Below are 72,089 nucleotides of genomic sequence, written 5' to 3'. Positions count from 1 at the left end.
ATTTTACAACTTTACTATAAAATGGTTACTTTAATGTATTAAGACTCTTAAGACTCAGTTTTTCTTAAAAGGCCGTTTTAGCTCATTGGTTGGATTCCTGACGGGAAGATCATGAGTTCAAATCCCAGCACTGCACAGCTGCCATTATTGGGCCCTTGAGCAAGGTCTTTACCCCTCATAGTGCTCAATTCTATAAATGAGATAAATGTAAGTTGCTTTAGGCATCTGTCAGAATACTGTAATGTAAATGTAAAATTCTCATGAGCCACAAAGTGCCAATCAAGCAGTTCATACATTTACAGACTAAACTACAAATACAAACTCAGGTCAAATTTCAAGCAACCTGAACTGTCCCGCAATTTTGTAAAAGCCATGCAATCATGTAATCCAGGTTATTCGCTACCCTCCGTGAGGGGGTGGGTGCTAATAATCATGCAGTGGTGAGATGTTTCTCCCATGGAACAGATGCTTACTCTGATTTTTTACCCTGAAGACCGAACGTGTAACCTTTTGTGTTTGTGTTCCTATGTTTACTGTGTTGTGTCCAGGTCCTGTCGCATTCATTTTCAGGGTCAGTTCGTATCATCTCTTGCCATCAACGGTATATATACAGCAGCGCCGGGGGAATGTCGGCACCCTAGCGCTCATTCACCCTTTTGTTGTTGTCTTTGATTTGCTCTCTGTGATTCAATTTGATTGTAGAGATTGACTGTAGAGAATATACTCATAAAAAAAAGAAAACAAAAAGAAAAGGTATAACCACTATTGCACAATATAGCATTTGTATGCAGGTAACATTGTTCACAAAATGTCACTGTGCAGCCCTGGACTGAACAAAAATCTTAAAATATGATATTTATTCTTCAAGAAGAAGTGGGGAAAAATCAATGTTCCTTCTCAGTTGGAGATGTTATGTGTGAAAATGACCAATGAAAGTATAAGGTGAGGTAGCTACTCTTTCTTTACAGTAGTTTGGGTGTTTGTTTGTTGTTTTGGGTGTTTGTTTGTTGTTTATAATGTATATCATAAATAAGAAAGTATCGCCATAATCCTTTATTCATTCCACATTTTCCTCTAACACTTTTTTCTAGACTGAGCCATAACAAAAGATCTGTGTGTTTTTCTTCCAGACAAGAATCCTGAGCTCAGCTGTGTTGTAGATATGTTTGGTAAGATAAATAAGCTATGCAGGGGTCAAAGCTATGCAGGGGTCAAAGATGACCAGCGTTATCCAGCATGAATGAGCTGAGGGTTTCAAAAGAAAAATATAATTTCTGGAAAAAACAAAACCATTGGTACCTGGGACATGTTTGAGCAAACACGTATTCATGGCAGAAGGATCGCTTGATTTCAGCACAATTAAAGATCAGAATTGTGACACTCTCAGAAATGTTTGATAAATTTGATAAATGTTTCCCTCTATTTACAGAGGATCAAGCTGTTTTATTTTGAAGGATAAATCCTGTTGGACTGTGAGACTGCTGAGATTATCACAATGTCGCCATGAAAATGGTGATACCTTTCAGCACAGCTCGTGTGGAATGGGTTTTCAGCCATTACAGCACTCAATAGTAAACCCTGTGCCAGACTGACCATCGAGGGTGATTTGTGTTATCTTGTTAGAACCTCTTCACATATTGACCAAATTTTTATGAAGCATTTACATTTGGCTGTTATCCAGAGTGACTTACTGAAGTGCTATAAAGCCTGTATGAATAAATACATTGATACCGGTTCACTACTGTAGGTCATGGACTAAGAACACTATCAGTCTAAAAAACTCTGTCAGAAGGTAATGGTGAAAGGAAAGCACACTATATATTTCTTTTTTTATTTAGATTCAAGTGCTAGTTTAAGTATTTCAGGAAGAGGTAGGAGTTCGAGAGGTCATTTAAAGACAGACAGTGACCCAGTTGCATCTAGGGGAAGTTCATTCCACAACCGAGGTGGCAGAAAAGAGAAGAGTCTTGATGTCTTTCTTGTACCCAGAGAGATGGTGGGATCAATCCAGCAGTACTAGAGGATTGGAGGGATCATAGTGCAGTGTGTGGAGTGATAGGAGCTTTGAGTTAAGTGAGTGCTGGTCTGTTTTTGGCTTTGTAGGCGAGCATCAGTATATTAAATCTGATGCAGGAAGCTATAGGAAAGCAGTGAAGGCAGTGCAGCAATAGGTTGATGTGGGAGAACTTCGGAAGGTTAAAAACAAACCGCACAGCTGCATTCTGGGTCATTTGCAGAGGTGGAATAGTGCTCAGAGGCAGATCTGCCAGGAGAGACTTGCAGAAGTCCAGTCTTGAAATAACAAGAGACTGAGTGAGCACCTGAGTGGCCTGTGTGAATAAAAATGGACAAATCCTTCTGCATCACCAACAACAGATTCTCTAATAATTCAGTTCTAAAGTAACAAATGATGTAGTGCAAAATTATTATGTATTATTATGTATTATATGTGTTATGTATTATTATGTATTATGTATTATTATGTAGTATAAATTATTATAGAATAGTGCAGAATGCAGTAGATATTTAATGCAGAATATCTCATAGTATGTTATAATTAAAATTACATTATGAGGTTAGTAGTTATGGATAATGAAATGTGGCATTTGCAGCGCTACAGTACTGTACGTAGCTACTACTAATAAAGGTTAAACACACCTGCAGACAAACCTCCACTAAAATCCAAGTAACTACAACTGAAATGAAGGCTTGTCTTCAGGTGTAACCTTCATTAGAAATAGCTATGTACTGTAGGACCAGAAATACATTCAGTGTCACTGTCTGCAGATTTTAGCTTGCTCGAGCATTCGATTTTTTTCCATGCTCTTCCTTTCCTGTTTTTATCACCTACTTCTAATAAAACATAGCTACTGCTAATAAAGGCTCAACACACCCACAGACAAACCTCCATTAAAATCAAAGTAACCACTACTGAATTGGAGGCTTGTCTTCAGGTGTGAACTTCATTAGAAATAGCCTATAGCTCTGCAAATGTCACATTTCATTATTAAAAAATACCAACCTTCATAATGTGTTTTGAGTTATGACAAAAACATGAGATATTCTACATCACTTACACATAAAGTCTGGACATCAGATTGATGACTCGCCATCTTGTTTTTAAAGTACACTGTGCAGCAGACACGTAAAATTATGCTTTTTGAGTCAAAAAGCATTGAACAGAGCTAATTGTTAATTGATTAGTCGGATTAAAAACTCTCATCTGATTGGCTGAAGAGAACATCCTTCTTGTGATTATGCAAACACAGATTCAACAATTATTTCCATAATGTCAAAACATTCAGAAATTTACAAGCACACATGGATTTCTAAATTGGGTTGTGCATTTGTGAATTGAAATTTATTTATGAATGTGTAATGTAAGGAGCATATTTTGTGAATATGAATTAGGTTATGAATGTGTACATTGCTGTTTGTGAATATATTCACATTATTTGTGCATTAGCTTATGCATTTGTAAATCAGATTTGAGAAATATATTCATTTGGAGACTATTCTACTCGTTAAAGTTTGGAACTTGGGTGGCTTTGGTGAAAAGAGTAAAGATTTTAATGGTAAAAAGTGTACACTCCACTGAAGGAAACGATTCGGTCTTAACGTGACATGGTTTTTATCTGTTCTAAATCTTCTTGTGTATTCGATGGCAGCCTCCAGAATTTAGGATTTTTCTGCTCTGTTACAGGTGACACTTTGGACTTTTGCCTTCACTAAGAACACTGAAACTTGAATATATAAGCTGTTATACTAAATGTAACTATATTATGACATTTTTAAAAAAATTAATTATTATTGGTTTGCAAATTTCTGAGGTATTACAGTAAATAGATCTCACTTGTTATAGGAAAATATTCAACTTCCGAGTGGTAACATTAGCGCTGCTTCATCACTCCACTTGTCACTCAGTACTTTTCTCTCACAACACCAAACACAGTATATTTTATTACATATTTATTACCCGAGCCGTTGTGAAAGCACCATGCTAAACACGACAGGCAACATCTGGGAATGTGATGATGTCTTGTCCCGTATCATTTCTTTTACGTCCAGCCAAACCCTTTATCGCTCCCACATTAATATATTCAGACCTCAGATGTGATACGGACATACAGACATACCGGGCTACAGACATGAGGAAGAGTTTGTCTAAAACAGAGGCATGTTTTAGTTACTTTTACTTAAACTCATGTTTCTTGCCTTTTGGACCAGTAATACATTCAGTGTCACTGTCTGCAGAGCAAGACAGCAAGGCTCTTCCTATCCTCTGCTGTTTTTATTAGAACAGAAATCACAGAAGGACTTTTCCCACTACACTTAAGCCCAGGTTATGGTTACTGTAAACCACTCTTTAAACCCCACAGAGGTTTAAAATGTAGAGAAAGCAGGATTAGCACTGCTTTTTACCCGGGGTTAGGAGCAGGATTAACAGCACTTTTGCATCGTTAACCCAGCACTGTGGTGCAAATCATATGCAGTGTGAAACGTTACAGTTTTAGAATGTTAAGGCTTGATGAGAGCAACAAAAGCCCAATCAGTAACTAAACAGTGCATGACTCCTTTCACAAGGACATAAAAGAACTTTCACCAGGACATAAAAGCACTTTCACCAGGACATAAAAGCACAAAAATCACACAGTAACATCAAGTGGCAAAATAATGAACATTATTAATGAACATTATTAATTAAGAAGTTAATGTAGTTAAGATGTCTATGAGCACCTTGTTAAATACACAACAAAGTTAAAAAGACCAAAAATGATTAGTAAAAATAACAATAACTGCTTGGGTGCAGAACAGAAGACCTGAACTTTTTTCCTCACTGATGTGAAAGTGCAAAACAAGCTGTTATTTAAAGTGACTGTGCTCCAGGTGAAGTATGAGCCGTGTGAAACGTTAAAGATAACCCAGGATTCTATCTAAAATCACCCGGGAAACTATTTCAAGTGTGAAAATCCCTAAGAGGATATGCAGAGCTGGAGAGAGGGAAGCTAGAATCCTGTGGGCTATCACGCTAGTCCTAATCATGTCAGTGACAGGTGAAGGTGAGAGTGTGGCCCAGGCACCGAGGGGAACCAACTTGATCTCATGTTTATCAGGTTTAAGCATGAGGGACTGCACCATTATCATAATCCTCCTCATCATAATCATCTTCTTCATCATCATAATCATAATGTAGGATCGTTCAGACACAGGAGATGGAGGGGGATGCAGTGGCAGCAGTGTAGGGACAGAAATAAACAGCATGCAATTATCAGTGGAGTCAGACAAGGTGAAAAATGGCAGATGGTCCCTTAACCGAGACCAAGCACTGTTGCGTGAGTGGATTTTCAACGCAGGTCGGTGAGAGAAAATGAGCGTGCTGCTTTTGTTTCATCGATTTCCCACTGTGCTCAGCCGGGTTGCCATCATTTTCTTTTAGACTCCCTGAATGCCTTTTTTTTTTCTTTTTTCTCTTGTTTGCATCTAAGGAAGCTTTAACATTTCAGCCCTGGTTTAAGGTGCTGCACTGGAGCCAAATGTCTTACAGAGTACAATTTAATCCAACTGAAGCCTTCAAGGACAGGCTTTCCGGGCACTGATTAAACCCAATCTTGGGCAAAATTACATTGTCAATGGAGATTCCACACAGAGAACTTCAGGACATGGTTAAACAGTGTCTGGAAGTCATAAATAAAATACAATATGGGTTTATTATAAGAAATTGATAAAACTAAAATCGGAGAAGTCTATTATAGAAATATATGTTACAAATGTTCTTTACGCATACTGATACACTAATCATTCAGGGTGGTTTTGTATTCATTAGCTGTAAGATGATTCACATTGTCTGTCTCTAGCATTCAGCAACTTGTTTCATTTGATTTGCAAATGATTTTAACATTCCTAATGTTTGAATGCTAACAATATCCGAGAAACTTACTGTAGAAAGCTCCATTATAAATGCATTATACAGTAGATTCAAGACTCCTGACCATCACACACATAAGTGACTCTTTCCAAACTGTTGGACAACTGTTTGATGTCCTCAAATAAATAGGACGCCTTTGTTTCCTGTATTATTATAACTTAGATTAGATCCTAGTTCTCAGAACCTAGTCCATAGATTAGATTCTACTTCTTCACTGGAACTAGGAGGCTCAAACCTGTTCCAGGGAGACAATTCCCTTGTGCACAAAGTGAGCGCCATGATGAAATGGTTTGCTGAGGTTGGAATGAAAGATCTGTAGTGTCCTTCCCAGAGCACTGACCTCTACTCCAATGAACACCTTCAGGATGAACTGGAACGCTGATCGAACCCCAGGTCTCATTATACAACACCAGTGCATGATCTCACTAACGCTCATGTGGCTGAATGAACTCAAATCCCCACAGACACGCTCCAAACACTAACAGAAAGGGTTTCAGGGTGTCTAGTGGGGTGTAGTGGACAGATCTTAAATTGGATGTTTAAAAAAGAGCATATACTGTAGGTGTAATGGTCTGGTGTCCACAAACTTTGTGTATAGGTTATCATCCTGTTGGTGAAGAGTTGAATGGCACTAGAGGTTTTTTCATTTTAATATATTCTAAATGGAGCTTTTCTAGTAATATCAAGAATCTCCCTGTCACACAGAGTGCTGTGAACTCTGTGCTGTGCAGCGTGTACTGTATATCAGCCCTCAGCACTGTAGCCCTCATGTTCGCTTTGCTCCGTGTTTGTTCTGTTTACATTTATTCTGTATTGTCACTGGTTGTTGCCTTAATGTCAAGATTAACTATCAGCAGTTTTGAGTTTTTTCTCTGATTAGTTTGTCTGTTTAAACCCACATGTCTTGTAAACGGAGCAAAGTTTTGTGTTTAGTGTTTCACCTGAACCTTTGCTTGATTTTGGATTACACATTTGCCTCACACCTTTGGACTGTTTACTATTGTTATTAGTGTTATTAAAGATATTCCACCTGTATTTGCATCTGCCTCCATGAATGCTTTGTGACAACAAGGTAGGTTTGTCAGCAAGCAGTGGGGTATGATTTGTTCTCATTTGTATGTTCACTGATTGTGAGAGTTGGCATTAGGGTTGACAATTAATCTGATAAAACAACAAATGATTAAAAATAGTTGTTTTACTGGAGCATAACAGCTGCAATGAGTTTTAGTCTTATAGCTAACATCAGCTAAGGATTTACAATCCTTCACGCTCTCTGAGATCAAAGAGCTCAGGACTCCTGGTAGCTCCCAGAATATCTAAATCGACTAAAGGCGGTAGAGCGTTTTCGTATTTAGCTCCTAAACTAAACTTTGGAATAGTCTTCCTGATAGTGTTCGGGGCTCAGATACACTTTCCCAGTTTAAATGTAGATTAAAAACTCATCTCTTTATTCAGGCGTACACCTAATACATACCATAATATTGTGCCCTATTACATCAGACTTGCAAATATTATGAACAGCAGCTACGTTAATCCCTCTCTACTGCTTCTCTCTTTCTACCCATCCCGAGGCATCCAGAAATTGTACCAGCTCGGATTGTCTTCCGTGTGATGAAGATTTTGGACCTCCACTGAGATGAGGCCGACTCTGTGAATCCTGAGGCATCTAGAGATCTACTAGCTCCAGTTAGACTCTGCGATACTAAAGAGGAGATGTGAACTCCATGTGGTCTTTTGCATCAATACAACATTTGTCAGACTGTATATTTATAATCACACACTCCAGTGTCACCCATATGAGGATGAGGTTCCCCATTGAGTTTAGTTCCTCTTAAGGTTTCTTCCTTTACCATCTAAGGGAGTTTTTCCTGGCCACAGTTGCCTGAGTCATCTCAGACTTGCTCATTGGGAATAAATACAAACACATTTAAATATATCTAATATTAATCTTGAATTTTGTATTCTATTAATATTTATATTATTCTTTATATTAACCTTTGTTCTATGTTTATGTTCTGTAAAGCTGCTTTGAGACAATGTCAATTGTAAAATTGTAGCATCTACTTCTTGGTAACTTTTAATTCTGAGCTAACAATTTTATTAAAAGAGTCAGTTGGCTATTGCTTAGCTATTTTAATTCATGATTTGCTTGACAAGTAATAACTGTATGATTGTAGTTACACTGCGCCTGCTGAGTGTTTCTTTTATTCTCCTGTTCTCCTTACATGAACCTGAATCCCTGTTTTATAAAACCTGAAACCTTTACGGGGGTGGACTGAAGGAAGGACAGTTTGATATCTTCTTATCAGAAGGTGTAGAAGCAGATATCTGACAGCTCGTAAGTCTCTATCAAACAGAACAGGAGACAGCAGGGGACTCACACTTCGTTTGTCCCCTGCTGAGACTTTGGAAACAAAAAGCCCCTTCGCTCTTTCAAATCTGTGTGATGGCAGTGCAGTGGGCCAGAGAACAATCCCATACAGAGAATGTTAATGTGTGGTGAAACAGACATCCCGCTGGACCGTGGAGCACCGAGCTGCTCCAGAAGGTCAACTCCACAGAGGACAGACGCTAAACACTCCGAGACACTCCATCACAGGCTGTCCTGTTGTTGTGTTTCTTATGCTTTTCATGCTATCTTTCTTTTTCCATAAAATAAGACATGACATTTGTTTGCATTCAACCAAACACAAAGGACTAAAATGAGTTTATATGACTAATTATCAGATTTTTATTGTCATTTTCAAACAAAGAAAATGGAGCTACAACTTGTGTACATTTTTACTTAGATGTTAGACCTTGGCACACTGTGGAGTGCAGAAGGCCAGCATCATGAGTTGATTCATGGATATTAAGTGTGAATACATCAAAAGCCATAGATGGGAATGTGGGTGTGTCTTTGAATCCATATATAGAAGTCTCTAAGGATAAAGAAAGCTTATATTCATGTTTCACATATTCTGACCTTTTGCTTTTGTCGTTTTTGCTAAACGTGGCCGAGAACCACCAACTTTAACATTGAATGATCACCCACTAAAAAATGGAAAATCTTTTCAATCCTGCTCAAAAAAGATCAGTCTTTAGTGTTTTTGACAGTTTGTCTTGGATGAATTGCCTCCTTTTGACATCACTGTCTATTTTCATTATATTGGTCTTATGTGTGTAACATCCTCTCTATTTAGCATACGTTTAACCTGATTACTAATTTATTTTCTGCAACACCTGACTTGGTGCTGCCTGGAGTTCAAATGACTTCCTGAGCTTTCATCATCCCGTCACAGTCTAAATGCCCATGTCTAAGTTATTTATCTCTATTTGGATTGAATTAGTTTATCAGGGGGATAACAGCAATTCATTATTTAACATTAGCGTCACACATTTTTCACATTCCCATCAGAACAACATTAAAAATAACACACAGGAGGAGTTTCTTTCTTTTTCATATTTGCTATAAACCTGGATGTGACACTAATATAAATGTGTTTTAATCTCAATTTGGTGTCCAAGCAGTTGAAGGAGCACTGGAGTAGAGAAGAGACACTTATATCACTTTAGGCATTTCAAGTTCCAGCAATCTGAAAATACAGTAAAACTATAATTACAAAGTATACAGTACAAGAAGCATTTGATGCCTCAGAAAGTGGTTTATATCTGGTGGTAGGGCTTGATACACGAGACTAAATATTCCTACATGGAAATTCCTCTCACTTCAACAATTGAGAATTAACCAAACTACGGTAAATATCTGAGGTTTAAATAAAGCAAGTTCACTTTAAAATGCTCTGTAACAATGTTCTAATAATTTGCACCTGATGAAATACGCCTGTAGGTCGTTTTATTTATTTTAAGTACAAATAAATGTGGGGGTGCCCTTACTTTTTCCTTACAAGAAATATTTTTTTTAAAATAACATTTTACAGATAATTTAAAAAAGACCTTTGGTTTTATGTGTTTATTTATATTATTTAAACATTCCAATATTTTTAAAATGAAGATAAAATGGCCATATATTTAACTATTAAAAAGAACACAGGCTTAAATGGGGTGTCCTAATTTTTTCACAGGCCTGTAGGTGCCCAAAATGAAGAATGGAAAAAACTTAAAAGCTCTGGCATTATGCAGTCAATTCAGGTAAAAATCAATTTGCAGCATTGTCATTCTTTAGTGCACAGAGATTGTTCAAGTGTTACTAAATTCTCCTGTGGATTTCAGTGTGTACTCAAATTAGTTGCAGTAGTTACTTTATAAGCACTCTTCAGAGATTTGACAAGTTGTAAATTTATCTACGTGTCGTTGCATGTTTATGCTTGTTTGTTTTCATGATACCTGTCAGCCACTCACCGTTTGATGGGAAAATTATTGCCATTGGCATGAATTTTGATAAGATAAGCAGCTTCTGGTGTGTGTGTGTGTGTGTGTGTGTGTGTGTGTGTGTGTGTGTGTGTGTGTGTGTGTGTGTGTGTGTTTGTGGAGATTTTATCGATAAGAGGGAATAGAAAAGAGGCAGGTTCAGGCTTTAGCTTCTGGGGATAATCATGACTAAGCCACTGCTGGAGGCTGGAGCAATGCCACATGGGGGCTGGATCATAACCTGCCAGTTCCTGTGCCCATTTTGGCATCAGAAAGTTTAATGATGTTTATTGCTGGTTCTTGCATCACAAAATGGCATCTTATACCCAAGAACAATGAAAGTATGCATAACTTGTATAGATTTTGCTAAGCTTTAACATCCTGCAGTGCTACACTTTAGCATTATATTATATTATATTATATTATATTATATTATATTATATTATATTATATTATATTATATTATATTATATTATAGATTCTATTATATAAATTATAAATAAATAAATAAATAAATAAATAAATAAATAAATAAATAAATAATATTATATATAATTATATTATAAATATAGTTCTGTTTTCAAGCTGACTTTACAAACCTTATATGGATTTGGAGTGATTTGGAGTTTTTTCCATTTTTTCCATCTTTGGTCATTCACAAGTGTGAATGACCAAAGCCCTTCCCCAGTCCCTCCCCTATTGGAAGATACAAGTCATGACATGCTTTTTATGAGTTCATTGTTTACAGGAATATCAAGATTTGTTTCTGACATATACCATAATCCCTAAGAGGCTCCTTTAAAGGGAAAAGAAACTCGTTGGTGACCGATTGCCACTAATTGCATCACCTGTTTTATTGCCACCTGTACTAATTAATCATAATTCAGCATCACTACAAACAATATCATAATACAACATTGAAATCTCCCCCAACCAATCATCTACCCTATTATCACCAACTTTATGAAGCAATCATTATCTACTAGAATATCTCCAGCAGCCAATCATAATCACCATATCATCACCATCTCCAGTGACTAATCTTTATCCACAATTTCCAGTTAACAATAATATTTCACTATCTATTCACCATGGAACAGTTGACTCTAATTAGCTAAGAGGAACCAACAACTGGAACTGGCACACAGGAAGAAAACATGAGGGCCAGAACTGTAGCTGTCTGAAACGAGGTGAGTACTTTCAAAATAAACAAGTAATAAATGAAGAATAAAACTAAACATGTCCTTAAGCAGCTGCTGTGACAGTATTATCAATATCACCACCAACCAATCATAATCCACCATCTTTACTGTCTAACAATTATCCACCATCTCCACTGACCAATCATAATCCACCATATCTACTGACCAACCATTATCCACCATCTCCACTGAACATCATAATCCACCATATCCACTGACCAACCATCTCCGCTGAGCAATTATAATCCACCATCTCTGCTGACCAATTATAATCCAGTCTCCACTCATATACTGTAGTACACTGACCAATCACAATCTACAAATGTATCTTCACCAACCAATAATTCACCAAATTATCATCCTCTCCAGCAATTATGGTCCACCATATAAGAACAGTCTCCACCAACTAATCATAAACCATTATGTTATCAGTGACTCTACCAGCCAATGATAATTCACAATTTTATTACCATTTTCACCAAATAATTATAACCCACCATGTCCAAGATCCAACAGATGTAAATCCAATTTAATGTAATTTATTAACATAATTTCAATTAACTAATCATAATCCACCATCTCTACCTGTTTGTCTCCACCAATTATAACTGTTTTTTTTTTTTTTTACAAATCATTTTCTTCATTTCCTCTACTGATCCCCTACTGATCCATGTCTGAGTGCCTCTCTGCATGGTGCAGTCTGCTACACTGTCTCCTTAGAAGGAGTAATTGTCTGACTGACTGTTCGATTGCCACCATGCTGTTTTTGCCCGTTGAGTCCATTGTGCCTTTATGCTAACTGAGCAGTGCGGAGCAGACGGAGGGAAGATAAGATGCACGGCTGAGCAAAGCTACTTCATTACAAATCTCTGTGAAAACATGAGATAGAAGATTAGACATAAAAGCAAAGCTCTATATACGATGGGAAGATATTCTGGAGCATGTAAAAAAAAATTCTTTATGTACAAAAAAAAATAAAATAAAAAAAATAGATTGGTTTTTTATCCATATGTGCTGCATGAGGAAAGTATTTCAGAACTTTATAACACTTACCATATGAATCACGAAGAAGTGCACTGTTGTTTTCTGATCAACTTCTCACTTGAAACAGTGCAGGTATTTGCTCTACTAATATTTATTCTATTCACATAGACAAAGAATAACCATTGAAATTAAAAGTAAAAATTTATAGGATTCACATTCAAATATAATTTAGGCAACATGCTGTAAGATTTATACACTCAATCCATATTCATATGGGTGGACAGATGCATGTTACGTGTTTAGGGTATTTGTTTTTTTTTGTAGTTATCTAACAGACAAATAGGTTTCAATAAACATAAAAATGCATGATGCATATCAAGGCTGTAACTATAGAGCAAAAAGACTTTAAATACGTTTTCACACATACACTTAAGGTTCACTTTAAACGGTGTGGAGGATTGCAGAAATTGCTGTAAAGACATTTAAAAACTTCAGATTGGCTGGTTGTCATAATTAGGTGTTAACAGGAACTCACATGTGGCTGTATTTAAAGACCTAACTTAAAAACACTCTGCCTTTGATTCCATGAAAAGTCCAAGCAACACTTTTCCAAGCAAAAACAAACTGTGGACTTCCACAAGCCTAGTTCCTTCTCAGGAGCAATTTCCAAACAGCCATGACCTTCTGTACAAACAACTGTTTGTGAATATATAAATCTTTGTCAACACAAACACTGGAAGTTGAAGGTAAAGCTTCACTACATTATTCAGGAGAAAATATCTTCCAGATCCAAGTTTAACTGTTTGTTTATAATGAGCTATTAATCTGAAGTACACTATCCCAAATATGAAACATGGGGTGGCAGCATCATGGTGTAAGTGTTGATGGAATCAATAGGATTGTCTACAAATACTGAAGCAAAATCTTAAGGTATCAGCCAGAAAGTTAAAACTTTGTCACAATTGTGACTGTTTTTTTTTAAATTTTTTTATTTTTTTTTTTTTTTAATGAAAAGCACTATAATAACATGTACTGTTTGGACAGTGATTGGAGGAACTAAGAAGTAACCTAAATCTCATAGAAGAAATGTGCACTGAAAAAGAGCTGTACTGTCTGAGCAAAACAATTAATTCATAAATGCAAAAACATTCAGAAATTTTGAAACACATTTGTGTATTTATGAATTGTGTTTTGCATTTGTGAATTGTATTTAATGAATATGAAATAAGTCATGAATGTGTGTGTTGTTTGAGAATATATTCCTGTTTTTTTTTAATTGAAAAATAGCTTATACATTTGTGATTCTATTTTATGAATGTATTCATTCTTAGACAATTTTGAGACTATATTTTCATACACTCTTTCATTATAATGAAAAGCACCACAATAACGTTAAACATTTCTAAATATTTGCACACAAAATCTGGTGTTTCAAGTCCATCCATTAATCAATCCATCAATCAATCCATCAATCCATCCATCCATCAATCCGTCCATCCATCCATCCATCCATCCTCTATACTGCTTATCCTTCTGGGTTGTAGAAAACCTGGAGCCTGTCCCAGGAGACTCAGGGAACAAGGCAGGCTATAACCTAGACATGATGACAGTCTATCACACAGAACAATCACACAAACATTCACACACCCATTCATACATTACAGACAATTTAGAAATGCCAATTATTCGACAACAAATGACTTTGGACTTGAAGCACCTGAGGCACACTGAGAACATGCTCCATACACCTGGCGGAGGTAGGAATCAAACCCCTAGTCCTGGAGGTGTGAGGCAAAGGTATTAATTAGTGAAGCAATATTAACTAGAACGTACATTTCCTGAAGAAAATGTGAATGGTGCTTGCAAGTAGCAAGTTCCCCTCATCGTGCTGAGTGTTTTGATATGTCACATGTCCATGTTGTGCTAAATTTTGATTTTCACGTGAAATCACGTGACGTCACGTGACTTCATCAAATTACACGTGAGAAAGTTCCCGTCATTTTTCTGAGTGTTTTGATATGTCACATGTCCATGTTGTAAAAAGTTTTTTGATTTTGCATATATTGGGGGCGGGGCTGCGGCACAACCGGAAGGCCAGTCAGTACACCAATTTAAAAGTTTGTTCAGAGTATCACCCTAAAGGAGCTGGCCGAGTTTGGTGTAGAAAGTTCAAAAGCTTGCTGAGTTATAAACCTCCAAAGTTTATAATGGGAGTCTATCGAAAAAAGGCCATTTGAGACCCGGTACCGGAAGTACCGGTACTTGGATCGCTTAGAAAAGTCATAGCACATCTCTCCTCAATGAGCCGGTCAATTTGACACCTCATTCATGGGTCTAGGACAAAAGCTGCGGGACAAGTTACGCGCCAAATTTTGTCCGGAAGAGTATGCACAATAGCAAGAATGTTGCTTTGCAAGCACCATTAATAAATAAAATAAATTAATAAAACAAAATAGGAGATTGTAAGTTTCTCCCACCTTCAACTCAACTCTGAATCTGGCTCAAAGTTTTCACAGCACCATCCTCCCTCTTTCACAGTAACTATCAACTATTACCCAAGAATCTCTCCTGGGATTTGCCTGTGTCACACAAAGCAGAAGTCCCACTGATCTTCATCAGGCCATCTGTTGAGAATAAACCACCACCCAAATCTTATCTACACTGTAGTACTCCTGTTGTGGTTTACTTCCATTGATGGACAGGACAGAGGTGTGTAAATAAACAGTGCTGAGCAACAAACAAGACACTTGAACAACTTTCGTCAAGCCAAGCCTTCTAGCGCACAATTGTCATTGGCACAGTAGGAGTGGAGCCACATACACACACTCTCTGGTGAAGCACTGTGTGGCAGTTATACAGCTGTCATGCCTTTACCTGCCTCCATCTGTAGGCTCTGCCCCCCTGTACCCTCTCCCTCAGCCTTGCTTTTGATCAACAAACGCATCCTGTCACAATTCTTGTCATGCACTGGCGTGATGTGAGCCATGGATGTGTCTTTCCAGGCCTAGTACTTTAAATTCACCACCTGAGCTCATCATCATGCTTCCCGCCGAACACCATGTTACCGCTGTTGCTGTCTTCATGCTACCTGCACACTCGTGGACATATAATTGAAAACACACAGACTATCTTCGAAGCGTGCTTAACATGGTGCTTGATTGGACACACCATTTCAAATAGGCTGCTCTGCCTATACTGGACGATCGTCTTGTGAGCTGAAATAGCATGATTCCGGCTCTGCTGAAGTGATCAAGCATGTACGTCTAACATCATTCTGGGGTGCCTCATGGCACTCTTCGGCACTTTTTTTGCTCAATCTGCAGAGGAAAATGTCAATAACCATTTCCACGAGAAAGAATAAGAGAGTGATGAAAAAGAAAGTTCATGGGAAGAAGTTAATGCCGCCAAGAAATCTAACCCCTGCGGTTATACTCATGTGTCGCTGGGATTTTGTCGGCATCGATCTGCGCTGAGGGTCTCCCCAGTTTAAGGCACCACAGCGGAACAAATAGGCTCTTGGCCACTTAGGAAATAACGCTGCTGATGGCTGAGAGATGACCAGTGATAGACTACAACCCTCAAGGGCCAAAACAGACTGGTCTGAGAGGTCAGCACACCGAGGAAGAGCTGTCTATCAATTCCAGACCTGCCAACCCTGAAGAAAAGTAATGCACAGTCTTACTGGAAGTGGTGGGGTAGTAAAAACGCATTAAACACTAAACCTAACCCTAAAAACACAGTAGAAAAAACATTTTCAATATCATCTCAATATACACTGCAAAAACTAACATCTTAGAAAGGTAAAAATTTTTACTTTTTCTTTTTATAAGATTACTGTAAACCAAAATTAAGAACATTAAGCCTACTTCTTGACATATTTTATTATTTTTATGTTGTATTGGCAGATTTCATTTTAAACATTCATTTCTAGAAAGAATATAAATTACCTGCTAATAGAATAACATTTAATGCTCAAATAGAAGAATTTAATAATAAAATATGCTTATATATAGATTTTATAGTCATGCATTTGATTTGCTGTAATTTTATAATAAGAAATAGTTGATCATTTTGACCAGGTTCAAGATATTATCACTTAATAAGATGCCATTTCTATATTGTTCCTCATGGATCCACATCATGTTTCAAACATGTATCATGTTTTCATTTACTATGCTTTCGTTCTTTATTTGGTGCTCAGATTGTTTATAGACTTTACATTTTGTTGTAAACCTATTTTAATACTTCATGGCCATTTTGATGATTCTAGACAAAGATATTTAATGGATGAAATGTCTGTGCATTCTGTAGCAATACCACAGGTATTTATGCTGGGCATGACAGAGTACTGTATGGCAAATGCTCCATATATATATATATATATATATATATAACAGAATAACTCCATATATAAACAGAATACAAAAAAGTGTTGAGATGGTGATGTTCTTGATAAGAAGATGTTTATTTAACTCTTGTATAAGGAGTCACCATTGCCAGCACAGTAACAGTTTGACAGTCATATTAAAATTAAAATAGGACAAACTCTGATACAAAGTGCGTAGCACTACTAATACTCAGCCCTCAGAGTCACCAGTGATGAGAAGCCAAAGGTATTCAGTGAGAGAAATTCTGTGGAATCATATTTCTTTGGTTGAGGAAACAGCCGTAATAGGACTATCAGCGAACGGATGTGTCTTAGAGACGAGCGATAAATCACCAGCCCCTTTTAACAGATAATAGCCTCCAGAGGGAAAAGAAGATGGACGAATGGAGTTTTTCAAAGTCGCAGGACATCATTTCAAGACATCAATAAATGCATCGATAACTTTTCAGTAACTGGAGCAATCTGATTCACTTATCTATAGTTTAATCTATGTTGTGAGATAAATTGGCTGTCAGTGCATTTTTACTCCTGTTTCCCATTCACAAAGACCTGAATTCTTCATGAGCGCTTGTGTCAACATGGTGAATACTGTCATTTCAGCAGCCCCACCCCTGCAGACTTCCCACCATCACAAACATCCTCGAGCAGCACCAGATCCCATTTTATGTGACAGCTCTTTAATACAGCGCTTGATCTGCACAGTCACATCATCCCTTCTCCCTTCTGAATGCTCCCGAGAGAAGACTCATACAGGGAGAAGAATAACTCTCACTCACGCTCTTCAATTAAAAGTGTAAGAAAGAAGTAGCCTTTACTCCGATTATGGCAGATTTGCTGTAAGAGGATTAATGTCAAAAGGTTTGTGAAAAGGACAAACGTCTCACTAGAGGATTCGCTCATACTTATCTTCTCAAGTCTTTCTCTGGTTTATTTTTTCTTCTCTTTCTTCTTACTCCCTCTAAATCATAACTCATATTTAGTCCCTAGAATGGGTTCTTCCTGCCTTTATTTATTTACTTTTTCCTCAGATTTTAACTTTCTTCCTTTTTTCCATCTTTCTCATTCATTCTCTTGGATTCTCAGTTTCATTTCTTGTTTTTTTTTCTCAAGTTGTCTTCCTTTATTCAGAATAATGTCAAATTCTCTCTTCCTTCCTTCCTTCCTTCCTTCCTTCCTTCCTTCCTTCCTTCCTTCCTTCCTTCCTTCCTTCCTTCCTTCCTTCCTTAATTGGATAGCACCTTTCTTTATTCTTTTCTGCCTCTTTTTTCTTCCTTCTGTCACAACCGGGATGGAAGGAGACAGACCCGTACGCAGGATAGCTTCAAATGATGGGGGTTTAATAAATAAAGAGACATAGACAAAATGACGATAACAAAAACAATACAAATGACAACATTTAACAGAGACTAGACATGACAAGGGGTACATGCAACTAATGATCCGCCCTGCATTCAGCAACGCGGCTAACTTAAATACAATTAAGACAATGACAACATTAGGAACAGGTGAAGAAACAGGGAGGAGCAGACGAAGGCGGGGCAGACACGTGACAACAACAACAGCACATGGCCAAAAGTCCGGGCTGAATCATGACACCTTCCTTCTTTCAACAAATTTTCTCTTTTCCTTATTAACTTTCATAATCCTTAATGTCTTCTTTACTCCTATTCTTCCTTCTTAATTCTTTAATTCTCGAATTGGCACTTCATTTTATATTTCTCATTTTCCCTTTATTTCCCTGGGTTTCTTCTCTTTTTTACTTGCCTTTATCTATCAATACTTACTTTTTCCTCCTTTTTCCTTACATTATTTAACCTGTTCAACCCTTGGCCTATTTTTGATCCTCTTGCTTGAAAACGACATGCTCAAATTAAAATGACTATAAAAATAAAAATAAATAAATAAATAAATAAATAAATAAATAAATAAATAAATACTTGGTGGTTTTTATGGTCACAGAGTGTTTGTACTGTGTAGTGGCCAGTTGCTTGTGACAGATTTGTTATAAAGAAATGGTCTTTGTAGTCTTGTAGCGTCTTTGGAGCTTCTTCCTGTGCATATGCTATGCTGCATGTGTAGATACATTCAGACTTCGTATGCTTAAGAAAAGATTTATTATCTCTGTCCTTGTTCCTCCCTCTCTTCCTTCCTTCCTTCCATCCTTCCTTCCATCCTTCCTTCCTTCCTTCCTTCCTTCCTTCCTAACTTTAAGATTTCTGTACTGCCTTTTACTGTAGGGTTCCATGTGGAAAAAAAGACATGCCAGATGAAGGAAGTGCTCTCCTCTCTGAGCAGTGCGCTCCCTTTATAAATGGATTTTTTCCCCTTCCTTCTTGACTTTCTCTCCACGCCCCTGGTGCCACGTTGCCTACAGTTTTGGGCTCTAAGGTTACATTAAAATGTGACATAGAAACATCAAATTGACAGGTGATACATATTTTGCCGTTTTTCTATGTGTGTGTTGATTATACGTTGTGTGTTTTAAAGAACTGTTCCTGAATGACTCAGACAGATGTATGTTTGTAGTAGCATGTTGAGGGCATCAGTCAGCATGACAGCAGCAATAGAGAGCGAAGAGAAATAACAGGCTGTCATAGTGCAAAGGAACAAAGAACACAATCTGCACTTGCCACTCGTGAAATGGGAGATGGGCTCCAAATAAATTGTATAGACCGAAGAAGACGATTTTTCCAAATATTGCTTTTTTCTTGCTTTTTTTTTTTTTTAACAGAGAAGAGAGACGCAATTTCCAGCGCTCCATTCAAGTCCTTTACTCATCGGTTTGTTCGTTTTGTTCTGCTTTTTCTGACAGACAGCTAAAATCTCCTGTGCTAATCCCTTAACCCTCCTTTTTTCATCTGATGTGATCAAAACAGCAGGAGATTCTGCTCTAATTCCGTTTCAGACATTTTAATCACATTAAATACATTCTATGTGGCTGAAAATGTGAGAAAAATCAAATGTGTAAAAATTCTTTTTTCTATTTTAGCCTGTTTACTTTCATACCACTTCCTGATTTAACTTGTTTACTATAATGCTGGTTTATGAGTTATTCTAATGCTATTTTTAATTTTGCTTTGTTTACTATACCACTGGGTCATACTGTATGTTAGCCTGTATACTGTAACAGTAGTAATTTAGTTAGCTTGTTTAATTTTATTCAGTTTTATTTTAGATGTATAACTCTTTTACCACTAGAAATTGTCCAAAAGGCTGTTTTAATGGAATATAAAAATGTATAATATAAACTATAAAATTGTAAAATAAAAGTTATCCTAAATAAGCAAGCCGGAGGTGATGATGGCAAGGAAAAACATCCTCATCTGTTTGACACAGAAGAGTGTAATTATACAATAATAATGTAAAAAGCTGTACATTATATAGTCAAGTGCAACTGTGGAGCCACGAATCAGCTTTTGAGCAATTTTGAATATAAGCATCACCATAATTACTGATTAGATTTAACATGAAGTCTATCATGCTGAAGTTATCGAATGTTAACTTTTGATTTACTAAAAAGCTGCTAGAAGTTTACACATGTGAATTTTGTAACTGTGGATTAAATCTAAACAAAATCCAATACAGTCTAGAAGCTTCTGGAATATTGATTTTCAATATTCAGTGTTCCTGGTGTGCCTTTAGTGGATTAGTATTTTCCTCACCGTGTCTCTTTAACTCTGAATATTTCTGATGAGTGCATTTAGAAAGGATTCATTCAATTAATCAGCTAAAGTAGTCTTACAAAGAACATCCTCAAAAGAACAATCCAGCATTAAAGCCGATCAGCCGGTTGTTAAAGCACGCATATGAAACCGTTCCTGAAACCTGAAAGTAATCAACAGTTGGAGCAGTACATCTAAAATCTTTAGTAAATCATGTACCAACATAAAACATAGCTCATAGTGAGAGAGCTACTTTCAGAATAGCAGTTAGTTTGAGTGAGTTAAATAGTAACATAGAAAAATATAAAAAATATATAAAAATCTCAGTCATTAGATATATTATATGTAGTAGGCATTAGTTCTAGGATTGTTTTGATTGGACAGCAGGTCTGTGTGCTAGAAGCACGTGATTGAACAGTACAGCTTCAGAGTCAAGATTTTTGGACTAATTTCAAGATTTCTGGATTTTCTTGAAAAAAATCTAACTTGACCTAAACTTTTCCACTAACATAACAATCCTCAAAAAAAAAACAATAAAGTGTTTACGAAATGTTTCCTGCTCTGCTTTTCCTCTGCAGGTCCTGGGATTGATCTTCAAGAGGTTGTTCTAGATAAAGACAGAGTAGGTTCAGGTTTGACCTCTGACCTTTCTTCTTCTCACAGGATGTGTTTGCTTGATCATTACTCTCCCAGTCTTAACTCAATACTGTCTCACTGCTTCCTCTTAAAAAAAAAAATCAATGGCTTTTGTCTTCCTGCATGTTCACCACTCACCTCTAACCCCAGACTAATGTGTGAGTAAATGGAGCAGTCACAGGGAACTGTAAAGCAGACAGAAAATGTAAACAAATCTTTTAAAACGTGTAATTGTTAAAAAATAAATATACCGGACTAAGACCTGACTAGCCAAAAAAGTTCCTGCTAATCTGTATCATGTTCTGGGACGTTCCGACCATCATGCCTTTTGGTCAATCAGTATTTAAATTTCTTTTTTGTCATTCAGTCTTTTTTTGGTTTACGTTTTAAGGCTGTCTCACTCTCTGCCTCACAGTTCGGTGTTAAAGCTTTCAGCATGCACTTAGCCAGATGTCTTATTGTTCTTATGGGAACACATGCTGCCCCTCAGTCTTATGATTTCTGGCTAGCTGAAGTGGCCCATTTCCTTTATTTGCAGTATTGTATTGTATCTCGATTTGAATACTCGCTCATGTCTGCTACACAATAAGATCTGAGAGAATTTGTTAAATTTTTCCCAGAATCACTCTGCCTATTTTATTTATTTATTTATTTGTTTGTTTGTTTGTTTATTTATTTACTATTTGTCTCAACCCCTTTTTCCTCTTTCTTGTGATTGAAGTGGTGATTAAAGTGGTTCAGTTGATGCTTTGAAGGTAGGAGAGGTCTTTGGTCTGGTATTAAATGTATACATTTTTAATTAAATTGCAATCTTGCAGTTAGTTTTCCTTTTTCCAGTGAATACCTGAATAATCAGGGCAGGACTTTTTTGCTGTATAGCAACATCTAGAGCAAAAATCTAGAAAAAAAAGAGAAAAGGTTGTGCAGTTGATGAGGTGAGAAGAAAATGATTTGATATGCTGAGGAGAAAGACATCTACACTGTACCCAAGCGATGATGGACACCAGTCACCTCACACACTAAATGTGTTTTAAAAATGTCTCTCTTCAGTGTCTCATACACTTTCCTGATGCTGTCCTAAAGAAGCATGAGAGCCTGTGCCAAAAAAAAAACCCTCATGTATTTGAAAAGAAGCCTGATGGCACACAGCAAACTAGAGAGTATACAGCAGTATACCGTTTCTAATAAACTGAGACTACTGAGTACTACTGAGAATACTAGCTGTAATATTTTACTGTCTTATCTGTCTTGGAAAAGTGCTACTACCATATTGACAAAACTTCAACACCTAGAGAACCACAGGGTTTACAGTACATTTATTTAATAATTCACACTGAGATTATTCTAAAATAAGATTATATAAGATATTTCTGTTGTTTTTGTATTCATCCTGATAAAAAATATATGAATAACATGCTTACAAATAACTAATAAGTGCTTACAATGAGGATAAATATTAATTTAATATTTGTGTTAATGTCATAATCAGAAAAATTACATAAATTCACCTATTTAATATATTTTCCTTTGTTCGTGAATATTTACACTCAACATTCTTTCATTTTTTAATATATACTCAGATTCAGAACATTAGTACTATTACAACTAAAAATAAACTATCGTTTCTCTTTAAATTAAACCTTTATATATATTTATCTATTTATTATATACTTTTTACTCCAAATGTATTCTTAAGCTTGGTACAGCAAGTGATGTCATTTTTCTGGACTGATGAGATCTTTATGGTGACATTGCCGAATTTGTGAAGTTTCTTCTGCGTGTCTGGGTTTAAAGTTTTCTCCTGAAGGTTTCTGAGCTCTTCTCTTTTCTCTTGATCAAAGCTTCCTGGGTGAGGGATGTAGCGTTACACTGCGCAGGGAGTCCGCATCGAGTCATGTGTACATCCACTGATGTTTGTGCTTTCTCTCTGTTGGGACTCTGTGTGGTCCTTCATCTCACCTCAGCGCTCCAGACTGTGATATTTGCCTCCTGGCTTCTCTTTGTTCTACCCTGCTTTTTGTTGTAGACATAGAAAAACGCCCGCGGTGTGACTGCTGTTAGCACAACCTCTGATGCAGCAATGCTTCACTTAAAACTTTGGACAAATAAAAAAATGTATTTTTAACCTTGAATATAAATATAAACAGAAACACCAGACACTTCGCTCCTTTAAGAAATCTAAAATGAAATGAAGGCATTTTTATCGTAGTTGTAGTGTGGGGCACGGTGGCTTAGTGATTAGCACGTTTGCCTCACACCTCCAGGGTTGGGGGTTCGCTTCCCGCCTCCGCCTTGTGTGTGTGGAGTTTGCATGTTCTCCCCGTGCCTCTGGGGTTTCCTCCGGGTACTCCGGTTTCCTCCCCCCGGTCCAAAGACATGCATGGTCGGTTGATTGGCATCTCTGGAAAATTGTCTGTAGTGCGTGATTGCGTGAGTGAATAAGAGTGTGTGTGTGCCCTGCGATGGGTTGGCACTCCGTCCAGGGTGTATCCTGCCTTGATGCCGTGACACCAGAGATAGTTGACCCGAGGTAGTTCGGATAAGCGGTAGAAAATGAGTGAGTGAGTGAGTTGTAGTGTGTGTAGTGTGTAGTGTTGAGAGTTTCAAGTAGCACTACAAATGCATAGTAAACAGGCTAACTAATGAATTATCATTAGCAGGCTGGTCAGTATTTGGCTCATGGTAGTTTGACACAGATATGTCTCTTATGTTTCTTTGAAGTATGCTAGTAGAAAGAAATCCAAAAACTGACAATGCGTGAACATGCAGAGGAATGACACAGGACTGTTATATGGCTGAACTAAAAAGAGAATACCATTACAAATGGAACTGAACTAAAAGCCTGCATTTGTCTTCCACAAATATAAAACTGTTCTCAAAATATCCTTTCCCTTCTAAATCTTCACATCATCTTCCTGATGCCAGCTGATCCTTTGCACAACCACCATTTAAACACATTTTTTGTTTTATTTAAATGACAAACCATAATTAATCTTAATTAAGGGATTTATGCTGGCTTGGTTTGTATAATTATTTATTTATTTTATTGCATATGGTACTGTATATTAATAAGAAATAACTGAGTTATTCTAATTTTACATTATTAAATGTGTGCAAATGAAATAAATTAGCTCTATCTGTATATAAGCTTGCAGTAATCAGTTAATCAAATGAGTTGATGCCAATCAGTTTTCACTTTAGTGAGTCTTCTTGTACAAAGACACAGGATATCTGGTATTCAGGATGCTTTTATCTGGTTGTCCAGCACATCCTCAAAATAGATTCGAACAGATTGAGACCTGAGGAGTTTTGAGGCCAAGTCAAAGTCACCTTTTTGACATCAAAGCATTCCTGAACAGTTTTTGCAGTGCGTCAGGGAGCATTATCCTGCTGAAGTGGTGTACTTGGTCTGCAAAAATGGTGTTTAAATATGGCGCCAGGACCCAAGGTTTCTCAGAATATTGCACAGACCATCACACTGTCTCTGCTGGCTTGCATTCTCCCTATAGTGCATCCTGGTGCCATCTCTTTCTCAGAAAAGTGAAGCACATGCACCAGGCTGTCCACATGGTGTAAAAGAAAACGTAATTCATCAGACCAGGACAACTTCTTCCATTGCGCCATGCTCCAGTTCTGATGTCGCTTGTAGGCACTTTCAGCAGTGGACAGAAGACAGCATGACCAGTCCGCAGCTACACAGCCAAATACACAGCAAACTCTTTACAATCACCAGATCCCCAGTTGTTCATTCCTGGAGCACTTTTATTATATACTAACCTCCACAAACTGGGAACAAACCACAGGACCTGCTGTTTTGTATATTTGTATAAATCTTCAACATATTAACAATTACACATTTTAAAGTCATATATGGTAAGTCCTTGGAAAAATCTGTTAGAAACAACAGTGTATCACAACAGGTGCATAAATATAAACTTGTGATATGCAGCTTTGTCAGTGTCAGAGCTGCTGTTATAAAATCAAAAAATCAAAAGTGACTTTAGAGTCGAGTTTGAAATCCACTTCAGATATTGCTGTGGGTTTGTCACAAACAGGAAAAACTTTTTGGTTAGCCTGAGTACTTTGAGGAACTCAGGAGATCTCTCCAGAGAAGATGCCGTTTCTTCTTGTGCTAAATCCGCAGATCTAGCACAGCAGATTACCTACACTTGACTGAAACTGCTGCTGTTTTTACCCATACTGCTGGAATGCAATTTAATGATGTGGTGATGCTGCATCTCCAAATGGAGGAGAGTTATCTTTACTCCTCTCCTGTGGACGACAGAAGCTGCCTTTTCCCATCTTAGGATTTTCAAGCTATCAGGATAATGGAGAAGTGTGTGCAGCAGAGATTACTCTCCTTTCACTCACAGACATCACAGAAGAAGCAAAGAACAGAGCAAGGCAAGATAAAGTCTTCAACACTGGGATCTAATCAACAGACAGGAGGTGAAGAGCAGAAAGCTCCTGTTTTTAAAGTCAAGAAGATTTGAACATTTATTTTGAAGAGGTTTCTCTCCAAAAATCTTAAATGAATCAAAATTTATTTAAAGAAAAATAATAACATGGCTTTAAGTGCATAAACATAGTTTATTTAATGTTTTGACCAGAATAAAAGAAAAAAATACTACAAGAAAAAGATTTACACACCCCTCTTAAATGACAGTTTTTGATGATGTATAAAATCAAACCAAGATAATTCATTTCAAAATGTAATGACAAATGAAAAACAATTAGAAGCTTTTTAAAGAAAAAAGGAAAATCAAAAACTAATATACCATTGAAGCACCTTAAGATCTAAGACATTTAAGATCTATCAATTTATAAGAATGTCTCCTGTACACAGACCATTCACAGATTTTTAGTTGGCTTCAGGTCTGGACTTTGGCTAGTTCATTAAAAAACATTGATCCTCTTTTGGTTAAGCCATTGCCTTGTTGATCTGGATGTATGCGTTGGGTCTTTGTCAAGGTGAAAGATGAAATTCCTTTTCCTCTTTAGCTTACTATGAGGATTACTATACCTAAAGGTTTTGCAGTAAATTTGACTTGAAAATTTGTAGCTGTTCATGATTCCATTCACCTTGATAAAAGCCACAGTTCCAGCTGAAGAAAGCCAACCCTAAAGCTTGATGCTGCCACCACCATGTTGCACTGTGGGTTAGTGTACTACTGGTGATGTGCTTTTTTGCATCATACATACCTTAGAATTATTATACCGTTTGGAATTACACTAATCAGACCAATACACATTTTGCCATATGGTTTGGGGTAATTGAGCATTAGGGGTAATTGAACAATTGAGCAATTTGGGGTAAGTTGAGCTTGGATGATTTTTGTGAAAAAGGTCTTCTGTCTAGCTGCCAGGGATCAGCCTGAACTTTTTGGCCATGTGCTATTGTTGTTGTTGTTGTCACGTGTCTGCCCCGCCTTCGTTCACTCCTCCCTGTCTCCACACCTGTTCCTAATTGTGTATCATTGTCTTATGTATTTAAGTGAGCCGCGTTGCCGATGGCAGGGGGAATCATTAGTTAAATATAGTCAATGTTAAGTGTCGTCATTTGTATTGTTTTAGTTATCGTATTTTACTGCGTTGTCTTTATTGTTTATTAAACCCCTTTCATTTGAAGCTATCCTGCGTACAGGTCTGTCTCCCTCCGTCCCAGGTTGTGACACTAGCAGTCTTACCCCATAGCCTGGACATGAAGAATATGAGAGTATGAATATGTATATGACAAGAGATTCTTGTCATATACATAGATTAATCAGTACTTGTCAGATATTCCTGCAGCTTCTTTAATGCTGCTGTTGAAGGTCTTGGCATTATAAATTTGTGACTGTGAATTGCATGAATTTTGGATGGACGTCCTGTACTTGGTGATGTTGGTCATGTTACAGAGTGATGTAGTGATGTGGTGTTCTGTTTTCTCTGTTTCTTGATTGTCTTTTACTGTGTTTTAGGGTATTTCTTATGTTTTGGGGCAAAACAATTATACCCCTCTCGATGGGTTTCATGCATGCTTTGCAAGATCATGGCTTCAGCAGGTGGATGAAAAAATCCAACAGAAACAGCTGATCTTTATTTAGGGTTAATTAGGAATAGTTTAATTGATTACCACTGTATGGTAGTTCATTTTTGTTATTTGGTGATTCTGAACACAGCCACACCCCACATATACGAGTGCACACTTAGGAAATCAGGTATTTGTAAGGTATTTATTTATTTATTTATTTATTTATTTATTTATTTGAATGATTGTTAGTGCCAGTCGGTCTGATCCGAGCATTTCATTTCAATCACTACAGACAGATCAGTACAAAGACAAAACATCCAACCAAATCTAGCCAGACTTTTTAATATGGTGTGGAAAATGTTTTCTTTGCACAATTTGTACCCATTAATACCAATCAATAAACATTTGAATCTCACAGCCTATTGTTGCTGACCGTGTACATCATTTCATGGCCAAAATTCCACAGACTACTTATAGCTAAAGTTAGCATGAGAATAGAGTTAACCAGTCATGCCTAGTTTGTAGTACATGACAGTGTAATATCATGATAATATAACAGAAATATAATGGTGTAAAATCATAACCGTTTGAATGAAGTAATCAGTGTAAAGTTTTAATTGCACAAATGTAATGTAAAGTGCAACAATCATCATAACATCATAACAACATAATAGATAAAGGGGTTTTGGCTACATTGGTATCGTAGCTCCAGTGCAAAGCTAATGAAGCAACCTTTGTAGATAACATATGACTTTTGGTTGAATTACAGCAGAATCTTTAAAATAAGTTTTTGATTGTGGACAAATATATTCAAAAGATATTGTACAGTATGTATGTTCATTTTCCCTGTACCACTGCTTTTACCACTGGCCAAGGAATTTCAGAAAGACCTTCAGGCTCAGGGCGCTCTACGCTTTGACTGGCTGTTCTGTTGACATTGGCCTGTTCTCCCTGATTAGCTGCTGGATTTGCTCCTTGGTTGGTCCAGCTAACTTCCAACCAATTTCTCTTGAGTGCTGCCAAGTGCTTGATGTCAAGAGTGGTGAAGGTTGTAAACTGAACCTGGTTCCTCTTGCTAGTTGGGGAGTGCAGTGGTTCATCCCTTGTTGGCTTTGCAAGTGGACCAGCTGATTTGAGTGTCACAGGATTGGTTCTCACAGGCAGAGTGTTGCACTTTCTACCCAAGGTTGCAATCCTTTCTGTGGAGTTCTGCATAGCAGGTTTTGGACTTTCTTCCGTTGTACATGGCACCTTTTCATGGTGGTTGACTGTGGTTTCAGTTGGTATGGCATCAGATTGTTCTGCAGCCATGCCCAGGCGCACCCAGTGATGTGTGTGCTCATTTGGACATTGGCACTGCACAGGTGATTTCCTACCATGCAACCTCACATTCGGAGTGTAACAGTTAATCAGGAAGATAATAATTGCCAAGCAGGAGAGTCCTAGGAACAGGTAAATGCAGATCTCAACATGTGTAAAGATGCCAAATGTCCACACTAAATCTTGCTCATGTTTAGGCACTTCCTGTTTGGGTTCAAGTGGTAAGTCTGAAATCGTAGTCAACATTTTAACTGGATTGACTGTAGTAAGACCATTTTCAGTGTCAGGCTTTGTAGCAGTCATACCGTTGATGTTGCTGATCACCCTGATGGTGGAGAGATCCCCTCCTATCGCCTCTTGCAGCCTGGACTTGGCTGATGTTGCAGAGATATCTCTTATGGTGCCCTCTTGTATTGCAGTGTTTATGTCCCTCCTGATGAGACCTTGAAAGGGGGTCAGGATCAATTTGGCTTCGGTTTGAGTCCTTCTATTCTCAGAGGAAAAGAATTTGACTGTCACGTTGCCAGCACCAACAATAAGCTTGCTCTTGCGTCTGGACTTCTGACAGGCTTCACAGATGGCAAGCTCAGCTCTGATCAGCATGCCCCATCCCTCTGACTCGGCCACCATGACATGACCTGGGACTTTTCTTACAGACACCACACTGTTATCCAGTGAGGAGACTGTGAGCTTATAGCTGCTGGGATCAAACAAGTTGAGATGAGCCCAGGAGCCATCACTGAAGTGCAGCCAACATGCAACAACTGCCTCCTGCAATACAACACATAAACTAATACAAGGTACAAGGTTACAAGGTTACAAGGTTCTGGACAATGTCAAGTTTTGTTTAATTTTATGTCTGAAGAGAGTTACTCTTTAAACATGTTTACTAATAAGCTGAGCCTGGATGAAAGCACTGAGCTCCACTTAACCCTCAGGGTCAAAATTTATGTACAATAAACACCATCTTAGCTCCAAAGGACAGCACGAAGAGTAATCAGAGTAACAAGCTATCAAGCAAACATCTATATCTGCTGGTTGAATAATCACCACCACAGGCCATCACCCACTGCCCAATATTATGCATAGCCTGTGGAGGTACACCACCAGCTTAGTGAATGCAGCCCCTTGCTGAGAGCTAATAGCCCAATATTGATTGGGTTGTGCAAATGAAAATACACAGATGCTAAACTGGCTGTCATCTGAAGGAACAAACCTAATCAAATGCAATAAACCTTTTGTATAATAGCTTGAATTAGACCATGAATATTATTGCATTCCCAAAGTGTTCTGTTTAATATGCAGAAAGTAAAACAACAGCCTATTTCTCTGGCACTTGATGATGACCTGTTTGGGGTTGTGCATGGTGTCCTGAGTGGTGACCATGGCTGCGATGGCCCTGTTGCTGCCCGGACTGGGCTGAAATGACAGAGAGAGGTTTGACACCAGCTGCACACTGAGATCTGTGATGCTCACTTTATCATCCAGCACTTGCACCTTCCTCTTCCCCAGGACAGAGTCCGACAAGGGGGACATCACCTGTGTAAAAGGAAATACAAACATAATATCTGAAGGGTGTGTTTAAATCCCAGCACCACATGTAAGCAAGTGTAAGCAAGCCCGTTAACATTTAGATCAGTTGTATGGCACATCAGTTGTTGCTTTTATTTAAAATTACTGACGTTAGAGACTCCCTGAGAATGGCTTAATATAGAAATGATTTTATATGAAACATTCAGTATTTAAATCTCAACAGTGCTGTTGTATGGAGCCGGCGAAGCTGGAGGCCAGGGCAGAGCCGGCGAAGCTGGAGGCCAGGGCGGAGCCGGCGAAGCTGGAGGCCAGGGCGGAGCCGGCAGAGCAGGAGGCCAGGGCGGAGCCGGCAGAGCAGGAGGCCAGGGCGGAGCCGGCAGAGCAGGAGGCCAGGGCGGAGCCGGCAGAGCAGGAGGCCAGGGCGGAGCCGGCAGAGCAGGAGGCCAGGGCGGAGCCGGAAACCAGGGTGGCGCCGCAGGCAGGGTCAGCGACCAGAGCAGGACCGGAGACCAGGGTGGCGCCGCAGGCAGAGTCAGCGACCAGAGCAGGACCGGAGACCAGGGTGGCGCCGCAGGCAGAGCCAGCGACCATAACGGCGTTGGCGGCCAGGGTGGTGCTGGAGGCGCTTTGAACCTGTAAAGATGGACAGGAAAGGGAGAGACTGACAGAGACAGGGAGACAAAGCTGGGGACCACTGGTTCCGTCGACCCGGTCGGTTCGGCTGGTTCTGTCGACCTGGTAGACCCGGCTGGTTCTGTTGACCCGGTCGGTTCCATTGACCCGGTCGGTCCGGCTGGCTCGGTTGACCCGGTCGGTCCCATCGACCCGGTCGGTTCGGCTGGTTCTGTCGACCTGGTTGGTTCCGTCGACCCGGTCGGCCCGGTCGGATCCCGTATTTCAGCGGGTTCAGCAGGTTCGGGCGTTTCAGCAGGTTCGGGTGCTTCGGCGGGTTCGGGCGCTTCGGCGGGTTCGGGCGCTTCGGCGGGTTCGGGCGCTTCGGCGGGTTCATGTGCTTCAGCAGGTTCGGGTGTTTCAGCAGGTTCAGGCGTTTCAGCAGGTTCAGGCGTTTCAGCAGGTTCGGGAACCTCAACAGGTTCATGTGCTTCAGCAAGCTCGGGCGTTTCAGCAGGTTCGGACGTTTCGGCGGGTTCGGGCGCTTTGGCGGGTTCATGTGCTTCAGCGGGTTCAAGTGCTTCAGCAGGTTCGGGCGTTTCAGCAGGTTCAGGCGTTTCAGCAGGTTCGGGAACCTCAACAGGTTCATGTGCTTCAGCAAGCTCGGGCGTTTCAGCAGGTTCGGGCGTTTCGGCGGGTTCGGGCGCTTCGGCGGGTTCGGGCGCTTCGGCGGGTTCGGGCGCTTCGGCGGGTTCGGGTGCTTCAGCAGGTTCGGGCGCTTCAGGTGCCTTCGGTGCTCCAGCCGGTGCCGTATGGATGCCGGCCGCCCGGACCGACGCCATCGGGGTGTCCGCCAGCTTGGCGATCAGCCGGTTCCCCCGGGCCTCGCCCGAGCTTTCCGGTCTGGCACCCATGTGGACGGGTTCGGTCACTGGTGTGCACAGGTCTGGGTCGGACCGAGGTACTGTAGGGGCCTCGGGCGTCCGTGGCTGGCCTGGCTCCGCAGCCCACGGACCCCGACGCCTACTGCCCCCCCCCAAAAAATATTTAGGGCCGGTGTCCGACTCTGTCCTGTGCACGGTTAGGGAGGACCCGCCCAGGAGCAACGCTACGTTGGCCAGGTCCGTGAAAGGCCCCACCTCTCGGCCCAATGGCACTAGGTAGCGCAGCCCGTCCTCTAAACCATGCCGGAACAGGTCCTTGAGGACCCTCTCCCCAAAATCCACCTGATTGGACAAGTCCAAGAACACCTCTACATATTCCTCTAGTGGGGAATCCCCCTGACATAAACGAAACAAAATCTCTGCTGGATCCATTTGGTTGGTCGTTCTGTCACGATGCAGGACAAAGGCGAGTGAGGATCCAAATGCAGATTTGAAGTTTAATAGTCCAAAACACAAGAAACAGATGAACAGACAGGCAGACAGAACAAGGCAGCAAACAGGGCTAACAGGACACAGGAACAGGCACACCAACTTCCAACATGAGGCAACGACCAACACCAGGGAAGTGAACAAACAGAGTATAAATAAGAGACAAGAACCAATCACACAGCAGAACTAATTAGAGACAAGACAACACACCTGAGGGGATGAAGGAGTACAATTAATGTCCATGGGAACAAAAGAGTGGGCGGAGCAAACAATTAACAACCGGGAAAGACAGCAGACAGAAACAGGACAGAAACACAGACAGACTCATTACATTATGTAAGTATATTTGATTATTATACTTAATAAAGCTCAATTAAGAGCTTTATTTCAGTGATGTGCCACAAGTAAATGAATAAAAGAAGCAAATTAGTGAGTGTTGGACCTGGACAGTGGTGACTCCAGGTGCTCTGCCACTGAGGACAGTTTTTCTGTGCAGCTGAGCAATGCTTGTGTTCCCAACCTTCAGAGAGTACCGGACCAGCCAAGTCACATCCACCAGCCACTCAGGACCCAGGAAGTGCTCAGGAGAGGAAGCGCTTGAGTTGGACACCTCTGCAGTGAAGGCTGTGAGTACTTGTATTTGGCTGTGCTGATACTGCACTATGCATCCTCTTACCTTCTTCTCATCATCTTCTTCACTATCCCAACTCGGTCTTAAAGATACAGGAAGAGAATTAATGAATTATAATTAACTTTTCCTGCAGACCTTTTGTACCTACACACTTTTCTTTCTTTTTTGAAGTTTGTGTTTATTCAGTAAGTAAATCAAGCAACAATGATGGACTCTCGTTTAAAATTAAATTCTTCAAGTGCTTAAATTTTGTAAAGGATACTAATTTATAGAACACTGACTTTATGTCAGAAAGCCATTTGACATTATACCATGATAATAAAAAGCCAAAAATACAAGAGATAAAAAGCGTTCAATAAGAATATATCTAAACTTTTTTTTTACTGGCACATGCTTGTCATTTTGAAAAGTGAAAATCTGTATGTGTCTCTGAATAGTTTATCATGACAGCAAATTAATTACATTTGCAATAATGAAATTAAGAACTTAAATAAATCCTGCCAATCAAATGTTTTTGAGCCCCTGCAGTTTTGTCTTTTATTATAGGTTTCTTTTTTATATTAATCAATATTATAGCCACAAACCAAACAAAATGGTATTGAATTAAATTTAGATTAAATTAAAGGAACAAAATGAAAGCCATATTATTATTGCTTATTATTGCATATTAACTCACTCTCAAATCCTAATGAGTACTTTATTACAGAAAACTGCAAAAAAAATGCACACAACATGAAATGATTGCAGTTATCTAATGTGTCTGAGACTGTAGCTTAGTATTAGGAAACATTTGGTCTGAGTGTTGAGGGGCACGGTGGCTTAGTGGTTAGCACGTTTGCCTCACACCTCCAGGGTTGGGGGTTCGATTCCAGCCTCCGCCTTGTGTGTGTGGAGTTTGCATGTTCTCGGGGGTTTCCTCCGGGTACTCCGGTTTCCTCCCCCGGTCCAAAGACATGCATGGTCGGTTGATTGGCATCTCTGAAAAATTGTCTGTAGTGTGTGATTGTGTGAGTGAATGAGAGTGTGTGTGCCCTCTGATGGGTTGGCACTCCGTCCAGGGTGTATCCTGCCTTGATGCCTGATGATGCCTGAGATAGGCACAGGCTCCCCGTGACCCGAGAATAGTTCGGATAAAACAAATTGAATGAATGGTCTGAGTGTTGTCTTACCTCTGGCTGGCTGTGGAAACTTGGACCCTCCATCCTTTGATCTGGCTGAGCTCAGAATCAGCCATGTCGATCTGCAGTGGAAGGCGAGGCATCCATACACTCACCTCCAGCTGGGTGCTCAGGTAGCTGTAAGTGAAGTTTAGCATCATCCTCACCCTTCCTCTTGTCTCCTTTCCGTTCAAAAAGACATAGTCACACCCCTCAGACACCTGTGTGTGCATGTAAATTACAGAATGAAAAAATTATATATATATTTGTTTGTTTGTTTGTTTTTTATTTTTTTATATAATATATATAAATGCAGCCAAAATACCGCTCCTCGCCCCCGAAAGGACCCAGAAGGAATAGGCGGCGGTTCAGAACCATGGACAGCGCCGCTGACAAAGCGCTATAAAGGATTCAGCACCAAAGTCAGCGCTGCTGGATCAGCGTGCAAGGCGGGGCGGCAGATTTCCCGCCGAAAAGCGGAGGGGCAATCAGGAGTGCCGCTGTGGCACTCACCCTTTGGCTGTGCAACACAAGGGAGAGCCAGGCTCAGCAGCTAGAGAGAGGTAAGGGGGTGTGCCTAATGGTACTAACGGACGGTATCTCTCTGATATTCTTTTACAGAAACTTCCAGCTGGCCCAAAACCCCAGATTGCCGGCTGAGCCTATGCTAAACTCCTGGAAAGGACCGCTTCACCGTGCTATTACTGTCCACTCTTATGCTACATACAGTAGGTTGGGACCCTGGATCCCTGCACAAGAGACCCTATCAACCTGAAAAAGGAGGGAAAAGTTTGTTTCCACTTTGCCACTGATGTTTCGGCTGCACTGAAATTGCACCGTTACCTTAAAGTAAATATAAAGCCACCTCACGCATATTCTTCCATGCCCCATTGTACCGAGTGCGCTACTGTATATATATATATATATATATATATATATATATATATATATATATATATATATATATATATATATATATATATACATAATGCATGTGTTTTCTGGTCAGACAAATCCAAAATGCAACATGACAGCACTATGTACACAGGAAAAGGACTGAAGCTTTTCATCAGAGGGACACCACCTCATCTGTATAGCATGGGGGTGGCAGCATAATGTTGTTTGTGTGTTTTGCTGGAAAGGGGATTGATGCATTCACGAGATGCCATCATGATGAAGAAGGTTTATCTACAGATTTTGAAAAGGAAGATGAAAGTTGGATGATGACCCTAAGCATACGTTATAACAAAATGGCATCGAATAACAACAATGTGAAATCTTTGGACTGGACATCGCAAATCCCTGACCTGAATCCTGCAGAAAATCTGTGGACTGAACTGAAAAAGTCTGTCTGAGTACAAAAGCTGACAGCTTTGTTAAAAGGAATGAACAAAAATTCCAGTTAAGTGTTGTTAGAAGTTTGTCGAAGGCAAAAATGCCCAAAATGCTTGAGTCTGAGTTTAAGTTCAAGCAATTAACAATTGAAAATATGATATAGTAAATAAAAGTAGAACTTGAAAATGAATTTAATAGACTTCAATTAAATTGACTTCATAAAGGAAATGGCAACAAAATTTGATGAGAGAAATTGAGTTTGAATGTGTTTTGCATAGGTGTGTGTAAATCTTTGGCCTTATTCATTCATTCATTCATTCATTTTCTACCGCTTATCCGAACTACCTCGGGTCACGGGGAGCCTGTGCCTATCTCAGGCGTCATCGGGCATCAAGGCAGGATACACCCTGGACGGAGTGCCAACCCATCACAGGGCACACACACTCTCTCATTCACTCACACAATCACACACTACGGACAATTTTCCAGAGATGCCAATCAACCTACCATGCATGTCTTTGGACCGGGGGAGGAAACCGGAGTACCCGGAGGAAACCCCCGAGGCACGGGGAGAACATGCAAACTCCACACACACAAGGTGGAGGCGGGAATCGAACCCCCAACCCTGGAGGTGTGAGGCGAACGTGCTAACCACTAAGCCACCGTGCCCCCCATCTTTGGCCTTAACTGTGGATTATTTATTATTAATTATTATTATGTTAGCCTTTGCATGAGATATTATATCATTATAGCAGCTTCAGTGAAAAACAAAATGTCATATATCCAAAGTGTCTCAGCTACAAAAAAGTGTCTTTTTTTTCTTGAATATCTCTTGAGGCAGAAATAAAACAAATTTAAAAATTGATACTGAAATGCCAAAATTTTCTTCATTAAACTGACTATTATGCTTTGAAGATAGGTGTAAATTGTGTTAATATTCTGAAATCACACCAATAAAGGCGTAGCCAAAAATGTAGCCTGAAACTCATCACAGCCAACAAAGAGTGCGACAGTTTTATGCTAATGTATCAGTGAAAGGTACTGTAATAATGTGAGAATAGCTCTGTATGGCTGCAGTGTCTCATTTTGGAAATGTATGACTGCAGTTAGCTCACATTCTCAGCTCCATGCTTCAGGGAATGTCAAATTCTCAAACAAGTCAGCATACTATGTCTCTATCCAGTCAAAATACTTGTTAAAAAATCATCACTCTCTTCCTACTGGACAGCATGTGTGTGTTTTAATAGTACAGTCGAGTTATCATCCCTGGTCGATTGACCTCTATCACTGACTCTGTGTTTTTTTGTTTCGTCATTGAAGCTGAATTGATCTGTGAGGGTGAAGAATAGATCCATCTTTAGCCCTGACCCTGTAAATCACTTTAAACCCTCAGCTAAAGAGCAGCTCAGAAGAATGATCCAATAATAACTGGATAAAGGTCTCAGCTCTTGGTAATAAATGCACAAAAGACAGTGAGCATGTATTCAGGGGTGATAAAACTCAGCTACACACTGTGTCAGTCTCTAGGTCTCTCTCTCTCTCTCTCTCTCTCTCTCTCTCTCTCTCTCTCTCTCTCTCTCTCTCTCTTAAAGGACTGGCATGAGATTTTCAGCTCTCTAATCTGTAAAAAGCAGCCGGGCAGCAGCAGGTCTTGTCACTTATCCTACTCTCTGTGTTCTCTGGGCTGCCAGGTGTAATGGAGATGTCACTGAGTGTGAGTGTTCGGCCGGTAACAAGTGGCGCGTGGTGGAGAGTGTAATTGCCAGAGCAGTGGGCAGCAGTGATGTAGGACCTTAAGAGTGTCTTCGTCTGTGGATGAGCAGCGAGTCGAGTTAGTAATGTCACTGACGGAGCCGTCTGTCTCCACTCCCAACACCTTCACCGGCACAGACACCATCTTACCGTTCAGCACCGCTGTGTTGAGGATGTCTGAGTTCTGGGAAATAAACACATAAATTAATTTGTATTAACAAAAGATTAATAATAGTGTGAAGCCCCAGGTTGGGTGGAAGAATATATATTATCTAAGTATGTTATGACAAGAAAAAGCCACTGACTGGACAGAAATGTCCATGCTTAGCCATAGGAAACATGTGGTTTATCAAAGGAAGCCCCTCCTCAATCACAGGAAGGTCATTTATTGGTTCAGTATAAGCTAGTCTTTGCTATCCTGGTGGTTCAGCGACAGGATCCTGTGCTCTTATTGGCATGACCCTGGTTTGATTCCTGGGTAGGGAGCTAATCCATTCACTGAAGAGCTATCTGTCAGTGCCAGTTCCAAGCCCAGATAAAATGGGAGGGTTTGGCATAAAAAACCTGTGCCAAATCAAAATATGCAGACCAGATGATCTACTGAAACAGCAACTTCTCCAGTCTGGTTAAACATAACATTTTTAACATGGCATATACAGCATCGTCTTACTTGATTCTTCCTTCTAGATTAGATGTATATATTGTGCATGTGCACACATTTCTACACATACAAATTGCTTTAGTGGCAGTATGGACTGACAGGGTCAAGATTTTTTCATGCTTTATTCTACATAACTACATAAAATACACCAGTAATACACTGAGTTTTAAGCTTTTTTTCCTTTGTCTTAAAGAAGACGAATGCTTATAAATGGCTAAATGGGACTAAAGAGGTTGTCAGGGACATTAATTCTCATCACTCCAAACAGGAAAATTCTACTACAGCCTCACAGTGTTTATATTCATGCTCTTGCAAACTCAAACTCAGATTTAGATTCAGATTCAGCCACAAAAACGAACACAGAGGATCGTTATCAGTTTTTTTCAGGGAACATGTGCAAATACAAAAATATTTATCATCCTTGCAGCATTCTCTTTATTGTTTTTGTTATCCAGATTCCTATAAAAATTCTTTTTAACCATGTCTGTTGCTGGAAATGCTTTATGAATAAATAGAATTAGGAGCCTGAAGCCATGAGCATGTTTAAAGGGATGTCACAGCGCTGTCCTGCCACTAGTACCAATAGCCACCTCTCTGATCCCACCCTCTCAGCTGGACTTCTTTTCTTATGTGAAAAAATGTATCACTGACTCTTTCTACACTGTATCACCATCATATATTTTCTCTGTCACTTTTTCTTCATCACTTTACTTCCTATTCACTATTTTTGTCAATTATTCCACACAGTTGTTCCATGTGCCTCACTATCCATATTTGGTCAACGTCTCCTCTTTCCATCAATTCGCTTCTCTTTATTCATTCTTCTTTTTGTCAGGTGTATTAACAAAAAGGTCTGTATGACAATGTTCACTATTAAGTTGTAATTAAAAGCCTATATGATATTTTTATATTCATACATTATTCACATAATCTTATGAAGTGAAATGATGTCACTGCATGACCAGATTATTTTACTTCATTACATGAGCAAAGATATCTACTAACCATAAAAAAGTGACTCTAACACCTGCATGAGGGTCATTCCAAAACTCTTACCGCAAACTTGTAAGTACATAATTTCCTAAAATGTTATGGCCCCACATGTCTACTGGAAAACCTTCCCAGAGGAGTTTATTAAAGCAGCAGTAGTTAACCACCTTAATATTTGGAAAGTTAGTTTAATACGAAGGTGTCCACATACTTAATTCGCACATAATAATTTTATATTATAATCATAATATATCATAATAATCCAGTTTTTGAAGCACATAGATAATTCTTTATTATGAAGATTGGGACCATCAGGAACAATTATGGACACTTAACAATTTTTCAAAGTTTTCTTTTATTATTATTTTTTTCAGTAGGATCTTTACTTCAAATTATTAAAACTTTATAATGTTCTTTATATTCCATATATAATGAAATATCAGATATATTACTACAGTACATTAAAGTCACTTTTCAGGCATGTTTAGAACACGTACATTGTGTTGCAGTGTGACATGAACACTCATTGTATTGAAATACTTGTTACACAGGTTAAGGCGTAGGTAGACAGTGGTATATACGGATTAGGTTCAAGCCTACATTTAACTCCTTGATCTGCCAGCTGTCCACCAGCTACCTCCACATGCCACACACCAGATGCACAGCGTAATTTAAAGACTTCAAGCTGTTTGCTGAGAAAAAGAGTCAAGCTGCTCTATTGCTAGTCTTCAGCAACAAAAGTTTTAGTCTAGTCTATTTAATTATAGAATCATCTGACCTGAACTTACACAGGCAGATCAAACACACACGCACACACACACACGCACACACACACACACACACACACACACACACACACACACACACACACACACACACACACACACAGATACAAATGCATGCTTCACTGAGACCTATGAATCATTGATGTGGGTTATTGTACTTTTATAGCTCCAGGCATCTTTTCAGAAGTTCAAAATGAAAAAAAAAAACACACATCGTTGTTCTTTATTGCAGTTACATTGAAAGTACAAATTGAAAGTACAATATGCACTTTGTGCATATTGCAATACAGTGAAGAAACATAAACTAATGCATGCACATATTCTATCTATCTCTCTCTCTCTCTCTCTCTCTCTCTCTCTCTCTCTCTCGCTCTCTCTCTCTCTTTTCACTTGCACACACTGAGAGCTCACCATCATGAGTGCTGCAATGCCCACATAGTCTCTCCGCATCATGTAAATCCTCATCGTTCCCTCATCCCGGATCGGATTTCCAGGCCGTTCCAGATGCCACGTGATTGTCTGGATCTGTGCTGGGTCATCCTGCTCACGTGCGTCAAAGTCCAGCTGCAGGACCTCCAGTAGACCCCTGAGAACCGAACACCACCAACATCGTCATCATAATCAATGTGACCTAGATTCACATTGCAAGCACACACAATAACTCAAAGAAACTGAAGAATTTAAATTATGTTTATAGAGAAAGATAATGAGAGTGAATCAATACAGACAAATAATTAAAAACAAACAAATCTTCAGACAAAATTCAGACAACAATAACAGTATTATAACAAGCTCTGATGTTAATGCACCATATTCACTATCACTGTTTACATTATATTTTAAAAGACAAAAAATATAATAGAAATGTAATTTCTGGTGCTATAATTCCTGAAATTGTTTCAGCATGAGAATTCCCCGGTGCACAAAGCTAGCTCAATGAAGACATGGTCTGCTGAGATTGGAGTGGAGGAACTCGAGTGTCCTGCACAGAGCCCTGACCTCAACAACACTGAACACTTTTGGGATGAACTGGAACACAGACTACAAACCAGACCTGCTCACCCAGCATCAGTCCCTGATGTCACTGGATGCTCTTGTCGATGAATGAGCACAAATCCCTATAGCCAAACACCAACATCTAGTGGAAAGCCTTTCCAGAAGATTGGAGGCTATTATAACAGCAAACAGAGACTAAATTTATAATAACATTTTAAACATGGCATTATATGAACAGAAATAATCAGTCAGGTGTGCACACAGTACTGTAGGTATAATGTGTGCACACATTAGTGCTTTCTATTAAATAGCCTACACACATTTCACATTTTATTCATTATGCATTATACAATATTAAATTTCAACATATTTATAAATATTTACTGAATTTGTTATTGATTTATTATTTGTCTATTTTTATATTTATTTATTTTTTTTGTGAAAAGTTTGAGCTCTTTCAGTTAATCAAAAAAGGATTTTATTGTTTTTCATTTATTTTCATTGGAACACGGATTTATAAGGTGTGAGGAGAAAAGCCTGTTTTTGTTCATTAAAATTATGAGAATTTTTTTATTCTAAATTTAACTTGATAATTATCATTATCATTTTTAAGTCATATTTGTGCAGTTCTATGTTATGCACACTTAAAAAAACATACTTCACTAATATTTCAAAGTAAATGATTGATTTCATCATCTCAGAACACACAAAAAATGCTGTCCCTCTCTCTTTCTCACACACACACACACACACACACACACACACACACACACACACACACACACACACACACACACTCACACACACACACACACACACTCTCACACACACACACACACACACACACACACACACACACACACACACACACACACACACACACACACACACACACACACACACACACACACACACTCTCTCAGCTTTCCTCTCAGCTTTCCCATTCTGTGGTTAATATCAGGGTTAAGACATGAGATCTTGGCTTTAATCTCATGCTAAATGACCCCGGGTAAATGCACAGATGTATCAGGGATGATTAGAGTGAAGTGGGATGAAATGGGTCATCCTGTGAGGTGGGGGGACAGGGGAGAGGATGGTGCAGGGGCTGATGGGTAACTGGTGCCAAAGACTGAATGAGGTATGTAATGGTGTGTTAAGTAACCAGTATTTAAATGTAGTGCAGGGAGAAGAGTTCAAGAAAGTTCTTTCAAAATTATTAATGCAGTAGTGCAAAGAGGAATTGCAACAGTGTGTTAAAAAAAACTTTGCATTAATCCCAAATTACAGTAAATCCATGTTATTCAATTAAAACTAATTCCCGTCTGTCAGGAATAGGTATTGGAGGCAGATGCAAATGCTGATTAGTGTTTATTAAAACAAAGCACATGATAACACAGATGATGATCATGAAACAATACAAACCAGAACTAGCTCAACCTGCCAGTGGCATGAACACAATGAGGACTAAGTGGCATACAATTACGACAAGATAGACAATGAGACACAGAATCCACAACTAAACAGTGATGCCAAAAGGTGAAGCTAATTAGGTGAGAAATGTGTACGTGATTAGAGATGCATGTGGCTTAGGCATGGGTATGTGATGTGATGTGCTAGGGATGATGGGTATTGTAGTTCTGTGCATTCTATAACATCCGGGGAAGAAGAGCTCAAGACAGAGTCAGAGGTGAGCGTGACACCCAGAGTGAAGCCAGAAGAAGGAGCAATGTCCTCTAAGGAGCCAGAATTGTACTGTATTGCCATAGTCAGGATTTTTGTGTCATCCTCGTGCAAAGGATATGCAAATTTTCTTTGTATTGTTCTGAATTTTAGTATACATGCTACTATATTCAGCGCCACTATTATGTTTTCTAAAATTAAGATGTTATGCTATTTATGAAACTTAATAAAAACTTGTTTTAAACAGTTATACAGATCGTAACTTATTTATCTCCAGCACTTAGTCTTCATTTAGAACAGGTTTCCCCAACAGCTGCTCCAATAACACACATAAGCATGCTTCAGCAAACAGAAAAGTGGGGCATTTTTCTTTTATTATTATCATTTTACTCTATTTTACAGTTTATTACTCAGTTCACACAACTGGAGAAGGACACTCTTACAGCAGCAGGGATCTTAAAATCAAGGAGATATCTCACTTTTTTCCCTGAAGCTGCACGTTCCAGTGCTCTGTGCTGCCTACAAAAACTCTCGTGAAACTCCATCCTCCGATACAGAGTCAGTCATCATTAGGGTGTAAATTCAACTCATTTCACTACTGAAATGAACTGCCAGCTCTATTCACTCTTTAGATCCTCTTAGAAAACTTTAACTAACTCATGTGGACTCATGTGGGCATGTTACCACAGAGCACTTTATTACTAACTCAGAAAAACATCCTCTCTCTAGTGATGAAAAAGATATTTTTAATAATAAACTCCTAATGTCACCGTGGAATTAAATTTAATTAGCTATCTAAAACTGAGTTTTAATTTACTGTTTAATTTACTGTTTAATTTCCTGAACAATTCATCTTTCATCTGTCATGCCAATTAGTGTATAAAATAGTTGACTCTAATAGATGGCTCATTTCGGTGATGGCTGGGATCTGAAGAGTCATAAGAACTAGATTCTGTGACGCCTTGAGTGATCAGTATTCAGTATTTATTGTAATGCTGTTAATTGCACACTATAATCAAGAGTCTAAATGATCCAGTGAAGCTTATAAACAACAGAGTCGTTGGCAGGAGGTGCAAAATGAGCGTAACAAATTAGAGGCAGTGTAAGTCCTCATTTGTAAAGTGCTTTGGATTTTGATATTCAGTACATAATACGGAACATTTGTTTAGCAAGAATTTCTTCTTTCTCACTACAAGCAGGTGTTGGGGTCATTTTTCAAATTCACTCAGTTGTTTTCTCCCTTTTTCTCCCTTTTTCTACTGCAGGTGGGTATATGAGGTCATGTGGTACAACCAGTGGTCATAGTAAGGATCTGTTTAGTGCAAATGCTGCAGAATGGACATCACAGAATCTTAAATCAAGCAGGCATTGAGAAATGAATCAAGCCCACAGTGTGAGCCTTTTGTGCAGCATTACGACAGATTGTATAGTGTCACTAACCATAAAACTGTAAGGACAGCAACAAGGGCAAGACAAACCTGGCATACATACAGAAAAAAGGAACATGGCCTCTCTCTCCTTTCTTTAAAAACATTCATTTTTACCACTGTTCTGCATCAAATACATTCATAACAGTGACAAGTCATTGGTCTTATTTGAAAAACAATCCACACCAATATCTCCACCTTTAAAAAAAATTAGATAAGACGTTTAGCAGGCAGTTAGAGTTCCTTTAACAGCTCTAAAACATATGAGTGTAAATTGGAGTCTTGCCTTTTGGCAGTGATGCTGCTCTTCCTCTGGCAGGTCACAAACACAGTTTGGGTGTCTCCTGGTCTTCCAACATCCAAGGTGATGTCCCATAGCTGAGTATCACTGGGTCTCACAGTGTTGAACGACAAACCTCTGTTTACTGTGGCTCTGTAGCATCACATAAACACACACACACACACACACACACACACACACACACACACAAACACACAGACACATTATTTAACGATAGTAGTGCTACAAACATCAGAACGTGACCTGAGTGTGCAGTAAAAATGCTCCAGTGGTGCATTCAATAAGGGACTTGAGAAGTTTCTTTTGCTTTACGTGGTTAAAGTCATGAGGACACTGTTGCTAGGCAACCTCTTTGCTGGAAACAAGGCTAATTGATTGAGCTAGCTAGCACAGAAATGTCAGATATAACAACATTAATTCAGACGTGTGAAAAGCACATGAAAATGTATTTCCACATCTTACACCACGACATTTTCATCATGTTAGTTGTTTTTATCCGACATGAAAAGAAATTAATCGTGCACAAAAAAAAAATGAATTGCCTTCAAGTATTCAATTTAGAAATGAATCATGGGTAAAAATGTGAAAATAAATGAATTATGTAAAATAATCATGTGCAAATCACATGAAAACAAATGAAGTAAAAAAAAAAACGTGGAAATTAATTGTGTGTAAAAAAGAAATCACTTTAAAAAAAAAATAATCACACATAAGAAATGATAACACAGAAGATAAATGAATTAAGAGCAAAAATTTAAAGCACTTGCATATGTCTTGCATGTGTCTAAAACCACATGGGAAAATTTGACATTATTGCATCAGTTTTTTTTGTCACATGAGAAGTGTATGCCATTTTTTCCTTCAGGGGTGAAATCTTATCTTGAAATCTTGAAAGGCTTAAAAGTGGGACATCAATTAGAGAAACAGACTCTACATTTTGTGTCATCAGACACAACGTAACGTAACGTAACAACTCAACCAGGTCAAACCGGCCTGCGTTTTAGTGTACTGGTGACTTATTGCAGCACAACAACACACACACCCCATACACTCTGAGTGAGTTGCATGTTTTTGGAGCACTAAAGGAAGCATTAGGCAGAGAAAGCTTCTGGCTGGAACAAATAATGCAACAGATAGTACATCAGTGTCTGCACACACAACTGAAAGATTTTGGTCTACAAGAACCCAGACACATGTTAAGAGCTGGAACACTTACATTGAATGAAATGGAGATTATAGAGTAAAAAGATAAAACCGAGAGTACTGCGCAAAAAACTAACACAACTTAATACACGAAAATATCTTTTATAGATATTTTTTATACGAAAATATTTATCAGTACAGGAACATTTTATAAGTTCAACTAATATTTTGCCAGAAATAAAATATGAAACGTTACAGAGAAATGTTTGAATGTCAGTAAAGAAAGCAAATATCATGTAACAGACCACTTTTCAAAAAAAAAAAAAAAAAAAAAGAAAAGAAAAGAAAACAATAATGAAGGCTGATTTTAAACAAATAGCTGCATAATAAAAAAGTAACTGTGACTTATTTTCCAAAATGCATTTCCTAATAAAAGTGCATCATTTATACCTGAGAATAATAATAACAGTTTTTGTTAAAAAGCAAAGGATTGTCACATTGTCACACTGACTTTCTGTATATTACTCTTCATAGTATTTTTTTATTTTATTTATTTTTTAACTGAATTATTTTTGAAGTCATCTTTGCATTGCAGTGTTTCTTTGCATGAACCTTTAGCACATTTACAGTACTGTAGGTACTTATTGTGTACTACACATTTTTTTATCTATACAATCGACCTCTTTTGTTTTATGAGTTTGAGTCTTTTAAAAAGAAGATTTTATAGATTTGTATAGATTTCATTGTAAAGTTTGTTGTTTTAGTTTTGCACTAGTGAAACAAGTCTATCAATGTAGCTAACAATCGTGGAGGTTCATGAGCTCCGGATTAGCATGATGGAAAGTGTTTATCTAAAATCATCACAAACATCTTTTACTACTTTCTCCGCTGGCAGGATGATACACGAGGCGATTACACACTTAATAATAAACACAGGGTAAAAAAAAGTCAGCTGGCTGCACAGCGACAGTATGTGACAGTATGGTGTAGGGACCAGCAGGCACAAAAAACAGGTGTTGGATAATTAGAAAGTTGGCGATAGTGAGATCTGATTGGATGCTTTAGTGCTGTGTGACAACAACTTAATTAGGCAGGGATTTGGGACTCTTATTTGCATAGCACCATAATGGCTGAGGTGGAAAGATTTAGAGTTACACTGTGAGAATATTGGTTTATGCTAAACGTGTTACTTTTAATTAAATGCAAAATATTTGCAAGGTGGGATCAGTCTGATACTTTGTTCATTGACTTATTTCCATAAAAATGCAATGATAGCATTTAACACTGTGTGATATACCGTATTTCAAGGAAAATACACCATGAATTAACAGTGATCTTAACATATTTCAAGTTTAATTCTAGCAATCAAAGCAGAGCAGATTGCAAAATGTGCTCTGCAAAAAAATATCAAGAGAACGAACTTCTCAAGTCAAGCATCTTCCTGTAAACAAGTAGTGTTACAAGTTAGCACTTCGACATGCTTCCTGCACTCTCTCCTTGCTTTCCCCTGTCCTCTGAAGGCACAATTCATGGCATTTTGCACTCATTTTTAGTGTCCAAGCTTGCTCATACTGCTCCATGTACTCAGTCAGCTGTCCTAGCAGTTATTTTATGCTTTTTGGCAAGAAGAAACTTCCATAAATGCACAAGCTCTAATAAAACAGTAATGACATCCCTGTCATTGGATCTGGCCTCTAGCCTCTTGTGAATGTTTTGTCATTTTTAACACCAGATTGCTCTTTTAAGGGCTCTAAGGCTTATTATTTATCTAAGATTTTACTTTCGTATTTTTTGTGTTTAACTTGTCCTGGTGCATTTTATATTATTGCACAGCTTGTTAACCGAAGTTGTAGATTCATGTTCAATAACAGCAGAAATGACATTATTATATCTGTGTCACTGATACGCTGAAATTTTCTATGAGGCAATTTATTTATCATTTATGGATGGAGTCTCCAGTGTAAGCAATTTGTAACAGTCAGAGGTAAAGCTCTAACTTAATCACGTGAAACTGCATTTCCCTTTTCTCGCAAGAGAAGCTATAGTGAGGGAATGACTGCTTATTGATTTTCTGCTGTAATATAAGTGATAACAGGAAATGGATATGATGCAACATTAAATGGGGGCACGGTGGCTTAGTGGTTAGGGGTCGAGCTCCAGGGTTGGGGGTTCGATTCCTGCCTCCGCCTTGTGTGTGTGGAGATTGCATGTTCTCCCCGTGCCTCGGGGGTTTCCTCCGGGTACTCCGGTTTCCTCCCCCGGTCCAAAGACATGCATGGTAGGTTGATTGGCATCTCTGGAAAATTGTCCGTAGTGTGTGAGTGCATGAGTGAATGAGAGTGTGTGTGTGCCCTGCGATGGGCTGGCACTCCGTCCAGGGTGTATCCTGCCTTGATGCCCAATGATGCCTGAGATAGGCACAGGCTCCCCGTGACCCGAGATAGTTTGGATAAGCGGTAGAAAATGAGTGAGTGAGTGAGAGTGAGTGCAACGTTAAATGTAACTATAAATGGATCAAAAGTATGTCATCTACAAATGTCGTACATTTATAATCACTGGTAAGTTGCTGTGGAAATGGAGTAATAAAACATTTGGAAATGTTTTTGCTGTGGAAACTCTTGGAAAATAATAATAATTCTAATTAAAAATAATAAAAGAAATTGAATAAAATAAATTCTGATTAATTTACAAAGTATAATCTCCTATGTTTTATGATCAAGTTCTCCAAGTTGAATACATTTGTTTTCTGAACATATTAACAGAATTAATTGATTAGTTTCAGATTTTGTAAATGCAACTGTACTGTATAGTATTTGTTGTGTGAGTTATAATTTAAAGGCTAATATGAGGTCCAAGATGAGAGAGATTTTTGTCAGCATGAAAAAGTTGTATGTGACTTATAGTGTATGTATGTCTTATAGTGAGTTTGTGTGAGGTGAGGATGGTGTCTCAGAGGCAGGGACATTAAATTGACATGTCTTATTTTTTTTCATCTGTGTCTCTCTGAGCAACCTTTACCACTTTTAGACACATGAACCCTAAAACAAATAGACACACACACGCATGCACACACCACACACACACACACACACACACACACACACACAGGAATGCAGATTGTTCTAGAAATTCATTTAAAGTCTTGCCGGTTTCCCCAGCATTGTTGAGAGTTTCTTCTCTCAGCATGTGGTTGTGAGAGAATGAAATTGTATTCATGCACCATTTCACTCAGTGCTGTAATCGCTTATGGGCTGTGCAGATCGTACAGACTGTGCTTCGCAGTCTTAGCATCCTCTCTAGTCTTAAAATGGACTTTTTTTTAGCTTTATCCACAGCCAGCCAGCCACTTCGCCTGTCCTTGCTGTCCAGTGCGCAGAAATGGAAAGTGAGATGTGTGCCAGGCTGAGAACTCCTCCAGAACTTATGGTGTGCAGCAGGGGAGCAAACACTGAAACGGCTAAAATGGGAAGGAAGCAGCATGCTGACAAGCTCTGCTACAGTATCTCTGTCCAACCACAATACGTCTCTCTTATGCTCTGTTTCTCTCTCTGTCCACACCACTTCATTAAAAACACAGACGTGCTGTTCACTTCTTTATTTTTTTGCAGTGCAGCTCTATATACACAAAGATATACAGTACAACAAATATATTATACTTCTGGATGCATCAAAAATTACGTATTATTATGAGAATGTTTCGTATAAGTTATTGCTGTTCCTGATACCAAAGTGAGTAACCTTGAAAACATTTTATTAGCTCTGCATGCAGTCATGGAAAAAAAGAAAGTACACCCTTCTTCAATCCTACAGTATGGTTTCATTCATCAGGACCTAAGAGGTTAGGGAGGATGTTAGAGAGGACCAATTGCGTGGTCCTCTCTAACATCTTTAAGAAACTAATAAGCTTACAAAACAACAGATTTCAATATATAGTCATTTTGTTCCCAAAAAGTAAACTGACATTCAGAAACTAGGTAGGAAAAAATAAGTACATCCTATACTTCAGTAACATGTACAGTAGAAGCACCTTTGGCAATAGCAACAGTAAAAAGTCAGCATTTTCTGTAGTAGTTTATCAGCATCTTTTATCTTTTTGGAAAAAAAAGTTTGTGCCACTCTTCTTTACAACATTTCTCCAGTTCCTTGATGTTTGAAGACAATAATATATGCAAAGCCCTTTTAAGATCCTGCCACAGCATCTCAATGGGCTTGAGGTCTGGACTATGACATTCCATCACCTTGATTTTCTTCTTTTTATCTGCTTTAGCCATGTTGATATATTAATGTGCTAGAGATCATTGTCCTGTTGCATGACCCAATTATGACCCAGCTTAAGCATTTTAGGCTGCTGAATAGATGTTTTCACATTTGTGGACTTCATTGGAGTGTCTCTACAAGACAATACCAAATTATCACCCATCATCCACCATGCATGACAGTTTGTATGGGGTGTTTGTGGTGATATATTCTCTGTGTTGTTGTTTTTTTTTGCCAAACTGGTGCTGTGCATAATAACCAACTATCTCCACCTTGCTCTCATTAGTCCAAAGGATGTGGTTCCAGATGTAATTCTGTAAAGGTGTTCTTTCGTTAGAGAAGGGATATTTTCCTTATCTTTTTCTGTTTGTGCTCTCGTAAACATACGCATTTTGCTTTTATATTGCTTGCAGGGACCTGTAGGTCACTTAATGGCAGCTCTTGGATTTTTCTGAATACCTCTAAACATTAAATGACCTTGGATTACATTAACCTTGGATCGAATTTGCTGGGATGCCCACTTTTGGAAAGATTGTGCTGCCAAGGCCCTCATTTGCAAACACTCCTTCTCATTATAGTGTGGTGAATTTCAGATTGCTTGGAGATGGCCTCATAACCATCCCCAGATACATGAGCAGCAACAGTTGCTTCTCTGACGTAATGGCTGATGTCCATTTGTCTTGACATGATATAGACACGACTCAGAGTACTCTAGAATCTTTTGCATTTCATTTGTAACACCTGACATTGCATTGCATTGAACGGCAAGTACCAAAGGGTGTACATATTTTTCCCACCTAGTTTCTTAATGTTTCGTTTAGTTTTTACAGTAAGTAATCTGTTGGGTTTTTGTTGTAACCTGAGATTATTTGTTTGCTTATAAAAGTTGGTGAGAATGGCACAATTGTTATTTATGGTGATAAAAAAAAATAGAATTAAAGGAGTGTATACTTCCTTTTCCAAAAGACTATATGTTGATTGCTTCCATGTGCTCCAGCAACAAACTTCACATTCTGAGTGTTATGTTTAAGCGGTTATGGCATTTAAACTGTATCTGTAGAGGAGAGTAGTAGAGCAGTGCAGTATTGATCTGTGGTCACTAAAAGGTCTGTGAGTAAAATGTAAAGAGTAGAAAACTAGGGGTTGTGACCCCATATCAGGTCCCTTTATTTACAAAAGGGGTCATTAGAGGAAATCAAAATCTCTTTTAACCCTTTTACCAGAGGGCAAAAATGAAATTTGTGTCTGCTTTCAGGGTGACCAATTCTCGCATTAAGTTTTTTAGGATGTTAAACTCCATATTGGTGGTTAACAAGTTATATGAAAATAGACCCTCAGTTCTTCAGTTTTTCAGGTATTTCCTTACTGAGATTTAAATGTTGTGATTTTATTGTGGTTGCTATATATGCTATACTGTATATTTACTGCCAAAAAGATTTCTGTGCTGTCTGGTTTATGTCATTTTGGAAAGGTCTACAATGTTTGCCCAGATGGGGGCTACTAACACTCCCTTTTCCCTATTAAAACACAGTCATAATACTCTACACACAAAAACCCAACAGTGTCCTAACTAATATTGCTGCCATAAAATAATTCATTTGTTTATATCCGAGGTGTCCAATCTTGTCTGGAAGGTCCTCACACTGGCCGTTTATGGATAAGATCAGACACCCCCGGTTTATACTGAATGAAATTGTTTGATAAGTCATTTCAATTCCATTGGCGAATGGAACACTATTGTTTATTATATTACTGATGATAAAGAAGGATTTTTGCGGTTGTACTAATGTAAAATGTACCATCCTCCTGAGCTGTGGATTTCATTTAATGGTTCTCTTGAATTAAATGAAACTAGCATAAGAATAGGTTTTTCTATATGTCACTTTGGATACATCTGCTAAATGCTGTAAATGTAAAAGTTAAATATAGTGCGTACTGTATGTACTACATTAGGGTTGTTGTTGTTTTTTTCATTTACTATCCTTTCACACTGAACTCTGCTACCTCTGCTAGTTCCTAAATTACACTGAGTGACTCTGACTCAGTGAAAAAACAGAAAATAGACAGATAAATTCCCAAAATACTGAACATGATTTTACATTCATTCATTCATTTTCTACCGCTTATCCGAACTACCTCGGGTCACGGGGAGCCTGTGCCTATCTCAGACGTCATCGGGCATCAAGGCAGGATACACCCTGGACGGAGTGCCAACCCATCGCAGGGCACACACACACACTCATTCACTCACGCAATCACACACTAGGGACAATTTTCCAGAGATGCCAATCAACCTACCATGCATGTCTTTGGACCAGGGGAGGAAACCGGAGTTCCCGGAGGAAACCCCGGAGGCACGGGGAGAACATGCAAACTCCACACACACAAGGTGGAGGCGGGAATCGAACCCCAACCCTGGAGGTGTGAGGCGAACGTGCTAACCACTAAGCCACCGTGACCCCCATAACATGGTTTTACAAGCATGACTAATTAAGGACACAAAACCAAATGACTAAGCTTGCCGTGTCAGAAAAACTGAAATGTCAATTTCAGGTCATTTGCCCAAATAGTGTGGGAACCACTGGTGTAGAAACTGATGAGAAGGGGGAAAGAAGTGCATATGTCTCAGTGCTTTGTGATCGGAGAACAGAAGTATTCTTCCAGAAGATATTTTCTCTGCATGCATGCTTCACTGTTGCACACTTGCTTTACTGTTCATTTTGCAATTCATGTCATCTTGCAGTCTATAAACCTGTTCACTGAAACACAGAATTAAATGTGATTTGGTCTTTATTTTAAGATATATAGACCCCAAGAGAAGCAGCACAAGATTCCTCAAGAATTCCACAAGAAACCATTAAATGTTTTTAAATTCTCTGTTCATGTGTCACTAAACAATTAATGGAAGGATACCACTGAAAACATTGCTGCATTCAAAAAAGATAAGTTAAAAGTCTAACTAGATATTCTACACTGTCTCTCTTACATATTCTTTCAAATAAAAAATCCATTGCTATATATGGAGGATAAAAAAGTAATGCATACAATATCACTACCGAAACAAATATGGTGAAGCATGGTACAGGGTGCATTGTCAATCATGATACGTATTGGTTGTGCCTCAGGACTTGAAGTGAGCACACTCACTGAAGGAATTATGGAATCATATGAATGATTGAGTATAATAATACTCATATATATTTAAAGAATTTCACATCATATATGTGTTTATTATTTGTTCATTTTAACTCTCAGTTCAACCACACTGTCTCGTCAAATTTGCCAAAATAGATTTTAAATCTTTAATTACCAAACAGTGCAATGAAAAAAAACTAAACAAACAAACAAAAAAAATGACTGAACCACAGCTGGCCAATGTTCATAAATGGATTTCAGTTTGCAGAACCCTCAGTACGATGGTATCTCAGTGCTGTACATGTTCTCCCATGTTCTCATGGTTGAGTATGTACTCTGATAATTATGTGATACAATTTCCAACTGTCGCCTCACACCTCCAGGGTTGGGGTTCGATTCCTGCCTCCGCCTTGTGTGTGTGGAGTTTGCATGTTCTCCGATAGATAGGCACAGGCTCCCCGTGACCCAAGGTAGTTCGGATAAGTGCTAGAAAATGAGTGAGAGTGAGTGAGTAAGAATTTCCAACTGATTTTGCTGTCTGTCTAATAGCTATTCTGAAATATAAAGAGTTTGTAGAATGAAAGATATTTAAATGTCAAGAAGACAGAGGAGATGGTCTTTTTCAAAAAGAATTGGTGATCACTGGCCACACCTTCCTGAAAGACAGGCTGCAGTAAAGATTATACTTTATGTAAAGATTGTGATCTCTGGAAAATTGTCCGTAGTGTGTGATTGCGTGAGTGAATGAGAGTGTGTGTGTGCCCTGTGTTGGGTTGGCACTTCGTCCAGGGTTTATCCTGCCTTGATGCCCGATGACGCCTGAGATAGGCACAGGCTCCCTGTGACCCGAGGTAGTTCGGATAAGCGGTAGAAAATGAGAGTGAGTGAGTAAAGACTGTGGAGTTATGGAGTGGAGCAGAAGCTCATGATTTTGTTTTATAATGCTCTATAATGCAAGATTGGTTTGGTAATCTGATAGCACAACAGAATAGCAGATTATCTTTGGAAGATTTAGAGCTCTTTCATAAGCATCCCATTTATGTCCTATATTCAGAATACTGGCTCTTCATCTGGGCATCGAATGTAGGCTGAAACTGGTTAAATTTGTATCATAAATACTTTACCAAAAAAAAAAAAAAAAAAAAAGGAAGAGTCTGTTATATAAGAGTCTGTTACTTTCATGTTGTTATTAAAATTAACACAAAAACAAGTGACTGAGGCCAATAAAAATAAAGTTTATATCAAGATACAGCCAATGATACAGACGTTGACCCAAAATACACAATTAACTCAACAACAAATGAAAGAAGAAAGAGAAAGAAAAAGAATATGTGCATGTTTTGAAAAGGCCAAAACAAGTACAAACCTTATCTTAATTGACAAAATATGGAATGACCCAGAAAGGGATGTTTCAGCAGCAGCAGACTTTTTATCAGACCTTTTGATCTTTTGATATGTAATAGTAATTACAACATACCTTATGTCCAGGATTGTGGTGCAACTGAAATTCTACACTGTGCTAGTTTTAAACTTTTCTCACCCTTTGATTTCTGTCCAACAGGAGCAATCACACGCAATGAGAGACATCCTTATACCTAATGCAATACTGTGCATGTTTTATGTATGTGGCAAATAAAATTTCAATTTAAATTTGACATGTTATTAAATTTCTAATGTGAATATTCAGTTTCTGTCTTGGTTATAAAGCAAGATTTACCAATATGAGTCTGAAATCTGATTCTGAACATTGAACACGCCAAAACATAGGACAAAAACCTATGTGGTTTCTCAGCAACAGACAGGAAGTAAAAGTGTTTATAATTACAACATCATATTAATGGTCACGTCGCAACACCAACGCATAAATTCTGCACGTGTTCACTTTGCAGTCTATACACGCACACATTTTTTCAGCCACACTAATGAATTACTCTGTCTGTGAGACGGTGAGAGTCAGAGAGACAGGAATAGAGCAAGGGAAGCAGGGAGGAGTGGAGACAAAGAGAGAAAAAGGGAGAAAGAGTGAGGGAGTGCGTCGGGTACGTGTGGCCTATTTTCAGCCCAAAGAACAAGCTCTGGATGATAAATAGAGAGAGGCTTCGGCTGAATGGGAAATGAGGATCATGATGGAAGAAATCCCCAATACGAATCAATGACTACTGCATCTAATGTGCTTGTTGTTGTGCATTTACTTTTTATATTTTAAATACATTTAAGACTTATGCTTTTCTGCTTTAACTTGAAGGGAGAAACTGAAGCTGTACTTCAACGTTTTCAACCAGAGGATATATTTCTATGAATAACTGCACATTTACTTGAGCAAAGAATTTGGGTTCTTTTATTAAAATAAAAAATACCAAGCAACACAAACAAGAAAACTGAGAGAATTATTATTATTATTATCATCATCATCATCATCATCATCATTATTATATTATTATTATTGTTGTTATTATTATTTTAAAAAAGACAGCATCAAATCTTTAAGGGAAAAATGAAAGAAATCCGTTTTCTGACTTAAACCTAATTAATGAGCTGCTTTCAATCTAAAAAATATTTGGAAAAGTTTCTTATTCAGCTGCTACTCATGCTTTGTGTGTTTAATTTAGAATACTTTCTAACGCTTGAGTTTTAATTTCTGTTATTTGCTAATTATTATACTAATTATCAACAGGGTTAATATTAATTAATAGTATGCAGTGACTTAGATTTGGTCATTTTGTATAACTAACTAAACAGGGTTATCATTATTGTACTGGGTCTGCAGAGTGATGCAACTAAAAAAGCAATGCCTTGCTATCAGTGAACTGTGAGTTTATATCCCCATGATGACACACCTGTCTGTGGCTGGCAGTGCAGGAAATCATAAATGGAATGATGGCATTACACACGAGGTGGAAGTGATGCAGATGATAGCTTGTAGATAATGGACCACTGTGTGTTGCTGTTGCTGTAGTAAAATAATGAGTAATGGTGTGGTGTGGTGAAGCAGAGTTATTGTTACAATTGCTGCATGCTTCTGGAACAGACTTACTAATCTTTATTGATAGCATAACTGGTGATTTTTGCAGGAAAATGAATTTTGAAGTCTAGAGAAACATTGTGTCTGCCAATTTACAAAGAAATGCATATAATTGCAGCAGGACAATGACCCGAAACACACTGCCAACACAACAAAAGTCTTAATCAGGGAAAAAAGCAGAAGGTTTTAGAACGGCCAAGTCATTCACCAGACCTTAACGTAACTGAGCATGCATTTCACATTATTAACCTTTCTTTTTTTATCCCAATGTAAGTTAAAAAACCAAAAAAACCTAAATGTAGATTGATGGTTGAAAATGTCAGTGATATCCAATCAAAATGAAATCCACAACACTTTAAAATAAAAGGTTCTGTGTCATTTCTGAATCCACTGTGATTTGCAGTTGCACTACTGTCAGAATTGCAGCTACAGAAAATGAATCAATAAGTAATGGCCAATCAGGATCCAAGAATCTATAATCCAGTGTTGTGGTATAAGTATAGCTATATAATTGTACAGTCTGCTTTCTCTTTCTTGTATGGTCCATTCAGGATCTTACACTGTTCCAACTATCAAGGATGGTCTTAACGCAATTAAACATCAATTATTCAGCAATTTCCCAACATACGCTCTGCATTCGGCACGTTTCATATTCAGCATTTATATTCATATTCTTGCCTTTATTCACCATACTAAAGTGGTTATGCACACACTTTCTACTCCTTCATTTTTCCCTTAATATAACTCTGTTGAATATGTATGATTACTACAGAATTAGATGAGAGACTACAGATAAGAAATTCAAAGCCTGTTTAACTCAGAAAGTGTAAGGGCAACTTATGAACAAAACAGAATAATTATAATTTTTATAAAGCACAAATTTAAGTTTTAATCCTTTAATTAAATTAAATATATAACTATTTAATCATTTGCCTTTTAATACTTAGTTGTATAGCTCTTTATTATTATTATTATTATTAGTAGTAGTAGTAGTAGTAGTAGTAGTATGTACAGGGTGGAGAGATGAGATTTAAGCATACTAGAGTATTTCTAGAAAATTTCTGTTAATTTGTTTTTGTTTACTGACATCACTAAATTATGGTGGCCGAGAAGTGCAAAACAAATTAACAAATCGGAAAACACAATAACAAATCCGAAAACACATTAACAAATCCGAAAACAAATTAACAAACCAGAAAACAAATTGACAAATCCGAAAACAAATTAACAAATCCGAAAACACATTAACAAATCCGAAAACAAATTAACAAATCCGAAAACAAATGAACAAATCTGAAAACAAATGAACAAATCCGAAAACAAATTAACAAACCAGAAAACAAATTGACAAATCCGAAAACAAATTAACAAATCCGAAAACACATTAACAAATCCGAAAACAAATGAACAAATCTGAAAACAAATGAACAAATCTGAAAACACAACGACAAGTCAGACAACCCGGAAACGGTAGTGTATCATTTTTGAATGAAAACTTACCGATCATTGGACAAGACACCTGTCACTCAAGATATACAGGTATGGAATCTTATGTGTAATGTGTAAAGTTCTCCGTTTAAATATAAGAAAATAACAGAATTAATCCACAGTAATCCATTCCATCCATCCATTCCAACTTTTCCCTGTGGCAGACTGTTGAACTTCATTTATACCTTGAGTGACAGGTGTCTTGTCCAATGATCGATACGTGTTCCAATCACAAACTATACCAACCTCTTCCGGGTTGTCTGAATTGTTGTTGTGTTTTCGGATTTGTTAATGTGTTTCGTGCAACGATTCAGACAATCCAGAAAAGGTAGGTATACAGGGAGTGCAGAATTATTAGGCAAATGAGTATTTTGACCACATCATCCTCTTTATGCATGTTGTCTTACTCCAAGCTGTATAGGCTCGAAAGCCTACAACCAATTAAGCATATTAGGTGATGTGCATCTCTGTAATGAGAAGGGGTGTGGTCTAATGACATCTACACCCTATATCAGGTGTGCATAATTATTAGGCAACTTCCTTTCCTTTGGCAAAATGGGTCAAAAGAAGGACTTGACAGGCTCCGAAAAGTCAAAAATAGTGAGATATCTTGCAGAGGGATGCAGCACTCTTAAAATTGCCAAGCTTCTGAAGCGTGATCATCGAACAATCAAGCGTTTCATTCAAAATAGTCAACAGGGTCGCAAGAAGCGTGTGGAAAAACCAAGGCGCAAAATAACTGCCCATGAACTGAGAAAAGTCAAGCGTGCAGCTGCCAAGATGCCACTTGCCACCAGTTTTGCCATATTTCAGAGCTGCAACATCACTGGAGTGCCCAAAAGCACAAGGTGTGCAATACTCAGAGACATGGCCAAGGTAAGAAAGGCTGAAAAACGACCACCACTGAACAAGACACACAAGCTGAAACGTCAAGACTGGGCCAAGAAATATCTGAAGACTGATTTTTCTAAGGTTTTATGGACTGATGAAATGAGAGTGAGTCTTGATGGGCCAGATGGATGGGCTCGTGGCTGGATCGGTAAAGGGCAGAGCGCTCCAGTCTGACTGAGACGCCAGCAAGGTGGAGGTGGAGTACTGGTTTGGGCTGGTATCATCAAAGATGAGCTTGTGGGGCCTTTTCGGGTTGAGGATGGGGTCAAGCTCAACTCCCAGTCCTACTGCCAGTTTCTGGAAGACACCTTCTTCAAGCAGTGGTACAGGAAGAAGTCTGCATCCTTCAAGAAAAACATGATTTTCATGCAGGACAATGCTCCATCACACGCGTCCAAGTACTCCACAGCGTGGCTGGCAAGAAAGGGTCTAAAAGAAGAAAAACTAATGACATGGCCTCCTTGTTCACCTGATCTGAACCCCATAGAGAACCTGTGGTCCATCATCAAATGTGAGATTTACAAGGAGGGAAAACAGTACACCTCTCTGAAGAGTGTCTGGGAGGCTGTGGTTGCTGCTGCACGCAATGTTGACGGTGAACAGATCAAAACACTGACAGAATCCATGGATGGCAGGCTTTTGAGTGTCCTTGCAAAGAAAGGTGGCTATATTGGTCACTGATTTGTTTTTGTTTTGTTTTTGAATGTCAGAAATGTATATTAGTGAATGTTGAGATGTAATATTGGTTTCACTGGTGAAAATAAATAATTGAAATGGGTATATATTTGTTTTTTGTTAAGTTGCCTAATAATTATGCACAGTAATAGTCACCTGCACACACAGATATCCTCCTAAAATAGCTAAAACTACAAACAAACTAAAAACTACTTCCAAAAATATTCAGCTTTGCTATTAATGAGTTTTTTGGGTTCATTGAGAACATGGTTGTTGTTCAATAATAAAATTAATCCTCAAAAATACAACTTCCCTAATAATTCTGCACTCCCTGTAGTTTGTGAATGGAAACTTACCCATCATTGGACAAGACACCTGTCATTCAAGATATACAGGTGAATGAAAGGTGTCTCGTCCGATGATCGGTAAGGTTCCATTGTTGTCTGACTTGTCGTTGTGTTTTCGGATTTGTTATTGTGTTTTCGGATTTGTTAATTTGTTTTCGGATTTGTTCATGTGTTTTCTGATTTGTTAATTGGTTTTCGGAATTTGTTAATTTGTTTTCGGATTTGTTAATTTGTTTTCAAATTTGTTCATGTTTTTGGATTTGTTAATTTGTTTTCAGATTTGTTAGTGTTTTCGATTTGTTCATTTGTTTTCAGATTTGCTAATGTGTTTTCGGATTTGTTAATTTGTTTTGCACTTCTCGGCCACCGTACTAAATGCCAAACTCAAGTCTAATATCTAAATGTCTAAACAGCCACAAATCTTTCAACCACAGTACTTTTCAACCATCCCTTATAATATCCACCATAACCCCGGTGGTCTGGACTCAATCTTGGAGAGAGGAGTGAAGTGGAGCAAAAGGTTTTCCCAGGATCAAATCAGTCTCGGTGAGAATCTGGGCTGCACTCATGCTTAACCCTGCTCTGAACAGTGATGTCCACTGGAGAGGACAGAGGGATATTAAGGCTAGAATTTCAGTCCTTCTTAGATGTACATATGGTAAACAAGAAAAAATAATCTGGTTTCATATCTGTAGACCACTGTTGGCACCAAACAGTGACTCAAACCTGTCAAAAGTTTTTAGGAAGAAAGTAACATTCTTGGCTTATTCCTGTACATTTTTGGACAGGCATTGTCTTTAAAAGCATCTCATATCTCTGTCACATCAATTTGTAGAAGAACAAGATTATGTTGCTACTTGCTGCATCAGTCAAAACGCATAAAGCAAAGCATTCTCAGAGACAGCCCTTTGTCATCTGTCATCTGTCCTCATCCTCCTCTACCTTTCAGCAGCGTTTGATACGGTCAACCATAAGAATCTCTTGTCCACCTGAGTCTTGGAATTTGTGGATCAGCATGGAAATGGTTTGTTTCCTACCTGGAAGGTCGCTTATATCACATAACATGGAGGGCAGTGACATCTGCTACATGTAGACTCTCCACTAATGTCCCACAGGGTTCAGTACTCGGTCCTCTGCTTTTCTCCCTATATACAGTACTCACTCTCTTGGTAAAATTATTTTCTCACACCGGTTCTCTTACCACTGTTATTCTGATGATACACAACTTTACACTTTCACTTTCGTTCACTTACTCGCTACTTTACACTTAAATGGAACTTAACTAAACTTCACTAAAATTAACGAACTTAACTGAAATTCTCTTAATTGAACTTAATTGCTACAATTTCTGTTTTCTTTACATTAATTTTGCTTAATTTTCTTCATCTCTTTTCTCTTCACTTGTTTTTGCCTTTTTTGTCACTCTTTCCTCACTAACATCTGCCAGTCGTTTTAATAAAAACCTGTCCGGTCGGCATATCAGATGCGGTGTAGTCGCACAAGTTAAAATTTTTTAACGGATCCAACGCTCAAAACGGATCTGAAAATTACGGATCCGCAGATGGTCGGCACCTCACGCAGCCCCTTTACGACTCTCCATAGGAAATGAATGACTTCCGGTTTATTGGCTGTCGTTTGTCGTATGCAGTGGAAAGGCGGCTTTCTCGTATCTCAAAAATTTGCTCAGATCCCAAGGCAGAAATTTGGTCGAATCACAGCTCATATCTCAAAAAATTTGTACAGTATGTCAAAGCACTCGTATCTCGAGTTATCACTGAATAAGTGTAGTTGGTCTGCCACGGATAATGTACGCTATGTGGCTAAATGTATGTGGACTTTCCATAATTAGCGGTCTAGTCCATGCTTATTACTATTTGACAATACTCCAGTACACAATGTGAGGTCCATATCTACAGATTGTACTGTATTTTTACCCATGTTAATGTTGAAGATCTTAAGCAGCCTTTAATTGGAATTGGAACGCTGACTGTTCACTAGGCCTTTTCACTCTATATCACTGCTTGACCTCAATAATGCTCTAAAGTCCAAAGTCTAGTGAAAAGCCTTTCCTGAAGAGTGGAAGTTATTATAACAGCAAAGTGCAGACTACATGTTAATGCCCATGGTTTGAAGGCCCACATGGATGTGATGGTGAGATGTCAACATACTTTTTGCCATGTAGTGTAGCTACTGTAAATGAAAATGTAAAACTACATCACTCAAAACATTTTTGCATAAACAGGATGTGAATGCAGATGCAAATGATAACATGCTCCATGTTAGTAATACATCACTGTATTTATTACTGATGTAGTAAGGTACTGATTGATGGAGTGCTGTAATGAAGTGGAATTTCTCTTACTACCCTGATGTTGATTATTCATTCATTAATTTTCTACCGCTTATCCAAACTATCTCGGGTCACGGGGATTATCTGTAAATAATCAACATCATTGGCATGAGTTTTGTTTATTTCCTGTATTTGACTCTGACCTGGGGGGCACGGTGGCTTAGTGGTTAGCACGTTCGCCTCAACAACTACATTTAATTACAGTTAAAACCAAACTCAAGTCATTACTATAAAAATGCTAATGTATTATAATGTCAGAACCTCTGTTTTATAAAATAACACCTCCTGACCATTGAGAAATTAACAACAATTAGAAAATATTTTACAGAATTTATATACATTGCCCTCATAGCTCCAAGGCTCCACTTCACTCAACAAATACGAATCAGCTGATCAACTGGATTTGAGGAATAAGGGACACTATGGGTCAGGAGTTATAATATTCTTGTTCTTGTCATTAAATAAACTACAAAGAGCCTCATAAACCAACAATTGGCTTTATTTGTTTTAATCCATCAAAATAAAACAGTTTTCACTCATCTGTGCCTGTGTGCTGGGGTTGTGAAGAACAGATTGTGCTGTGTGCTTTTGCACAACACAGCACCTTCTCTAATGAGTTCATCTCTGCCCAAAGGAGTCGAGCAATTATTGGCTATTTGTTTCCTTGCTTCATTAAGTTGATGCATTATTTATGGGGGAGAAACCTCACACGCACAGATTAATGAAACATTATGAAATAAAGTGCTGCCAAATAATTTTCTCCATTCTTTTTCTGTTTATGGAACGGTGACTTTTAAAATGATAAGTTATAAAAATTAATTGAGCTTGGAATTAATGTGTCAAGATTTGTGTTTAAGATAGAAGTATAAGATACTCTGAGTTATAAAGTGGAAAGGTTGAAGGAAGCCACATTGAGGCTTTCAGAACATTCTGAAAGTACTGGAACAGCTAGGTCATTTCCTGAATCAATCAATCAATCAATCAATCAATCAATCAATCTATCAATCTATCTATCTATCTATCTATCTATCTATCTATCTATCTATCTATCTATCTATCTATCGCCCTTGCAGAACCCAGAAGACATTGGGGTTTCAGATCAAAAGATAATAAATCAGAATTTCAGCTTTTGCTTCCTGTTATTTTGATATTCGGTAGCCCTCCAAATTTTTAGTTGAGCAAAAATATTGGAACAGATAGTCTTAAAGTACAACAGAGTAAATCTCCCTTGCCTGCAATAACAGCAGCAAGTGCGCAACCCAGGGACATCACTAAACTGTTGCATTCATCTTGATTGCATCAGTTTGGATGATTGTAATATCTTCAGCGCTGCTCTGTGGAGGTTGCTGCTGAGACCATTGGCTGTTTTCAAAGCTGTCACAATGTTTCTTTCATCAACGCTGTTGCTTTCCTTGCCCAGTCTGTTGCATGTCTTCTTGTTAGTATACCAGTGGTTTCTTTCTTTTTCAGGACATTCCACATTGTTGTGTTGACTATGCACATTGCTTGTACAATGGCCTGACCAACCCTTTTCCAAAAAGGTTAGGTAGTAACATCTTCCAATAATGGAATGATACATTTACAAAATATCAATCATCAATTCCTTATTATGCAATGTAAGAGTGAATAAAGCATTGCCATAGCACAGGTAAAAAGTTGGCAGTTGCAGGCAGAGTTGAACAGGAATATCCATAATGAAATTGAAAGAAACAGGTCAGAGTCACTCACTCACTCACTCATTTCTACCGCTTATCCAAACTACCTCGGGTCACGGGGAGCCTGTGCCTATCTCAGGCGTCATCGGGCATCAAGGCAGGATACACCCTGGACGGAGTGCCAACCCATCGCAGGGCACACACACACACTCTCATTCACTCACGCAATCACACACTACGGACAATTTTCCAGAGATGCCAAACAACCTACCATGCATGTCTTTGGACCGGGGGAGGAAACCGGAGTACCCGGAGGAAACCCCCGAGGCACGGGGAGAACATGCAAACTCTACACACACAAGGCGGAGGCGGGAATCGAACCCCCAACCGTGGAGGTGTGAGGCGAACGTGCTAACCACTAAGCCACCGTGCCCCCCAGGTCAGAGTCAAATACATAAAATAAACAAAACTCAAAAAAACAAGCAAAGCAATGCACAAATACAATGAACATGAATTTCCATGGAACTATTCAATGAAAATTTCAATGAAATAGCAGAGTATACATAGATAAAGTAGGACAGATCAGGGGTACACAATAGAGGAACAAATGAATGACAGGACAGGTGGTGATGACATGAAAACCAAAACACAAGCACATAACATTTGTGACGATGGTAATCATTAGTTGCATTCTGCTGGTGGTGGCAAGAGGTTGAGAAAGTAAGCCCAGATGTCTTCTGATGGACCCCTAGACATCCCAAAGCAAAATGAGAGACACAAGGTTCTCCAGAAGGCCCTGGATCTCCCCTTGGGTCTGATGAATATGGTGATATGCCTGATAGACTCTTTAGCTTAGAGTATAGTCCCATCAGGGGCGTCTTTACAACTGGCTCTTTTTAATTCAGACTGTCCAACAAAGCATCTATCTGAGGATCTCCCAAATTGTTAAAGTGTTTACTCTATCACAGAGAGTACTGGGCCCAGCAACCTTGCCTTATATAACCTATTATTTCTGCTACCTGTCCTAGCCTTCAGGACATGACCATACATAAAACATAAGTATAAAGATTGATTTGTAAACAGAGAACTTTTTCTGAAATCTAAGTTTCTGCTTCTCCACCACAGACTACAACATTGCTGCTTCTGACTTGATCTGCCGTTCTCATAGTGCTTTTCCAGCACTCATAATACAATAATAATTGATTTTAGATAACAAATATCATGCTGATTCTGTATCACATTGCCAAATCAGGTATCAGGCCTTTCTTCTATACAGATCTTTTATAGAGATTTTTGGTTTTTACCTTTATTCCCACTCTACCCAGAACATTAGTGAAACGTGACCACAATGGAAGCACCTCAGACCAGATTTGAGTGGGTGGTACTTTCTCAGTACAGCAGTGACACAGATATGGTGGTGTGTGCAATGTATGAATAACTTTTTCAGGTTTCTAAGCACCTCAGTGCCACCACTGGGTTGAAAAACAGTCCCCAACCAGTCAAAAATAAATCCAACCAACAGCAGCCCTGTAGTTAAAAGTGCTCACCTGAGAATGAAACGCTCTATCTGGGAGCTACTGGACAAAAAGACATAGAAGGTGGCCATGCCTGTAGTCTTCAGGGGTTTAGAAGAAGTCTGGATTATCACAGCACCACCCAGACGCAGGCGCATGAACATGGGGTTCCCTGGAGGTGAACGCAAGAGATTTACATTGCCAACTTTCTTTAGTATCGATCTGTATTGCTGTCCAGTTGTATCCTCCTGAGTTGGACTATGCCACTGCTTGCTGTCTTGAGGAATACACTGGCTGGTTGGACTGGGCCTGGTCTGATAGTAAATCTCTACAGTAGTCCCGTGTGAAAAATCTCTGTGCTCTTTGCTGGATCTGGCACTTGCTGGACTAAACCATGCTGGCTCAGGCCTTAACTTGGCCAAACAGAAGCCTCCATTTTCAGATATAGAGCAGGTCCCTCTGATCTCTTGTGATTTCCAGAAGGCATGTGCTGTAACACAAATGTACCCCTTGTTACTCCACCCTGGACTGACTCGACTTGACAAATCCATCATGTCTTCAGTTTTGTTTGTTGCATAAAACAACAGATGAATAATGGGGGATGCAGAACGCACCTGACGAGCCAGTGTGAAGGCTCTGACCCTGGGACCAGTGTTAATCAACTCTAGAGGAATGGACTGTTCTACAGACATGGGCCCAAAGCTGATGTTGATGGTAGGCTTGCCAGCGAGCCCAGTGATGATGAAGGGTTGTTTCTGTGATTGTTGTGTATAGTTTTCCATTGAGGCCTGACTGATGTCTTTCAGAAAGAAATGATCTGCATTGAGTATCTGGTAGGTCAGTGCTGGTGGAGGGGTTCTTAGGTCTTCTGATAACTCCTCCACCTTTGCTCCTACAGAAGACCATGAATTAGAATCAGTAAACAAATGCTGTTTGATATTTCAGGGGATACATTTTTGCACTCCAAAAAGGCACTCACAAAGGTATAATGGTATTTTAGGTCAAATCATGTTAAGGTAAATTACAGTTAATTTCCAAACCATACACCTAAAACAAATTTTGAGAACACCTACATTAATATTCTCTAACTGGTTTATTTTTTAGGAACCCGGTACATCTGCTCATTCAGGCAAATACAGTGGTGTGAAAAAGTGTTAGCCACTTTCTGATTTTTTATTTTTTTGCATGTTTGTCACACTTTAATGTTTCAGAGCTAATATTAAATATTAGGCAAAGATAATACAAGTAAACACGACATGAAGTTTTTAAATTTATTGATTAGTAAGCAAAAACAAAATCCAAACCTACATGGCCCTGTGTAAAAAAGTGCTTGCCCCTAAACCTACAGTAATAACTGCTTGGGCCATCCTTAGCAGCAAGAAGTGCAATCAAGCGTTTGTGATAACTTGCAATGAGTCTGTTACAGCACTGTGGAGAAATTTTGGTCCACTCATATTTGCAGAATTGTTGTAATTCAGCCACATTGGAGGGTTTTCGAGCATTAACCACCTTTTTAAGGTCATGCCACAGCATCTCAATAGGATTCAGGTCAGGACTTTGACTAGGCCTCTCCAAAGTCTTCATTTTGTTTTTCTTTAACCATTCAGAGGTGGACTTGCTGGTGTGTTTTGGATCATTGTCCAGCTGCAGAACCCAAGTTCGCTTCAGCTTGAGGTCACGAACAGATGGCCGCACGTTGTCCTTCGGGATTTTTTGGTAGACAGCAGAATTTATGGTTCCATTTATCACAGCAAGTCTTCCAGGTCCTGAAGCAGCAAAACTTTGTCAGTCAGGATTTATTGAAGTGATTTCTTGATTGTGAACAGGTGTGGCAGTAATCAGGCCTGTGTGTGGCTAGAGAAATGGAACTCAGGTGTGATAAACCACAGTTAAGTTATGTTTTAACATGGAGCAAACACTTTTTCACAAAGGACCATGTTGGTTTGGATTTTGTTTTCCCTTAATAATAAAAAAATTATATTTAAAAAGTATTTAAATTTGTTTGATGACCTGAAACATTGAAGTGTGACAAACGTGCAAAAAAATAAAAAATCAGGAAGGGGCCAACACTTTTTCACACCACTCTATCTAATCAGTTAAACATGAGACATGCATAACATCATGTAGGCATGATAAAAGAGCTTCAGTTAATATTTACATCAAACATAAGGATGGGGGTAAATGTAATCTTAGTGACTTTAACCACAGCATGACATGGCTATGTATTTCACTCTCACTCACTCTCTCACTCATTTTCTACCGCTTATCCGAACTACCTCGGGTCACGGGGAGCCTGTGCCTATCTCAGGCGTCGTAGGGCATCAAAGCAGGATACACAATGGATGGAGTGCTATGTATTTCAGAAACTGCTAATTTCCTGAGATTTTCACACACAATACTGTAGGTTTTAAACTGAATGGTGAGTAAAAAAAATGGAATAGACCAACCCTCTACAACATGCAATTCAATATGTTTAACTTAAGATTGTTGGGGCCTGTTAGCTCTGCTACCCAATTTATACCAACTGGCCTCTTAAATATATAAACACCTTGGAAAACAAGACTAAAGGAATTGGGAGAATGAAACTAGATATTTTAAACGAGTATAATCGCTTGATAAATGTTAGAGGATTGTGTGAGAGTGTGCAGACGTTTTGAGTTCCCCCTAAATATAAGCAAGTGTTTTATGTGACTGTAACTAAAATCCTAATTAACAGCAATTAAACCATGAAAATGTGCTATATTTGATGTAATATTCAATGATGAAATTTTGCTTGTCAGTCCAGGAAGAAGTCATATCCTTTGTGCCTATTAGTTTTAGTAAAGAACAACTGGATTTTGAGAAACCCTTCACACTTTCAAAAATGGAGGTCAGCCTTTGTGTATTTAAGTGTAAATGAAAAAGGTGTCCCTGTTAGTTCCAGTAAAAAAAGTGCCGCTTCTGTTTCTGTCAATGTAGTGATGAAGGCATGAATTCTGTGCCCATCAGCTACAGCGAAGGAAGTCTGGCCTTTCATCAGTCCCACTGAAGGGGGTGTGGCCTTCGTGCCACATTTTTCATTTTTCACAGACTTCCTGGTGTATTATTCAGTCATCTTCAATCTTATTCAGACTGTAAATGTTGTCACAGGGTAAAAAAATTCATTCCCTTATAACACAAACACCATACACTCCCCAGAGCCTCACTCTGGAACTATGAAAGAGGATTTCTTCATATGCAGCCCCCTCAGAGAGCAGGGGGAAAAGCAGTCATAAACGCTCTTATCAGGTGTTCAGAGCCTCAAGACAAGCAGCATGCCAAATCCCTTCTTGAGAAGACACTTAGCCAGAGACACTGAGGGTTCATCTTGACACTGCGCTTCTTTGATGTTGTATTGTTGTTTCAGAAAGGCTTTCCCATGTGTTATACAATCCATCGAAATATATTACACATTGTTTTTGTCTCATCACTTTTACTGTCATCACTTCTAAGAAAACTCCATGTATTAAAAATTAATCGGCATCACATACAACTGCAAATGATCAATGGTGCACTGATTTACAAAGCACATATTTTAATATGTTTTTCACATTATGCCACATACTCTGCATTAATCTGATGTTATCCGATGTTATATTTAATTTAGTGGTATGGCAACGGACGAAGATGTCCTTTTGGCCAGAAAAACAGCATCAAGGCTTTATCGGTGCTGGATAGACAACTTGAATTTCCACTCTATTATTCAGGTTATCTCTGAACCAGAACAGCCGCACACCTCAATGACACACTGCTAATCCGTTTGATGAACCTTCCTACTGGCTTCATATCGATTTTAATGCTATGAGGTTAACAAATAAATCCTGTCTCTAAGCTGGGGATGGAAATCCCATGCGGACTCAAAGTAGGTTAATGGCTACAGCTGCAGGGGTGAAGCACACTAACTAGTGAGTACAAGGTTGTCCGAGTATATTAGGCCAAGGTCTGGGTTCCAACTGCATCTAATTATCACTCTGATCAATGGCTAATCTTATGTTTTTGATGATTTACACTGCCATGAGTCAGAATCACAATGTTTTTACACTCGTGTAGGATATTACCTACAGTATAACACTGCCTGTTCACTAGCAATATCCAGATGATTGGTCCCCAACCTTTGTAGACTACAGACCGGTTTCATAGTAAGACATCATTTCATAGAACAGCAGGTCGGGGCTGGGTGGTTAAAATATAATTACACAATGAGCATAACAAGTGACTGAAACAGTGCATCCAGAGGAATAGACGGATGTTATTAAACCAGAATAAGTCTTTTCAAAATAAAGCGTCTTTTAGAGTGTAATTGTCAATAAAACAGAAATACATTTTTTTTTTTGGCCCGGTACCAATTGACCCATTGACCAGCACCAGTCTGCAGCCCGGTGGTTGGGGAGCACTGATTTATAAATATGTGTATGGCTAAGGTTTTTATAAAAAAAACTTCCTTTTGTCAGAAGATTTGTACATAATGTTTATAAATGTGCTTACACGGTCAATGTTACACATCTTGAAATACTATTTTTGTTATATAAAGTTTTGCTTTTGGTAATTGTTTGCTGAAATAAAACTGTTTTCCTTGATAAAAATTCCTTGAATACAGATACTACACATAAGCCTGTTTAGCTTCTGGAAAACTGTGACATTTATACTGTTTGTTTTATAATGTATTATATATAATGTAAGTTGAATATGTACATTAATTAAATTAATTAATTTAATAGCACCAATAATCTGCTATTTTCTTTAAATCAGGATTTCAAATCTTATTATTGTTCTTGTGGTTATTATTCTGTATTAATGCAAACTGTATCAGACATTTCTAAATTTACAAAAGCTCGTAAATAAGAAAATTGTGCAATCAATTTAATATTAATTTGTAAAGGAAACACTTACCTTTGATTATTGTAGCAAGGCACATGGCCATGGTGATTTGCAGCATCATCATTGGCAAAAACTCTGTGCTTAACATCACTACAAACTCCAAGCTACAAAACAGTTAAATGCAGTGACCATGAAGCTCACTGGCTCCTAAAACCCACCATTACCATTGTGCAGACAGAGGACTGTGCAACACTCTTCACCCTGTGGAGCCAAACATCCTGTTTCAGGATTATCCCTTTAGGCTGAATGCCTCTGTGGAGTCACATGATCTGGATCAAATAAAACAGAAAAGTACTTCAAGAACAGCAATAATAATAATAATAATAATAATAATAATAATAATAATAATAATAATAATAATAATAATAATAATAATAATAATAATAATAATAATAATAATCATAATAATAATAATAATGATGATGTTGATAATAATAATAACAACAACAACAACAACAACAACAATAATAATAATAATAATAATAATAATAATAATAATAAAATTGTACAAATGGTAATGAATTAATTCACACTAAGATCTCATCCACAAGTCTATTTTTGGTGCAAACTAGTTTAAAAAAAAATCAGGACTGCTTTTCTTTCCTTCTTAGATAAGAATCTGAACAAAAATGGGACTGGGAAACATTTTCATAGATGCTACATTCAATAAATTATTTGATTTGGTAATCCACTTTAGAATTTCCAAACCCTACTTCTGGAGAATGTTATGAAATTACTTTATGTGAAAAACTCTCTCTTTTTATTACTGTGGAATATTGGAGTTGTAGAAAAAATATGGGTAGAAGAACATTTCTTACTGGTGGTTTTGTGTGTTGGCTCCATGTGAGCAGGGAAACTCCACAACTAATTACAGTGTCTTCATCTCCTTCAGGCCCCAATTACATGTACATACCCCTGTGTTAATGAGGCATGTTGTACACATTTCAAAAAATAATATGCAGTGAAATCTAGTTGTACTGAAGAGAGGCCATGACTTTATCTGCTGGCTTTTTGATTAAAAAAGTGATATTAAAATAAATAAATAAATAATAATAAATATTTAATGCCGTAAGACAACTGCGCCCCCTACTGACTGTGGCTATAAATAGAATAAACCAACATTTCTCAATAAATACACACTATGATTATATTTGTTAAATATTTATTAGAATTTAAATAAAACTTTAAAGTGACAGATTTTATTTTCGACCTCAATATAACGCATGTTCAATGAGGTATAAAAATTGTATTCAATAAGAAACAAAAATTAAAATGAGTAATGTAATTAATCCCAGTGGTGAAGGAAGTTATATACTTTGTCACTTGAAAGTTTGTGAACCCTTTAAAATTCCTATATTTCTACATAAATATGACCCAAAACTTAAAAGTAAACAAAGTGAACGCAATCAAACAAATGAGCCAAAAATATTATACTTCTTCATTTAATTATTGATAAAAATAATCCAGCATTACATACAGTATCTGTGACTTGCAAAAGTATGTGAACCTTTTCTTTCAGTATAATAAGCAATAACTGCAAGTAAATATTCTGGTAACTTTTGATCACTTCTGCACAACAGCTTGGAAGAATTGTCCTCACACAAACTGCTTGTTTCAGGTCCTTCCACAATTGTTATTTGGATTAAAGTCAGGACATAATCATTCTTTGGGAGACAGACTTGAGTGCTTGTGTTTCCTGTCTTGGTGTATGACCCATTTTCTCTTGAGATTCAGTTCATGGACAGATGTCTTGCCATGTTCACTGATCACTGGCATAATTCTGAATTCATTGTTCCATCAATGATGGCAAGCTGTCCTGGCCCAGATGTAGCAATACAGGCCCAAAGCATGATTCTACCACCACCATGTTTCACAGAAGGTATAAGGTTCTTATGCTGGAATTCAGTATTTTCCTTTCTCCAAAAATAATGCTTCACATTTTAAGTTTAACAGTTTAATAGTCCACATGATCTTTAGCAAACTTCTTTTTGGAGAGTAGTGGCTTTCTCCTTGCAACTCTGCCTTGCACACCAAGGTTGTTCAGTGTTCATGAACATTAACATAAGCCAATGTACCAAAGGCCTTTATTTGCTTGGAAGTTACCATGGGCTCCTTTCTGACCCAACAGACTATTACATGTCTTCCTTTGGGGGTTATCTTTGATGGTTCCTACATCTTTAGAGAAGATTTTGTAACCTTTTCCAGCCCAATGAGAAAAAATAACTTCTTTTCTTAGGTCCTCAGAAATCTCACTAGTTTTTGCCATAATCCACTTCCACAAACGTGCGTCATGAACATCAGATTTTGATAGATCTCTGTTCTTTAAATAAAATAGGGAACTTACAGAGACCTAATTGTCAACCCATTGACTGAAATTGACAGATGGACTCTAATTTTACCGTGAAATTAAGTAATAATTCTAGAGTTTCTCATACTTTTGCTTCTTGAAGGTGTATAATATTGGAACATTTTCCTGAATAAAAAAATGACCAAGTATATTATATTTGTCTGATTTGTTTGACTGGGTTCACTTTGTCTGCTTTTGGTGTGAAAATGATGATGTTTTGGGATGTTTTTTTGTATAGGAAATTTAAAGGGTTCACAAACGTTCAAGCGACACTGTATGTGAAGAAGCAATGACAAATAAGTCAAAAGGTTTGTTGTGATGTATCGATTTTTTTCATCATGTGTAAGTAAATCTTACAAAATTTCATCTTCTGATTCGTTTGATTAGGCATAGAAGCATCCACAAATATTGTACAAATACACAAATAACATTATTAGGAGTTACCTGCTAAAGGAGACCAGGTCAGTGCATGTTTTGTGTAAATATAGAGTCTCTCAAATTAGTCATTTAAGGAGAAAGAATCATTGATGAATAACAAATGGTCAGCTGGTTATTTTGGTATTCCATCCTTTTATATGTTTAATACCTATATGATTGTTGAAGGGTTCCTCAAAATATGACTCATCACAGCTTTACTGCAATGATCAAGGTCACTG

At 38.3% G+C, this 72,089-nt stretch overlaps 1 protein-coding gene across 1 annotated transcript; it reads right to left on the bottom strand.

Annotated features, from left to right (window-relative positions):
- Window positions 1-27,997: 27,997 nt before the first annotated feature.
- Window positions 27,998-69,174, bottom strand: si:dkey-1d7.3 (transmembrane protein 132D). Its single transcript, XM_060891580.1, has 9 exons — window positions 69,099-69,174; window positions 64,224-65,082; window positions 43,699-43,845; window positions 39,721-39,895; window positions 36,914-37,057; window positions 33,799-34,007; window positions 32,441-32,711; window positions 29,828-30,019; window positions 27,998-29,251 (listed from the first exon to the last, which is right to left on the bottom strand). Exons 1-9 carry the CDS (start codon window positions 69,172-69,174, stop codon window positions 27,998-28,000), a joined length of 3,327 nt encoding a protein of 1,108 aa, XP_060747563.1.
- Between the last annotated feature and the right edge of the window lie 2,915 nt (window positions 69,175-72,089).

This window comes from Tachysurus vachellii, chromosome 17 (assembly GCF_030014155.1).
Source record: "Tachysurus vachellii isolate PV-2020 chromosome 17, HZAU_Pvac_v1, whole genome shotgun sequence".
Lineage (NCBI taxonomy): Eukaryota > Metazoa > Chordata > Actinopteri > Siluriformes > Bagridae > Tachysurus > Tachysurus vachellii.
This window is presented reverse-complemented; position numbering and strand designations above follow the sequence as displayed.

Coding starts and splice junctions, on each gene's coding strand:
- si:dkey-1d7.3 (XM_060891580.1), bottom strand. CDS start 69,174: ATGTTAAGCACAGAGTTTTTGCCAATGATGATGCTGCAAATCACCATG. Junction 37,058..39,720: donor GCATTGCAGCACTCATGATG/GTGAGCTCTCAG, acceptor TTTATTTCCCAG/AACTCAGACATCCTCAACAC. Junction 30,020..32,440: donor CTGGAGTCACCACTGTCCAG/GTCCAACACTCA, acceptor CCTTTTACACAG/GTGATGTCCCCCTTGTCGGA.